The 71108-nt window shown below is 34.8% G+C and overlaps 9 protein-coding genes across 15 annotated transcripts in view; 8 read left to right on the forward strand and 1 right to left on the reverse strand.

The window, feature by feature from the left end:
* Nucleotides 1–4515: 4515 nt before the first annotated feature.
* Nucleotides 4516–6370, forward strand: LOC123197490 (LEAF RUST 10 DISEASE-RESISTANCE LOCUS RECEPTOR-LIKE PROTEIN KINASE-like 2.8). Its single transcript, XM_044611812.1, has 2 exons — nucleotides 4516–5324; nucleotides 5749–6370. Exons 1-2 carry the CDS (start codon nucleotides 4516–4518, stop codon nucleotides 6368–6370), a joined length of 1431 nt encoding a protein of 476 aa, XP_044467747.1.
* Nucleotides 6371–23895: 17525 nt separating this feature from the next.
* On the forward strand, nucleotides 23896–24999 carry LOC123197491 (PR5-like receptor kinase). The gene has a single exon (XM_044611814.1). It carries the CDS (start codon nucleotides 23896–23898, stop codon nucleotides 24997–24999), a length of 1104 nt encoding a protein of 367 aa, XP_044467749.1.
* Nucleotides 25000–28519: 3520 nt separating this feature from the next.
* On the reverse strand, nucleotides 28520–29832 carry LOC123197492. Its single transcript, XM_044611815.1, has 4 exons — nucleotides 29691–29832; nucleotides 29434–29624; nucleotides 28870–29388; nucleotides 28520–28672 (listed from the first exon to the last, which is right to left on the reverse strand). The coding sequence occupies exons 1-4, from the start codon at nucleotides 29830–29832 to the stop codon at nucleotides 28520–28522; spliced, it is 1005 nt and encodes a 334-aa protein (XP_044467750.1).
* Nucleotides 29833–31402: 1570 nt separating this feature from the next.
* LOC123197493 (LEAF RUST 10 DISEASE-RESISTANCE LOCUS RECEPTOR-LIKE PROTEIN KINASE-like 1.3) lies at nucleotides 31403–32281 on the forward strand. The gene has a single exon (XM_044611816.1). The coding sequence runs from the start codon at nucleotides 31403–31405 to the stop codon at nucleotides 32279–32281; it is 879 nt and encodes a 292-aa protein (XP_044467751.1).
* Nucleotides 32282–34411: 2130 nt separating this feature from the next.
* On the forward strand, nucleotides 34412–35325 carry LOC123197494 (LEAF RUST 10 DISEASE-RESISTANCE LOCUS RECEPTOR-LIKE PROTEIN KINASE-like 2.1). Its single transcript, XM_044611817.1, has 2 exons — nucleotides 34412–34772; nucleotides 34943–35325. The coding sequence occupies exons 1-2, from the start codon at nucleotides 34412–34414 to the stop codon at nucleotides 35323–35325; spliced, it is 744 nt and encodes a 247-aa protein (XP_044467752.1).
* A 1431-nt stretch (nucleotides 35326–36756) lies between these two features.
* LOC123197496 (LEAF RUST 10 DISEASE-RESISTANCE LOCUS RECEPTOR-LIKE PROTEIN KINASE-like 2.5) lies at nucleotides 36757–38151 on the forward strand. Its single transcript, XM_044611819.1, has 2 exons — nucleotides 36757–36873; nucleotides 37025–38151. Exon 2 carries the CDS (start codon nucleotides 37039–37041, stop codon nucleotides 38149–38151), a length of 1113 nt encoding a protein of 370 aa, XP_044467754.1. The 5' UTR covers nucleotides 36757–36873; nucleotides 37025–37038.
* A 12124-nt stretch (nucleotides 38152–50275) lies between these two features.
* On the forward strand, nucleotides 50276–56790 carry LOC123197991 (putative glutamine amidotransferase GAT1_2.1). The gene is made up of 5 exons (XM_044612549.1): nucleotides 50276–50366; nucleotides 50470–51048; nucleotides 55461–55633; nucleotides 56122–56334; nucleotides 56409–56790. The coding sequence occupies exons 1-5, from the start codon at nucleotides 50276–50278 to the stop codon at nucleotides 56646–56648; spliced, it is 1296 nt and encodes a 431-aa protein (XP_044468484.1). The 3' UTR covers nucleotides 56649–56790.
* Nucleotides 56791–63985: 7195 nt separating this feature from the next.
* LOC123197990 (LEAF RUST 10 DISEASE-RESISTANCE LOCUS RECEPTOR-LIKE PROTEIN KINASE-like 1.3) lies at nucleotides 63986–70816 on the forward strand. Of its 7 annotated transcripts, XM_044612543.1 has the most exons (5): nucleotides 67063–67956; nucleotides 69061–69099; nucleotides 69200–69538; nucleotides 69618–70519; nucleotides 70618–70816. In XM_044612543.1, the coding sequence occupies exons 1-5, from the start codon at nucleotides 67128–67130 to the stop codon at nucleotides 70636–70638; spliced, it is 2130 nt and encodes a 709-aa protein (XP_044468478.1). In that variant the 5' UTR covers nucleotides 67063–67127; the 3' UTR covers nucleotides 70639–70816. The 7 variants fall into 7 exon arrangements, with proteins under 7 accessions (XP_044468479.1, XP_044468480.1, XP_044468481.1 ...); XM_044612544.1 differs by lacking the exons at nucleotides 67063–67956; nucleotides 70618–70816 and adding an exon at nucleotides 63986–64841 and having other exon boundaries at nucleotides 69618–70586; XM_044612545.1 differs by lacking the exons at nucleotides 67063–67956; nucleotides 70618–70816 and adding an exon at nucleotides 63986–64841 and having other exon boundaries at nucleotides 69064–69099; nucleotides 69618–70586.
* Nucleotides 70817–70961: 145 nt separating this feature from the next.
* LOC123197992 overlaps nucleotides 70962–71108 on the forward strand; it is an 872-nt gene continuing 725 nt past the window's right edge. The window contains exon 1 of the mRNA XM_044612550.1: nucleotides 70962–71108. This exon is cut by the window's right edge and continues 725 nt beyond it. The gene's annotated coding sequence lies outside the window, so the exon portion shown is untranslated.

Genomic DNA, 71108 nt, shown 5'->3' on the forward strand with positions numbered 1-71108 from the left:
ATTGTAGCCTTAAATTTTTCAAGGTCTATGACAAAATTTTCTGAACAATTCTAGAATAAGAAAATTCAGTACTAAGCAACCTTACCCTATTGACATTGCTTAAAAGTTTGTCAAAGTACTCATTGATTGTCTCTAACTCCTTTATTCTTTGCATTTCAAACTCCCATATCATATTTTTCGCTTGCATTCCTTTGATTATACTCTCATTGCCATCATACTTTTCCTTAAAAAAACCCCATATTTCTTTGGTTGATTTCAAGATCATAATTCTAGTGAAGATTGATGGTAATACAACAACAAATACACAAGCCTTTGCCATCAACTTCTTTTACCTCTTTTCCTTGTGACTTTTGAGTTGTGCAAGAGTTAGGTTGTTAGGCAGTGGAAGAACCTCGTAGTCTTCCTCAAAAACCTCCCAAACATCACCTTCATCAAGAAAAGCTTCTATTATAACTACCCAAACCTGATAATTCTCTCCATCAAACATGGGAGGAACAACCATTGAGCATGATACTTTTGAATCCATGTTGGTGTGATGGTTTGTTTGTGAACGAGTTGAGATTTGTTTTGTTTGTGGTGAACACTCAAACAGTCATAGTCCCTTAAGAAAAAACAACTCTAATACCAATTTGTTGGAAACATAAATTCTAACATTGAGGCTGAAGGTAAAAGAAATAACAAAAATGTTTTATTGGAAACGGAAGCTATTGTTTTAATAAAAGTTTGCTACTAATATATTATTTCATTGAATCAAAGTGTACTTAAGTACAAACTTAATAATAGCAGAAAAGCTATAAAAGTGGAATATGGCTATACAATCTTAGCCAGAAACAATTTTTAAGCCACTAACAAAAAAAAAAAAAAGAAATACAGAGCAGAAACCTAACTAACAATATACAGTAGAAAATAAAACAAACATAACAGAAATACTAAGTCTTAATCTTGCTAACAACTTCTCCAACTATCGACACACAACTTTAACAAAATCACTTCATATGGCCTTTCGATAATATGTACGCAGATTAGTGGTTCCAGGCAATTGATTATTTCTATTAAACTAGTATTTGTCAGGTCATATTGCATTATTAATTCTTTAATTAAGACTTTGACTAATTGGTTTTTAATTGATCAAGACAGTGCACTCTTCTAACCATTGCTTGTTCACCACATCAAGAATCGGCCAATAAGAAAATTACCCAAATAGGGTTTTTGGCGCAGGCAGCACGTTATGCTGCGTATGAATCCAAGACAAATATAATATTCAAACTTGTAATTAAGAGTCCAGTTGAATATACTTTCAGAAATTTGACTAAATTCTAGCGAAAAATATTTGGCTCTTTCTGTGTTTAGTTTGACAGAGGGCAGTCTTTTCTTTCTGCATATCATCCCCTTACAGTAAAAGCTTTGAAATTCTCGTCTAGTGGGGGCAACCTTAAACAAGGTCTCCTCTTCATTTCAGGAGTTTGGTCTTGAGTGTTAACGCGTATAGACCTACACTCAAGTCTTTGGTTCATATGACTTAAATTTGTGCTTTGCTTTTTCTTTAAACATAAGTTAATTAGTCCGTCTTACACATATGTAAAATTTTTCTACAAAAGAATAAGGACCAAAGATGAAAACTTCAACCCACTTGTGAAACACGCCATAGCCAAGACTACAAGTTCTTGTAACTTTTTCCCAAGGACAAGTTTTTCTATATCTTGCTCTAAGGGGTAGATTGAGTAGTAAAAGTATAACTTAACCAAACCAAAAAAAAAGAATATATAAGATTAAACTATTAATTTAACTGATTTAGTGATCGTGAATTTGATAACTAGATCACAGTTTCACTTTTTTGATCCTCGTTGCTTCATATAAGAAGACTTTATAGTAGTTGGACTAAGTCTTTGCAACCAAAAGCAAACTAAGGTTGGAAGAAAATGGAGTACGTTAAAACGAAGTCTTCAAGTCAATTAACACCCAAAATTTCCAAGTCTTTGTGTTTCTTTCCTTTAATCTTCCGAAGATGTGATGTGACTCGTAATTTTTTCTATATTTGCTTACCATCATTTGATTCAGTTAACTCACGATTCATTCTCGCTAGACACCATTTCTATGAGAAATGAGTTTCCAGCTCTTCTCCCCGGCGCCTATTGTTTCTTTTCTTTGTTTCCTTTTGGTTGTTTCTGTCAATATTCAGTTATCTTTGGGCAATGCTGATATCGTCAAAGCTTGTAGCCGTCCATTCAGTTGTGGGCACATCACCGCCGGTTATCCTTTCTGGGGAGATGACCCTCCCCATCATTGTGGTCGGATTCCTGACTTCCAATTGAGTTGTGAGAATGCGGAGACTACGTTGACGATCAAAAAGGTAAAGTATTTTGTTTTCAGTATGAATGAGACAACGCAAGTTCTCAGTATTGCAAGAAAGGATATCTACGACTATGGAATCTGTCAATCCAATGTATCTAATTTACTCAATACCAGCATTTCAGAACTTTTCGAAATTTTGAAAGGGTATAAGATCCTGACATTACGTTATGGTTTTAAAAATGGTGAAGAAAAGTTTCCTTGTTCTTCTGAAGACATCATCCTCAAAGATCATGACACAATAACAATAGGAGGCCATGTTCTGCCCCGTTATGTTAGTGTGAACATTACAGTTCCAGAAAAATTTTTAGCCGGGGCGTTTGGAAAAAGCCTATCACATCTGGAAGAAGCCCTGAAACGTTGATTTGAGGTGAAATGGAAGGTGAAAGGTTCGGAATTCTGTGATAAATGTTTGCAGTGCGGTGGAAGTTGCGGTTATCCTTTGATTCCGGATCATTTCATCCAGCAGCAGGTCAGTACCTCAAAATGACTTCTCAATTTACACATATTAACTGGTAGTAGATATTCTATGTAGCACGGAAACGGAAACAGAGAAACATGGAAACACAGAAACGGAAACATGGAAATGCATTTTTTAAAAAATATAGGACACGGAAACGTGGAAAAACTTACAAATATGAAAAATATAATGGTGTTTTTATAAATATAAGGGTGTTTTTATAAATACTAAATTTTGTATAACAAAAACACATAAACTTGTGTAATATAAAAATAAATAATAAAAAAAGAATGAAGAGAAAAAATAATATAGAATAGAATCATAGAACCTATTATAAATTATTCTTGAGCAAACACATGTAGATATTTAAGAAAAAAACAATAATACACACTAATCTATATGATATGTCAGGGAAAAGATGAATTTAATATAAGATTTAAAGACATTTTTTGTTTGAAAATACAAAAGATATGTATTTTAATCGATTTCACGATTTTTCTTCTAAAAGAAACATGTTTCAAAATTTTTCAAAAATTTTGAAATAACCCAAAACGTTTCCTACAAGTTTCGGAAACGAAAACGTTTCAGAAACGTGGAAACGCACCCCATTGTAAGTTTCCGTGCTACTTTGTAGATATTAAAAGACTACTATTATTATTACAATTAATAAAATTATGTGCATCCGATTTTAAATAATCAATTGGATACTGAATTGAATGGAATCATGTATTGGTATATCATTTGAATATTCAGTTAGCATTTAAAACTGGGTGTACATAACATTATTTTATATGACCAAAGCGGAACAAAGCTAAACAGCTTGTGTACACAATATGCATTTCCGGAACTAAAACTAGCTTGTTCTTATGCAGAAATCAGAATAAGTTAGGCCATCTCTTTCAATATCGTCATCCTGGATTTAGCAATCATAATAAAGTATTACAAGTAATATGTTTGTCATCATACAGAGTAGTTAAAAGTTTGAAAGAGTCCATACAACTGCAAAGTCAGATAAGCTCATAAGTTTACCTTTATGATAGGATTTCTTGCTCAATAACAACTCATCAACAGATAAAAACTCACAAATATGGCCGTCTTAGCTACTGCAGTTTCAATAAACAAAGTCACACAGTTGAATTAGATTAAATTTTCTAGAAGCTCTGTTCATTGATGTCATTTAGGTATATTATTTGCCACTTTTTTCTGCCTGGTAACTTATTATTTTACAAGCATGAGTAGAGATATTTCTATTCTAGAAATTAGGTAGGCAGTCCTTGTTCAAAAATTAATTCATTTGTTCAAGTAGGAAGCACTATTTTAATATCAGAACTGGTAAGACATCTTAATTCCTTCCCAGTCAAGTCAGATTTAAGGATATTATATGTATTCTATGATTATAATAGAGAAGACTATTTTAAATGGTAGCCGTCCTGTGTCTATCTATTATAAATCAGATAAACTTTTTTTGACAATCATAAAAAATTTTCAATAGAATGTAGACTTTTCATGATTAGTTATAATCTAAGTCTATTTAATGTTAGCTAACTAACACCCAGGACTAATTACCAATCAAGCTTGATATTCTCTAAGAGCTGTTGCAAAGTCCTCTCAATTCCTTCACTTTCATAAGAGCTTTGGTAGTTTTGTATTCATACTCTTATTTGGATCATCTACCTACTCTTTTCTCCTTTAATTTCTCTCAAATGATGCAACCTGATTATCTCTCGACCATCTTCTTCCTCATTTTCATCTTCAATACTCAAAAATCTTCATGTGCAGATGATTATCGATTCACAAACTGCAGTCTTCCTGTGTACTGTGGAAACCAAAGCATAGATATCTACTACCCTTTCTGGGGCGTAAACCGTGCAGATTACTGTGGTCTATTGGGTTTCCAGATGGAGTGCCAAGATGGCATTCTAAAGATCAAGATGTTGTCGAATATGTTTCGAATTCTTGGCATTAATCAAACCACACAGACTCTGAAGGTCGCTAGGGATGATTTCTGGTATAGCATTTGTCCAACTAATCTCTTCAACACCACCATTGATTTCACCCGCTTCAGTTATGCCCCGGGACAAAGGAACCTCACCCTATACTATGGTTGTCCTATTCGCCCTGACCCCTTCATTGTCTCTTCTGACTGTGCTGTAAATGGTACCAGCATGAATGTCTTGTATGTGCCCCAGAGTTCTCCAGTTGACCCACTTATAGGAAGTTGCTATTGCAGTGTCATTGTTCCAGTTCTTGAAACAACTGCTCAGGAACTTGACCAAGGTAGAAATTTCGTCAACGATACGTTAGATGAAGGCTTCGAAGTGCAATGGATTTTAGGGAACGACCAGTGCAACACATGTGTCAACTCTGGCGGGTTTGCGGATACAACTCTACCGAGAGTCAATTCGTTTGCTTTTGCCGTGATCAGCCCAATGCAATTGAATGTTTATCTAGTCCAGGACCTCCAGGTTTGTCTCCTTTATCAGCTCAATTCGTTTGCTCCAGTTTTGATATTGAGGTCTCTTTAACAGCTGATCTCAGCGGTAGAACTACATATAGCTGATTTCATCCAGGTTACGCCTGGAAATATAGAAAATACAGCATCACTATATAAATACTAAATGGCCAATGTTTAGAATATTTAATTTTCTAGGCTACTTCAACTGGCGTGAACGGGCACACTAACTTACAACAGAAGCTTCCCATCAGGAATACTAAAGACCTTACTGAGTCAAATTCAACAATTAATTTTCTATGACGGGAAGATGTGAAACGCTAACTTATCTACCTCCAGTATAATTGATATCTCTCTGTCTCTCTCTCAAAATGGCTCTTCATCTCTCTCCAAACCTGTGCTTGTTCTCCACCATCACCATAATCTTCATCTTAGTCCAAGTCCCAACATCTGTGTCAACCATTGATGCGTAATATGAAAATTGTAGCGCCCCTTTTCGCTGTGCAAACTTGGAGAATCTCGAATACCCTTTTTGGGGAGCGGGTAGGCCAGAGTTTTGTGGGCACCCAACTTATGAGTTGAACTGCCTAGGCGAGGTTGCAGAGATCACTATCATGGCAAAAAACTACGGAGTAATCTACAGAGTGCTTGAAGTAAATAACGTCTCTTGGACTGTCACAATTGCTATAGAAGATTACTGGGATAACAATTGTTCCGGAAGCCCTGTCACCGGTACTATAGATCCCTGGTTCTTTAATTATACCTCCAATACAGAAAATGTAACGCTGTATTATGGTTGTCCTCCTCTTGGAAATGACATCTCGGTGCTGCTTCCCTTAAAGTTTAATAGCAGCCCGGAAGAGACAGACACCAATAATTACTATTTCATATGGGGCGACGATGCTGCCAATCAAGGAAGCACGGAAACGCACAGTGTAGTGCGTTCCCAAGTTTCCGAAACGGCCCGAAACCGGTACGAAACGTTTCGGGCCCGTTTCGGTTATTTTGCAAAAATACGAAACGCATTTCTTGACATATCCCCAAGCATAGGAAACGTCCCAAAGCAATATGTTTCTTCCTCATTCCCAGTTTCATTCAATTTCCAGTAACCTAACATCTCTCCATCCCAAGCATATGTCTCAGCTCCTCATAGTCTCCGACTCCGACTCCAGCGCAGCATCTTAACTCCTCACTACCTCTGGCGGCTCAAAGTCTCAGGCGAATCTATTACGTTATTCTTTAATCTTCATATTCTTCTGCAATCTTCATATTTGTCTTCAATATTCAATTTGACGATTAAACTGTAGAGATATGAATCAGTCTTTGGTAAAAAGAGTTTCTCAAGTAGTTATTAAAGGAACATGTGATGCATCTTGTTATCAGAATTTTGAAGATCAAAAGAAGGTTAGAATAACAAGAGAAAAATCCAGAGAAAAGTTTCAAATATGCAGAGGGAAAAAAGTAAGAAAAGAGTGGACAGTAAAATATTCATTCAGAAATTAGTGCTGTCTGGTTTAAATTTTATTCATGTTAGCGTTGGATTGTAAATACTTCTTGGAAGAATTGGAAAAAGTGTCCCATTGTTGTGTTATTTATTTTTTTCAAATGCAGAGTATTGTATTTTCTTATAAAAATTTGGTATTTATAAATAATCCCAATATTTTTAATATTTATACATTTTTCCACGTTTCCGTTTCCTATATTTTTGAAAAAATGCGTTTCGACATTTCCGTTTCTCCGTTTCCACGTTTCGACGTTTCCATTTCCGTGCTACTTAGCTACCAATAGTATGTTAACAGGTTACGTGATAGCAGCCATTAGCATTTACTTCGGAGATTGTGCCAGAAACGTTACTATTCCGGGGAGACCGTCAGCATTTTCGTTCTTAAATTATACAGCTGCAGCAAATGTGAGTGAAACTCTTAGAGAGGGTTTTGATTTGCAATGGAACTCAAAGAATAGCTTATGTGACAAATGTAAAAACTCAGGTGGACTGTGTGGATATGACCCTGATACTGATGAATTCACTTATTATTATCGTGATAAGCCTTATTCCTTGACTTGTTCTTCAAAAGGTACTTCCCATCTCTATTTCATTACTTCTGCATCACTGAGTTTCTGCAATATTGCTGGCTTAGGGCTTAGCATATTGCTCATATTGATGCTATATTCTTTCATTTATAAATAACTCATTACAAAAGGTTGTAGGAAACTCTCCCTTTTGTTCAAAGTATTGACCTTTTCCACCAAATCCAGAAGAGAAATAATTAGAAGACAGATTGATGTTTTGTTTTCCATCTACTTGTTCTTTCCCTCAATAACTCTTAAAGGCAATCCTCAAAGTTACCTTTTTCTCTTTGGAAATGTTATCCAGAAATCCTCCGCCTGTTGTTTTAGGCACTTTGTTTCATACCAGCTCTTTCCCTCAACGTTGACATTATTGATCACTCCAACCAAATCTACAAGCTATGCTTCCAAATAAGGCGGCTACTTTTAAATTACTCCGCAACCAAACATATTTTAGCACTCCAGATCAAACATGGAAAATGTGCTCGGTGGCCTTCATTGACCAAGAGGAAATCAAGTTAAGGAAAACTGTCAACAAATACTAACACTATAACATAAACGTATTGGTAGCCAAGTTCTGATATTTTATTAAGGAATCTGTCAATAGTCAATGGCTATTTCTTGTCCTATTTGTCTATAAAATTTTTGGTCTTCTCTTGTTCTGATCGTAATGTCAAAATTGATGGCTAACAAAAGCAAGCTTCTCATACCCATGTGATCTATAGCACCTCATGAACTAAATCACTATGAACTGAACTCTAGGCCAGTTTCTGTTGTCAGCTAAATTATCAAAAGAAGATGAGAAAATGCTTTTTCTACATACTTTATTCATGACCACTGAAGTTGTTTTTATATAGGCTGATACATAACAGAAAGCAACACAAAATCAGGCACTAAGTAGAACGTGCAAAGAGATAACAAAGAAACTCCTAAAGACCAGGACAACCATGGGCTGAAACAAGTAAATTAAATATTGCAGAGCCTAAGAACGTGGTCTAGCTAATTTATTGATAGCTGGACAGGTTATTTCAACACCCTCCCTTAAACTAATGTTTTCAACATAAGTTTAATGATGCTCGGTTTCAAAGCACCCTTCCTTGCACAGATTCTTCCATACTGCATACTCCAAGCAATTTTCTGAGCTTTTGAAACGCAGCTAATTTGAGGGGCTTTGTGAACAAGTCAGCAACTTGATCCTCACTTCTGCAGTAAATAAGATCAACTATTTTCTCCTTCGTAAGGTCACACAAGAAATGTTATCTAACATCAATGTGTTTGCTCCTTCCATGTAAAACTGAATTTTTGGACAGCTTGATAGTAGAGCTATTGTCACAGTAAATTGGAGTAGAATCTTCTTGATTGAAACGAAGCTCCATAAGTATATTCCTCAACCAGATCGCTTGACAAGCACATGTTGTTGCTGCTATAAACTCAGCTTCAGTAGTTGAAAGAGTGACAATAGGTTGCTTCCTTGATGACCATGAAATAGCTCCTGACCCCATCATAAAGACATAGTTGGATGTGCTTTTCCTATCATCTTGATCTCCCGCATAATCGCTGTCAGTGAATCCAAACAAATCTGATTTTTCTCTTTTCTTGTACAATATTCCATAATCTATTGTTCCTTGCAAATATCGTAAAATTCGTTTTGCAGCCATGAGGTGCATCTCTTTCGGACATTCCATGAATCTACTGATGTGACTTACAACAAGCATAATGTCTGGTCTTGTTGCGGTTAAGTACATCAGACTTCCCACAATTTGCTTGTAAAGAGTATTATCAACTTTTTTACCTTCAACATTTTTAATAAGTTTCACTTCTGGTTCTACTGGTGTGCTCACAGGGTTGCATTTTTCCATTTGAAATCTTTTCAAGATTTCTTGTAGGTACCTTTTCTGAGAGATAAAGATACCACCTGTAAATTGAACAACTTCTATGCCAAAGAAATAATGCATTAGACCAAGATTAGACATGTCAAATTCAGACATCATGGAATTCCTAAACTGCTGAATCATCACCTCATCATTGCCAGTATAAATTAAGTCATCCACATATAAGCAAACTATGAGCATTTTTCCATTACCTTCAAATCGCATAAAAAGTGTATGTTCATAAGGACACTTTAAAAATCCTTCCTTAAAAAAATATGCTTTAATACGACTATACCAAGCCCTTGGAGCTTGTTTTAGTCTATATAAAGCCTTTTTTAATTTATACATTTTTCCTTCTTGTCCAACTTTAACGTAACCAGGGGGTTGATCAACAAATACCTGCTCCTCCAAGATTCCATGTAAAAAGGCTGATTTGACATCTAATTGGAAGATAGACCATGAATTCTGTGTTGCCAATGCAATTACTAATCTAAATGTGTCAAGTCGTGCAACTGGAACGAAATCTTCTTTGTAATCAATGTTGAACTCTTGCTTGTAACCTTTTGCTACTAAGCGCGCTTTGAACTTGTCTACTTCACCATTTTGCTTCAGTTTCGTCTTGTAGACCCATTTCACTCCAATGGTCTTTTGTCCATTTGGAAGTTCAGTTAACTCCCAAGTATTGTTTTTTTCTATGGATGCAATTTCGTCATCCATTGCCTTCCTCTATTTCGAATATTGAACAACTTCGTCAAAGGTTAAAGGATCACAATCTGAAAGCAAAGCAAAGTTTGTGAGTGGATCTTCTGTAACATCCCTCCTTAGAAGTACTACCCACCGAAGGAGGAATGATACGAATTAATATTCGTAGCGTCTATTTTTTTTCTTTTTAAAAAATACTTTAAAATAAACGCATCATTAAAAGTGTTTAGGAAGTATTCCAAGAAAACTAAAAATCTGGAAGCGAACAAAAGATGTATATACTCATATAAAGACTTATCTGAAAGTATCTGAAAACAGGGAGTAATCATATGTAACTGTACCATAATCTCAAAAGTCAAAAGTCCATAAGAACATGCTACTGTATGCATGTAATATAAACCAGAGATAACCTGCTCCAGCCGGATCTACCTACGCTGACCTGACCCTGCCTCGCAGCTACCTCGATCACCTGTACCTGCAGTCAGGAAAGAAAAGGGAGTGAGTGATAAGAACACTCAGTAAGGGGAAAAATTAAGTAAATTATCTTTTTTTCCTGTTCTAACTCACTTTTGGGACTCAACCCCACATCCTAACCTCTATAAGAGATTGAGGGGGTAATTTAGTTCACTCTTTACTATTTGGGTCATACTTTGTCCCATCTGGTGTCTATTTAATACTTTCTGGAAGCTAACTATAGGGATTTGGCACTTTTTTTAAGCTCAAGCTCTTTTTCTTTCACTACACTATTTCTGACTCTGAATTAAGCTCTACTGCGAGCATGCTCTACTGCGAGCGGACCCTACTGGGGGTCTATGTCCTACTACGGACGTGTCCTACTGCGGACGTGCCCTACTGCGGGCGGTGTAGTGTAAAGTGCCCCCTCATAGTTTATAGCATACATACGGGTCTTATATTTTACTAAATTTGCTTCCATTTAATTTTATTCATAATTCACTAGACATTACTCTTGGGACGACCCCTAAATCTTGAGTCCCAAATTCTTTTTCTTATTTTTCTTTCTTTTTCTTTCCTTCTTTTCTTTCCTTTCCTTTCCTTTCTTTCCTTTCTTCTTCCTTTTCTTTCTTTCTTTCTTTCTTTCCTTCTTTCCTTCTTTCTTTCCTGCCCAGAATTGCAAAACACTGTTCACAGAACAGTCATTTAACAGGGCAACCTTCTTTTTCATACAATTTAACATCCCAAAAGGTTTCTAATTCATACAAGCTATATATCATTGGAAAGAGGATTCAAAGAGCTTTCCAACGACCTATAATAGCACCCATAATTCAATAGATAAGGCAGTCAAAACGTGAGCTAAACTCAGTGATAAAATTACGAAATACTGTTCACAGAACAGACATTTAGCAGGGCAGCATACTTTTTATACACTTTAACAGCCCAAATGGTTTCTAATTCATACAAACTATATATCGTTGAAAAGAAGATTCAAAGATCTTTCCAACAAGCTATAATAGCACTCATAATTCATTCAATCAGGCAGTCAAAACAGCAGATAAATTCAGTGGCAAAAACTGCCTCCCCTGTTTTTCTTTAGTAAAACAGTCCTTTCGGTTTATACAATCTTTAACAGTCCAAATGATCTCTAATTCATACAAGCTATATATCATTGGAAAGAGGATTCAAAGATCTTTCCAACAAGATATAATAGCACTCATAATTCATTCACTAAGGCAGCCAAAACATGGGACGAACTCAGTGGCAAAAACTGTAAATATTCTGTAACTTTCTGCCATGAACAAAATCACATACATAGACATCCCAAATGGCAAAACAACATTCCTCAACATCAAAATCAACATATATAATATAGATCTAAGGAACCAAAACCCTAAAACATATCACATATCAAGGAGGGTACCCCTTACCTTATTTCATGTCAAACCTTTGCAAGTTGGTTTTCTCCTCTTTGTTTTGCTTCCTTTATCATCAAGACAACTTTAAATCAATACCAAAACACTCTAACATATTCACATAACATGCATATAAACATAGATGAAAGAAGAAGGAAGGAGATCTTTGGTTACCAAAGCTTCCAAGTGCTTCCTTTTCTTTTCTTCTTATTTTATCTTCTAATATTCCTTCAACTTCTTCCTTTGGCTTCAAGAAAGCAAAGAAAAGAACATGAAAGGAGGCTGCTGGAGTTTTTTTACGGGAGAAGATGTAAATGATGGAAAAGTCTTCTCTTTCTCTTTATATCTAAAGCCTTATCCCTTTCTCTTTTTCTCTTTTCCCTTTTTGCCCTTTTTTGCATTTATATATATATATATTTATTTATGCATATATATATATATATATATATATATATATATAAAGCACACCCCTACATATATATATTTAAAATGAGAAAAATCTCAAAACAGGGTCAAAAGACATAATTACCCCTGGAATATACCTGAGGGTATTACAACTCTTCCCCCCTCACAAAAATTCCGTCCTCGGAATTCACAAAAACAACTCTGGATGTTTCTCCTTCATGGTTTGCTCCATTTCCCAGGTAGCCTCCTCTGTCTTCTGGTTTGTCCATAAGACTTTTACTAAAGGAATCTGTCGGTTTCTTAGTTGTTTAATTCTTCTGTCAAATATCTAAATCGGTTTTTCTTCGTAACTAAGGTCTTCTGATAACTTAATATCTTCTGTATTCACAACCTGGGAATGATCACCAAGACATTTTCTTAACGATGAGACATGAAATACATCATGAATCCGGTCCATACTCGCTGGTAAGGCTAATTTGTAAGCCACTTTACCAACTCTCTCAAGTATCTCATATGGACCAATAAATCTAGGAGCTAGCTTTCCTTTCTTTCCAAATCTCATCAAATGCTTGAATGGAGCAACCTTTACAAATACAAATTCACCTACATTGAATTCCAAGTCTCGGCGTCGATGATCTGCATAGCTTTTCTGTCGATCCTGAGCCTGTTTTATTCTCTGCCTGATCAGTTAGACATCATTAATCATTTTCTGGGTCAATTCGGGCCCAAGGGATCGGGATAACACATCTCTCTCTCCTATCTCATCCCAGTGAAGAGGAGAACGACACCTCCTACCATATAATGCCTCATAAGGTGCCATCTGAATAGTCGTCTGATAGCTATTATTGTAAGCAAACTCCACCAAGGGCAACATTTCTACCCATGTAGCTTTATGATCCAAGCAACAAGCTCTTAACATGTCTTCCAAAATCTGATTAACCCTCTCCGTCTGACCATCTGTTTGAGGATGATAGACTGTACTAAATGCCAAATTAGTACCCAAGGATCTTTGGAGACTTTTCCAGAAAGCTGATACAAATCTCGTATCACGATCAGATACTATGGTCCTGGGCACACCATGTAATCTAATAATCTCCCTAACATATAATCTCCCCAACTGATCTGTGGTAGCAGTATCTTTGATGGACAGGAAATGAGCTGACTTAGTCAATCTATCAACAATCACCCAGATAGCATTACATCCATTCTGAGCTCTAGGGAGTCCACTAATGAAGTCCATGGAGATATGCTCCCATTTCCATTCTGGAATAGGTAGAGGCTGAAGTAACCCTGCAGGTCTCTGGTGTTCGGCCTTAATTTGCTGACAGGTGAGACATCTAGTAACAAACTCACCTATATCCTTTTTCATGCCTGACCACCAAAAATGTCTTTTTAAATCTTGATACATCTTTACACCCCCAGGGTGGGCAGTGTAAAGAGAACTATGAGCCTCTGTAAGAATTTTCTGTCTCAAATCAGTTATCTGGGGAACATATACTCGATCTCTGAATTTGAGAATTTTATTCGATACTTGAAAATCTGTCTCAAGACCCTCTTGAACCTTTTGAAGTTTCTGTTGACACCATTCATCTTGTGTCTGAGCCTCTCGAATCTCATCTAGGAGAGTGGATTGAATCTCTAACCTGGTGAAGGCCCCAATCACAAGCTCAATCTGTTCTCGGTCCATCTCTCTCTGAATTTCTCTCTGGACCGTCAATTGTGATATCATTACATTTCTACTGAGGGCATCTGCAACTACATTATCCTTGCCTGGATGGTACTTAATATCACAGTCATAGTCTTTTACTAACTCGAGCCATCGCCTCTGTCTCATATTTAACTCCTTTTGAGTGAAGAAATATCTGAGACTTTTATGGTCAGTATAAATATTACATTTTACCCCATATAAATAGTGTCTCCAGATTTTTAAAGCAAAAACCACCGCTGCTAACTCCAAATCATGAGTGGGGTATCGAGTTTCAAATTCTTTCAATTGTCTTGAGGCATATGCTATCACCTTGCCTCGCTGCATCAACACTGCTCCTAAACCACCGTGTGAGGCATCCGTGTATAAATCATACTCAACTCCCTCCTCTGGAAGTGCTAATACAGGAGCAGTAGTCAATCTTCTTTTCAATTCTTGGAAGCTTGTCTCACAGGCATCTGACCACTGAAATGGTATTGCTTTCTTCGTGAGGGTTGTAAGAGGTCTAGCTAATCTGGCAAATCCTTCCACAAACCTTCGATAATACCCTGCCAAACCCAGGAAACTACGAACCTCTTTGACCGTCTTTGGTCTTTGCCATTCAACTATTGCCTCAATCTTACTGGGATCCACTGATATACCCTCTGCTGAAATCACATGCCCCAAAAAGGTAACTCTATCTAGCCAAAATTCACATTTCGAGAATTTGGCATACAGTTGTTTTTCTCTCAATCTCTGGAGGGTAAACCTCAAGTGTTGTTCATGCTCCTCTCGACTGCAAGAATATACTAAGATATCATCAATGAATACCACAATAAATTTATCCAGGCAGTCATGAAATACCCTATTCATCAAATCCATAAATACTGCAGGGGCATTTGTCAATCCGAATGGCATCACTACAAACTCAAAGTGGCCATACCTCGTTCGGAAAGCTGTCTTGGGTATATCCTTCTCTATCACTCTCACCTGGTGATAACCAGATCTCAAATCTATCTTGGAGAAGACCACGGATCCCTTAAACTGATCAAACAAATCATCAATCCTGGGTAACGGATACTTGTTCCTAACTGTGGCCTTATTTAGCTCTCTGTAATCAATACACATTCTCATAGACCCGTCTTTCTTTTCACAAATAGGATGGGAGCTCCCCAAGGAGAATGGCTCGGTCTGATAAAACCATGATCTAATAACTCTTGAAGCTGCTTTTTCAATTCTTGTAACTCGACAGGGGCCATTCGATAGGGTGCTCTTGAAATAGGTGTTGTGTCAGGTGCCAACTCTATGCTAAACTCAATCTCTCTCTCGGGAGCTAATCCCGGTAGCTCACTTGGAAACACATCTGGAAACTCACGTACCACTGGTGTTTCCTCAGTAGTTGGGCCTGACTCAACTTTGCTCACTATATAAGCCAAATATCCTGTACACCCTTTTTTCAACATTTTACTAGCTTTTAACATACTGATCATCAGACTCCGGATATGACCTTCACCGAACTCGAATTGATCTCCAGAGTCTAGGTTAAATCTCACTTTCTTCTTTTTACAATCAATTTCAGCTCCGTATCTCCCCAAAAAGTCCATCCCTAAAATCATGTCAAAATCTGGCATTTCGAACACAATCAGGTCCACTAGTAACTGTCGACCCTGAATCATAATACTCTGTCCTAGTAGCATCATCTCACTAATGACTGACCCCCCATCCGGCAACTCAATCATAATCCTCTGGGCTATTCTAACAGGTTGCAACTTTAACCTCTCAAGTAAACTCTTAGCTATAAAACAATGAGTAGCCCCACAATCAATTAAAACATAAATAGGAGTATCAAGATAGAGAATCTGACCCGTGACTACTGATGGGTTAGCCTCTGCTGGGCCCTGGGTGATCGTATAAACTCTGGCTGTGGCCCCTCCTATAGGCTGTTGCTGCTCTACTCTCACTGGGGCAGCTGTACAAAAACGAGCAATATGTCCAGGCTGACGACATCTGAAACAAACTGCCTGACCTGTCAAACACTCTCCTATATGGTGCTTCCCATATTTCTGGCAAGCTGGTATCTCAGGTACTTTTTGTTTCTTTCCACTCTTCCAGTTCTTTTTTATGCCTCTGAACTGGAGAGGTCGTTTACCCTTCCTGTCTCACTCTGGCGGAGGGCCTCTTTGTGCTGAAGCTGAATCACTACTCACCGGGGGAGCTGGCATGGTAGTAGGAGGTGTAACCTTTTGCCCTGTAGTCTGACCAAACCTCCTCCTAACAAAAACCTCTGCCCTCAAAGCTCTATCAAGGGCCTCTGCATAAGTTCTGGGTGGTTGCGGCCCGGTCATAACGTCTCGAGCTATCTCTGGATCCAGCCCGTACACAAACTTCTGCATACGCCCCATTTCTGTGCTAGCTATCTCAGGGGCATACTGGGACAACTGATTAAACTTTGTGGAATATTCTTTTACAGAGTCTGTCCCTTGCACTAGACTGATAAACTCCTGGGCCCTGATACAAGTAACATCGGCGCCCCTATACTCTGCCTCGAATCGGCGCCTAAACTCTGTCCATGTCATTTCTGAGACATTGACCGTCTCCCTGACTAAGTTCCACCATATTCTTGCCCCTGACTTGAAAAGATAAGTGGCATATCTCACTCTTTCTTGGTCAGTCATGTCAAACAAGGCCATGGCACTCTCTACTGATTCCAACCACTCTTCAGCTGCTAATGGGTCTCTTGCACCATCAAATTTTTGAGGTTGGTGCATACTAGGGAGGTTAAAAATAGGATGCAACTGAGTCCTCACTGGGGCTGTTGTAGATGCTGAAGTAACCTCCCTCATATCATGCCCCTGGATTGGCGGCGTATGAGCCGTCTCACTTCCCTGTGTAGGAGCACCTTTGTGCTCTCTCATCATCTCTCTGAAAATCTCTCGCACATCATGTGCACTGAGTGCCCCCTGGGGTACCTGAGGGGCTGCTCCTTCATTTTGGCCCCTCTGAGAGGGATCTACTGGTGGTTGACTCATAGGTCCTGAAAATGAACACATTAGTTTCATAAAACTTAGCAGGTATAAATGAAAACTTAACTTACAGTGATCGGCTGCGAGGGTGGTCAGCGTGGCTGAAGGGTATTTCATCTCTGTGTTACTTTGATTACTCCATTTTGTTTTAGAAAACATCTTTTGGGTTCCAAAATCATGCTCTGATACCAACTGTAACATCCCTCCTTAGAAGTACTACCCACCGAAGGAGGAATGTTACGAATTAATATTCGTAGCGTCTATTTTTTTTCTTTTTAAAAAATACTTTAAAATAAACGCATCATTAAAAGTGTTTAGGAAGTATTCCAAGAAAACTAAAAATCTGGAAGCGAACAAAAGATGTATATACTCATATAAAGACTCATCTGAAAGTATCTGAAAACAGGGAGTAATCATATGTAACTGTACCATAATCTCAAAAGTCAAAAGTCCATAAGAACATGCTACTGTATGCATGTAATATAAACCAGAGATAACCTGCTCCAGCCGGATCTACCTACGCTGACCTAACCCTGCCTCGCAGCTACCTCGATCACCTGTACCTGCAGTCAGGAAAGAAAAGGGAGTGAGTGATAAGAACACTCAGTAAGGGGAAAAATTAAGTAAATTATCCTTTTTTCCTGTTCTAACTCACTTTTGGGACTCAACCCCACATCCTAACCTCTATAAGAGATTGAAGGGGTAATTTAGTTCACTCTTTACTATTTGGGTCATACTTTGTCCCATCTGGTGTCTATTTAATACTTTCTGGAAGCTAACTATAGGGATTTGGCACTTTTTTTAAGCTCAAGCTCTTTTTCTTTCACTACACTATTTCTAACTCTGAATTAAGCTCTACTGCGAGCATGCTCTACTGCGAGCGGACCCTACTGGGGGTCTATGTCCTACTACGGACGTGTCCTACTGCGGACGTGCCCTACTGCGGGCGGTGTAGTGTAAAGTGCCCCCTCATAGTTTATAGCATACATACGGGTCTTATATTTTACTAAATTTGCTTCCATTTAATTTTATTCATAACTCACCAGACATTACTCTTGGGACGACCCCTAAATCTTGAGTCCCAAATTCTTTTTCTTATTTTTCTTTCTTTTTCTTTCCTTCTTTTCTTTCCTTTCCTTTCCTTTCCTTTCTTTCCTTTCTTCTTCCTTTTCTTTCTTTCTTTCTTTCTTTCCTTCTTTCCTTCTTTCTTTCCTGCCCAGAATTGCAAAACACTGTTCACAGAACAGTCATTTAACAGGGCAACCTTCTTTTTCATACAATTTAACATCCCAAAAGGTTTCTAATTCATACAAGCTATATATCATTGGAAAGAGGATTCAAAGAGCTTTCCAACGACCTATAATAGCACCCATAATTCAATAGATAAGGCAGTCAAAACGTGAGCTAAACTCAGTGATAAAATTACGAAATACTGTTCACAGAACAGACATTTAGCAGGGCAGCATACTTTTTATACAATTTAACAGCCCAAATGGTTTCTAATTCATACAAACTATATATCGTTGAAAAGAAGATTCAAAGATCTTTCCAACAAGCTATAATAGCACTCATAATTCATTCAATCAGGCAGTCAAAACAGCAGATAAATTCAGTGGCAAAAACTGCCTCCCCTGTTTTTCTTTAGTAAAACAGTCCTTTCGGTTTATACAATCTTTAACAGTCCAAATGATCTCTAATTCATACAAGCTATATATCATTGGAAAGAGGATTCAAAGATCTTTCCAACAAGATATAATAGTACTCATAATTCATTCAATAAGGCAGCCAAAACATGGGACGAACTCAGTGGCAAAAACTGTAAATATTCTGTAACTTTCTGCCATGAACAAAATCACATACATAGACATCCCAAATGGCAAAACAACATTCCTCAACATCAAAATCAACATATATAATATAGATCTAAGGAACCAAAACCCTAAAACATATCACATATCAAGGAGGGTACCCCTTACCTTATTTCAAGTCAAACCTTTGCAAGTTGGTTTTCTCCTCTTTGTTTTGCTTCCTTTATCATCAAGACAACTTTAAATCAATACCAAAACACTCTAACATATTCACATAACATGCATATAAACATAGATGAAAGAAGAAGGAAGGAGATCTTTGGTTACCAAAGCTTCCAAGTGCTTCCTTTTCTTTTCTTCTTATTTTATCTTCTAATATTCCTTCAACTTCTTCCTTTGGCTTCAAGAAAGCAAAGAAAAGAACATGAAAGGAGGCTGCTGGAGTTTTTTTACGGGAGAAGATGTAAATGATGGAAAAGTCTTCTCTTTCTCTTTATATCTAAAGCCTTATCCCTTTCTCTTTTTCTCTTTTCCCTTTTTGCCCTTTTTTGCATTTATATATATATATATTTATTTATGCATATATATATATATATATATATATATATATATATATATATATATAAAGCACACCCCTACATATATATATTTAAAATGAGAAAAATCTCAAAACAGGGTCAAAAGACATAATTACCCCTGGAATATACCTGAGGGTATTACATCTTCACTTTGATCAAATTTTGTTTCATCATAGTTAACCATCCATGTAGGCCTCTTTCTAATCTTTTGTGATCGTCGTTCAATTATGGGTGTAGATGACTCCGTTACTACTTCTTCTTCAAGTTGTTGATGTGGTTGTTCACCATCTTCAAGGTCAACAGGTATATTTTGCTGAGTTCCATCTTCATTCCATTTCCAGAATTTGTCTTCATCAAAGATTATGTCACGGCTTATGACAATCTTCTTAGTGTGAGGATTGTACAACTTGTAAGCTTTAGAATGATCACTTACTCTGAGAAAAATACATTTCTCACCTTTGTCATCTAACTTCTTCCTCTTCTCATCTAGGACATGTGCATAAGTTATGCATCCGAAAATTCTGAAGTGATCAATTGCTGGTTGGTGACCACTCCATGCCTCTTCTGGTGTCATATTCTGAACTACTAGAGTTGGACTTATGTTCAGAATATGGAAACTCCAATTAACAGCTTCAGGCCAAAAACTCTTTAGTACCCCGCTCATCGTTAAGATTGTATGGTTCTTTCTTTCGCACATGCCATTTTGTTATGGCGTGTAAGCTATTGTCAGTTGTCGTTTGATGTCATATGTGTCACAAAATTCTGTAAATTTGTGCGAGGTATACTCTCCACCACAGTCTATGCACAACACCTGAATTGGACATCCTGCTTCATTCTCAACAATTGCTTTAAAGCATTTAAAAGCAGTTAGAGCTTCAGATTTCTCTTGTAAAAAATAAGCCCACGTTTTCCGACTCAAATCATCAATGAAAGTGATAATATACCGTTTACCTCCATTGGAAGTAGGATTGATCAATCCACAAAGGTTAGAGTGCACAATTTCTAACAACTTTCTTGCTCTTTGCGTTTTTCTTTTTGGAAATGAATCTCTGTGTTATTTGCCAATATTACATTTTTCACATACTTCCATCAGAGTTAAGAATGTTGGAAGCCCAGCCACCATTCCTTTTTGTTGAAGTGTCTTCAGACCACCAAAACTCAGATAACCATATCGAAAGTGCTATAACCAAGCATCATCATCGAATCTTGTTGAGAAACAAGTCTGTGAAACATTGTGCAAATAAAAAGGAAACATTTTGTTCGCTGTCATTTTAACCTGAGAAATCAAGCCCAGTTTGACGTCATAAATACAGCACACACCATTTTTAATTGTGATCTCATAGCCTTTTTCTTGCAATTGACCAATACTTAATAAGTTGGTCTTCAAATCTAGAACAAAAATAACATTAGAGATTGTTTGAATATTGTTCCCTTTGGTTTGTATGGTTACTTGTCCTTTTCCCATAACTAAAACTTTGGTGTTGTTATCAAACTTCACATCATCTCTATATGACTCGTCTAAATCGGAAAAAATTGTTTTGTCACCACATATATGATTACTACAACCAGTATCCAGGTACCACAAGTGCTTGTTGGTTTCTTCCTTGGTGTGGCAAACCATCGGCAAAGATATCTCCTCCTGTGTTTCTACAAAATTGGATTTTTCTCCATTGTTCTTGGACAAGTTAGTTGTACATTCATTTTGATAATGTCCAAACCCATGACATCAATAGTATTACACGTTTGACTTGTTTACTAACTTTGGGTTTTCAGTTGTTGATGGGGAGCTTCCATGTCCTCTTCCTCTACCTCTGCTTCTTCCTCTTCCTTGAAGTGTGTAGTGATCATTCTGAGATTGTTGATTTTGCCAGTATCTTCCTTCATTATTGCCTCTGCCTTTACCTCTTTCTCGATGTCCTCTTTTTGAAGCCAAAAGATGATTATTAGATGAGGCTTGTAATGCTTGCTCCTCATTGTCTTGTTGTTGATTCATTTTCTGCTCATGAACTAGCAAAGAACCTTGTGGTTCATCAATTGAAAGAAGGTCAAGATCTTTTGATTCTTCAATTGAACAGACTATATAATTGAATTTAGGTGTCATCGAACGAAGTCTATCCTTTCACCATGAACCCGCATCTTGTTGACAATTGCCATTGTCCTTGAAAAAAAAATCAAAAACTGATTCTCCAGACTTCAATCGAAGTAATTCAAACTCTTGGCGAAGTGACTGAAGCTGCTGCTTCCTTGCCCGTGCTGATCCTTGGAATTTCTTTTTCATATAATCCCAAATCTGCTTTGAAGTGTCCTTGGAAAGAATAGTTTCCAAGATTGGATGATCAATAGCTTGGAAGAGATAATTCTTCGCCTTGAGATCCTTTAGCCGTAGCCCTTCAAGTTCTGATCTTTGTGCATCTATCAGTAATGTTCCTGTTGTTGGTTCAGTAATTACTTCGGAGACGACTTGCCAGTATTCTTTTGATCTAAGAAAATTTTCCATTAGCATGCTCCAATGATCATAGTGACCATCAAAGCGAGGAATTGTTGGTTGAACAAAGCTCTCGGTTGCCATTGTTGTTGCAGAATACTGGTTCTGCTACTGCAAAATACTCCCACTCTATTTATACTACTCACTCTCTCCCTTTTTTTTTGAAGCTACTGCTGTAGTATTCTCACTCACTTTCTCTTTATTTTGCTCTGATACCAATGTCAGCTAAATTATCAAAAGAAGATGAGAAAATGCTTTTTCCACATACTTTATCGATGACCACTGAAGTTATTTTTATATAGGTTGATACATAACAGAAAGCAACACAAAATCAGGCACTAAGTAGAACGTGCAAAGAGATAACAAAGAAACTTCTAAAGACCAGGACAACCATGGACTGAAACAAGTAAATTAAATATTGCAGAGCCTAAGAACGTGGTCTAGCTAATTTATTGACAGCTGGACAGGTTATTTCAACATCTGTTTCATGTTTGTTCATTTAAGCTGCTGGAATAAAGCTGATCTCTGAAGATGAGCCAACAAAATTTTGAAACTGCAGTATTTGTAATACACTAATACAGTAATTAGTTTCGGCAGAAAATTTGATAGCCATCTCAATTCTCAAGAAGTACATAGATTAGATTGCAGGCACCGGTGCTTCACAAAAGCCTGCAAACACACATTTACAGACTATATAGTATGGCTATATAGAAATAGGAAGTAAAGGTCTTAGGGCAAGTGATGCTGGCATAATTGTTCCCTTTCCTAAATCGTTACGTCTGCCGGCGAACGAGAATTGGTCAGTTTTGAAACAAGCCTTCTGAGGCGGATTTCAGGTGAAATGGAATGCAAATAACACTATTTTGTGAGAAATGCACCGAATTTCAGGGATTTTGTGGTTACGATCAAAATTTCAATAGACCAATTTGTTTTGGCTGAAATGGACAATTTAGCTCATCTACACCATGCTACATCTTACTGTCCAACCAACCAAGGCTTAAATGAGTCTCCAGCTCCGGGTATGCACCTCTCTTTTGTAGGTAGAAATTAAAGATCTATACGGCACCGAGTCAATCCAAGCTTGTAGGTGAGGGATCCAATACATAAAACTTGGGATTTTTTCTTTTCATTCTCTCTTTACCCAGTTGAATGTACGTACTTAAAGTAGCACAAAAACTCACAAATAGGGTGTGTTTCCATATTTTGAAAACTTTTCTGTTTCTGAAACTCTTTGAAACTTGTACGAAATATTTCGGGTTATTTTGAAATTTTTAAAAAATTTTAAAAAAAGAAAATCGTGAAATCAATTAAACACATTTCTTTTATATTTTCAAACTTGCAATATCTTTAAATCTTATATTGAATTCATCTCATTTTCACTTTTCGATGTGTTACTCATCTCCTTCCCGATATATTATATAGAATAGTGTGTATTATTGTTTTCTTAAAATTATCTACATGTGTTTGTTAAAAATAATTTACCATAAGTTCTATAATTCTATTTTATAGTATTTTTTCTCTTCATTCTTTTTTTATTATTTATTTTTATATTATACAAGTTTATATATTTTTGTTACAAAAAATTTGGTAAAACTCTTGTATTTTTCATATTTAAAAGTTTTTCCATGTTTTCATTCCCTATATTTTTTTAAAAATGCGTTTTCATATTTCCATTTCCATGTTTCTCTGTTTCTGTCTTCATGCTACATAGTACGTAGTTGATATCTCACCTAAAATAAAAACTTAAATTTCTTGGTCAGGACTCAAGAATGTATCAGTCCAATAATTATTCTAGCTGTTCTAGATTTTATTTTGTTACAGCAGTCCTCGTGAACTTCATTTCAGATTTTTTTTTTTTAAATTTTAGTCTGCTGCTACCCAACGGAGTCTTATGATACTTTGGCTATGCTGCAGGAGCATCTTCCAAAAAGAGATCATTCTTCAACAACCAATGGAAGATTGCTGTAGGTAATCTTTTCATCAGGCAACTTGGTGTATTTTTCCACTAACAACACCTACCATGAGTCAACAGTTACTTATGCAATGATAATTTCTAAAAGTAAATTCAGAAATGTTCAATTTTTAACACGACTGACTTCACAATGTATTTTGAATCACAGGAATTATAGCTAGTATGCTTGGCATGGCGACGATTATAATTATCCTGTCAATGGTTGGCATGGGACGATTGTGGAAGAAGAAAACAGAAGATGATCAAAGCATAGAGGCCTTTATTAGAAATTGCGGATCGCATGCTCCACGAAGATATTCATTTTCTGATGTTAGAAATATTACAAAATCATTCAACGAAAAACTTGGTCAAGGAGGCTATGGTAATGTTTACAAGGGAAAACTGCCCGATGGTCGTCTTGTGGCAGTGAAGATCTTGAAGGAATCTAAGGGCAATGGTGAGGAGTTCATCAATGAGGTGGCTAGCATGAGTAGAACATCCCATGTAAATATAGTAAGCCTTCTGGGTTTTTGCTGTGAGAAGAATAAAAGAGCTTTAATCTATGAATTCATGTGCAATGGATCTTTGGATAAGTTTACATGTGATACAGAATCTTCGACTACAAATTGCAATTTGGAGTGGAAAACACTTTACCAAATTGCAATCGGCATTGCTAGAGGACTAGAATACTTGCACAAAGGTTGCAACATAAGGATTGTGCATTTTGATATAAAACCTCACAACATTCTTTTAGATGAAGACTTTTGTCCAAAAATTTCTGATTTTGGACTTGCTAAACAATCCAACCAGAAAGACAGTATCATGTCAATGTTACACACAAGAGGAACTGTGGGATATATTGCACCAGAAATGTTCTATAGAAAGTTTGGAGGAGTATCTTACAAGTCCGATGTCTACAGTTATGGAATGATGATTTTAGAAATAGTTGGAGCAAGAAAGAATATTGGTATCAGGGTATCACAAACCAGTGAAATATATTTTCCAGATTCAATCTACAACCTTCTTGAACTGGGTAAAGATTTTGATCTTCCAAGCGTGGTCACTGAGGAGGAAAAAGAGACAGCAAAAAGGATGATATTGGTAAGCTTGTGGTGCATTCAAACCAATCCATCTGGTAGACCATCAATGACTAAAGTTGTGGAGATGTTGGAAGGTAGGCCAGAGAAGTTACAAATTCCACCAAAACCATATTGGTCTTCTCCACCAGGATCCCCCGAACTTTCTTTGCCAGCATCTTTGTCAACACAACTTGCTTCAGAATGTGAAATGCTCTAAATTTTGAAATATAGTTGTAACAAAATCAATATTATTTTGGTAATCTTATAATGCTTACAGCAGAGGTGGTAATCTTATTATCTATTTTATTACCTATCATATCACTATTGATAGTAGAAAATTATCAGAATTTTTATATATGATAAATCAAACAAAATAATATCAATGATAAAAGGTAAATTATCAGAATAATTTGATTATTTTGAATCTAACGCCCAAAAATATATAAATTATTTTTGATTTATCATTTTAAATCTGTTGGAAATATAAATTCTAACATTGAGGCTGAAAGTTAAAGAAATAATAAAAATGTTTTAGTGGAAACAAAAACAATTGTTTTAAAGAAAATTTGCTATTAATATATTATTTTATAGTGAATCAAATTGTGCTAAAGCACAAACTCAGTAATAACTAAAAAGCTATAAAAGTGGAATATGGCTACACAATCTTAGCCATAAAAAATTTTTTAACTACTAACAAAAAAAAATGAAAAAATGCAAAGTAGAAACCTAACTAACAACATACAAGAGAGACTAAGACTTGGTCTTACCAACAACTGAGACACAACTTCAACACTCCTCCTTACTTAAGTAGTTGTAAAACTCCAAGTCTCTTTCTCATAAACTCAAATATGCTTGCAGGGAGAGCTCTGGTGAAGATATCTACACTTTGATCACTTATCTTGCTATACAACAAACACACTTCATCATTCTTCTATACCTACCTTAAGAAACACAATTTAATATTAAAATACATAGTCTTTCCACGGAAAACAAGATTATTGGAGATTGCAATTGTTGCGTAATTATCTACAAACACATTTGGGGGCGTTTGGTTTGGGTAATGTTTGATTACTAAAATAGAAAGATTACCTTGAAGATAGATTACTTAAAAGATTACTGGGTATAAATGATTACTATGTTTGATAAAATTTGATAGGTATAAATAATTATTGTGTTTGGTTAAAGGTAATAAAATATTACTAGTAAAACATTTTACTTAAATGCCCTTGAATATAATTATTTTTAAATATTTTTTATATTATTTGTCATATTAATTAAAAATAAATTTATTTTTATCTCAAAAAATTAATAAATAATAATTTTTTTATAATAAACTCAAGATTACCCCAAGAATCTTTAAATACCTAAGATGAGAGTGGTAATTAGATTACCACCTATATTACTTGCCACGTCAGCATTGGTAATAGAAGATTACTGTAATCTTTTATTACTGACAAACCAAACAAGGGAATAAAAAATAGATTACCAAAGTAATCTTATAAACCTTTAACCAAACGCACCCTTTGTGCCTTCCTTCTGCTTTATATTCAGATAAGTCCAAACCTTTTTAAGCCACAAAGCTTAATTTATAGTTGTTGTAGCAGCAATGAATTCAACTTAAGTAGTTGATTGAGCCACAATCTCCTACTTTTTAAAACTCTACGAGAACATGCTAGAGTCAAAGGTGAAATAGTATCCTTATGTACTTTTCATATCATCAAGAGAACTAGCCTTGTCACTATTAGAATAACCATGAAACTGAAAATTTTGACTATGTTAAAACAAAACTCTATAATCAATAGTTCCTTTGACATATCTAAGTACTCGTTTAGCAACTTTTAGATGCAATTCATTGGTGCAATGCTGAAATCTAGAAAAACACTCACAACATACAGTATATCAAGCCTTCTTGTTATGAGTTACATAAGACATCCAATGAAACTTATGTACATAGGTTCCTCCACCTTTTCAGTCTCATATTCCTTGCAGAATTTCTCCTTTTGGTTCATAGAAGTACTTATTAGCATACTTCTTTCAACAAATGAAAATACCATACTTATTTTGTTTGATTTTCGTGCGAAAGAAAAATGTCATTTCTCTAAAGTCTATCATCTCAAAGACTTTTGTCATTTCTTGTTTGAATTGTTCAATAAGTACTACATTGCTTCCTGTCACCAAGAGATCATCCATATACAATGAAATAATCACAATATTCTCATCAGCATGCTTAACATAAAGTGGAGACTCACTCAGACTTTTCATAAAACCTAGCTTCAGTAAATGTTGATTTATTCTATTGTACCAAACCCCTGGAGCATGCTTTAAACCATATAAGATCTTCTTAGAGAGATAAACGTTGTTTTCTTAATCTTTTGCTACAAATCCTTTTGGTTGCTCAACATAAATCCCCTTCAATAGATATCCATTGAGAAAAGTTGATTTAACGTGAAGTTGGAATACCTTTAATTGATTATGAGCAACGTGCACCAGCAATAATCGATGGTATCCAAACGTACAATAAGAGCAAAAGTTTTTGAGTAATCAACACCAAATGGTTCTAAATACCCATTTGACACCAATAATCATTTTGAGCTAAGACCTTTCAATGAGCTCCTATGTTTGATTTTTCTCAATCATTCTCAACTCTTACTATATTGTAGTTATCTTTTTTATCCTTCTCAGCTTCCTTATACCCTGCAAGCTCAAAAATAGCAACCTTGCATATCTGATATACATAAAAAAATAATTTAGTACCTCTGATAGGTAGCTCATCAACTTTCTTTCCCTGACTCAATGGGATAACAGTATTTTGATTATCCTTATCTGATTCCTCACACCATTATTGATCCCTCATAAATTGAACATCTCTACTTATAAGAATTTTACCATTTTGAGGCTGAAAAATTTTGTAAGTCTTAAAGACAATGTTGTACCCAATAAAGATGTCTAGTTTTGCCTATTTATCCAACTTGTCCCTTTTCACTTGGGGAGCATGTGAATAACAAATGCAACAAAAAATTTTAAGGATTACTAACTATGGTTTGTATCCATACCAAGCCTTAAAAGGATTTTTCCTTTTTACAGCTTGAATGGGAAGCCTATTTAGCAAAAAAGTAGCAATATTTGCTGCTTCTACCCAAAAAATTTTAGACAAACCTTTATCATGTAACAAGCACCTTGTTATCCCTCTTATGGTTTTATTCTTCCTTTCACTCACTTCATTTTACTGAGAAGTGTAGAGGGCTATCAACTGATGCCCAATGTTAGCCTCATCACAGAATATATTGAACTGCTCTGATTTATACTCCTTGCCATTGTCTAATCTCAAAATTTAATTCTTGCAACCACTTTGATTCTCAATCCATGCTTTAAACCTCCAAAATATTCTTGCAACCTCTGACTTAAATCTTAGAAAGTAAATCCAACACAATATAGTTAGATTATCAAAAAAAGGCAATATATTATTCACGCCATTTTAAATATGGGGTTTTTAGATGTCCACAAAGATCAATGTGAATTAAATGCAACTTCTATGATGTTCTCCAAGTTGTTTGTGAAAGTGGCAGTCTTGATTGCTTGTCATAGTAACATGCATTACAATTTGATAAAAATTCTTCCAATGGAGGTAAGCCATGCACTAGTTTCATTCTCTTCATATGTAAAAGTGTTTTATGATTGAAATGCCCTAGCCTTTTATGCCAAAGCTCAATATTATTACCCAAACTAAGGAATGCAACTTACTCGTTCTCCATTAGATCCAATGAGAAGTTTTTACCCCTCATTTTGATTTTGAACATATCATGATCATTTGCATCCTTGATTGGGCATTTCTTGTTCTCAAAAATAACTTTGCAACCTTTATCCAAAAGTTGTCCCACACTTAACAAATTCTGATCAATTTCAAATACCAAAAAAACATCAATGACAAGTTTTGTGCCTATATAGCTTTCAATAGCTATTGTCCCTTTGTCTTTGATAGCAATATATTCCCTATTGCCAATTATGTCGTTTGACACTTCAGACTCATCAGGCTCTTACAAAATTTGTTAATCATTTGTCAAATGGTTGGTGCATTCATTATTAATACGCCAACTTCACTTGAAGTGTAGCCAACAAAGCATGTGGGTACAAACAATTGCTCTTCAACCTCTTGCTTATTTACCACTTTAGCTTCATTCTTCTGAGGAATGTTATTCCAGTAGATTTTCTCATGGTGCCCTATATGATTACATTTGTTGCATCTCGCATTTGGCCTTCTCCAACATTTGAAAGGATGATGACCTTTCTTGCTGCAATGTTGACAAGGAGGATAATTTTTGTTATTGTTGCCACTACCGCTATTGTTATCATTAGCACCAACCTCATTTGCATTTGTGTTTGCATTTTCCTTTTTTCCTTTCTTCTTCTTTGTTTTGGTGCTATGATTTATTTGAACCCTAACTTGCCAAGCTCCTTCTATTGAGCCTTTCAATCTTAAGAGCCTTCTTTGTTTTTGAGCTTGTAATGCATTTAACAATTCTTCCAAGGTGATGCTTGACAAATCTTTAGAGTTTTCCAATGAGAAAATTGTAGCCTTAAATTTTTCAGGGTCTACGACAAAAATTTTCTAAACAATTCTAGACTAAGAAAATTCAATACTAAGCAACCTTACCCTGTTGACATTGTTGAAAAGTATGTCAAAGTACTCATTGATTGTCTCTAACTCCTTCATTCTTTGCATTTCAAACTCCCATATCATATTCTGCACTTGCATTCCTTTGATTCTCTCATTGCCATCATACTTTTCCTTAAGAAAACTCCATATTGCTTTGGTTGATTTCAAGGTCATAATTTTGGTAAAGACTGATGGTAATACAACAGCAAATAGACAAGCTTCTGCCTTCGACTTCTTTTGTCAATTTTCCTTACGACTTTTGAGTTGTGCAAGAGTTGGGTTGTTAGACAGTGGATGAACCTCGTAGTCCTCCTCAAAAACCTCCCAAAAATCACTTGCATCAAGAAAAGCTTCCATTCTAACTGCCCAAACCTGATCATTCTCTCCATCAAACATTGGAGGAATAGTCGTTCAATATGGCGCTTCTGAATCCATGTTGGTGTGATGGTTTGTTTGTGAATAAGTTGAGATTTGTTTTGTTTGTGGTGAACACTCAAACACTCGCAATTCCTTAAGAAAAAAACAACTCTAATGCCAATTTATGGAAATAAAAATTCTAATATTGAGGCTGAAGGTAAAAGAAATAACAAAAATGTTTGCTACTAATATATAATTTCATCAAATCAAATAGTGTATAATACAAACTCAATAATAAAAGCTATAAAAGTGGCATGTGGCTATACACTCTTAGCCAGAAACAACTTTTTAACCACAAAAAAAAAAAAAAAACTGAAAGAAATACAAAGTAGAAATCTAACCAACGGTATACAGTAGAAAAATAGAACAAACATAACAGAAAAACTAAGTCTTAGCCTTGCTAACAACTTCCCAACAATCAAGGCACAACTTTAACAAAGTCACTTGATATGACCTTATGACAATATTTACGCAGATTAGTGGTTCCAGGCGAGTGATTATTTCTATTAAACTAGTATTTGTCCGGTCATATTGCATTGTTAGTTCTTTAATTAAGACTTTGACTAATTGGTTTTAATTGATCAAGACACTGCACTCTTCTAACCATTGCTTGTTCACCACATCAAGAATCGGCCAATAAGAAAATTACACAAATAAGATTTTTGGCGCAGGCAGCACGTTATGCTGTGTTTGAAACCAAGACAAATATAATATTCGGCCTTGTAATTAAGAGTCCAGTCGAATTTACTTTCAGAAATTTGACTGAATTCTAGCTAAAAATATTTGGCTCTTTCTGTGTTTAGTTTGACAGAGGGCAGTCTTTTCTTTCTGCATATCATCGCCTTAAAGGCTTTGAAATTGTTGTCTAGTGGGGGCAACCTTACACAAGGTCTCCTCTTGATTTCAGGAGTTCGGTCTTGAGTATTAACGCGTATAGACTTATACTCAAAGTCTTTGGTTCATATGACTTAAATTTGTCCCTTGCTTTTTCTTTAAACATAACTTAATTAGTCCGTCTTACACATATGTAAAATTTTTCAACAAAAGAATAAGGACCAAAGATGAAAACTTCAACCCACTTGTGAAACACGCCATAGCCAAGACTACATGTTCTCGTAACTTTCCCCATGGACAAGTTTTTCTATATCTTGCTCTAAGGAGTAGATTGAGTGGTAAAAGTATAACTTAACCAAACCAAAAAAATAGAATATATAAGATTAAACTATTAATTTATCTGATTTAGTAGTTGTGAATTTGATAACTAAATTGGAGTTTCACTTGTTTGATCCTTGTTACTTCATATAAGAAGACTAAGTTGTAGTTGGACTAAGTCTTTGCAACCAAAAGCAAACTAAGGTTGGAAAAAAATGGAGTACGTTAAAACGCAGTCTTCAAGTCAATTAACACCCAAAATTTCCAAGTCTTTGTCTTTCTTTCCTTTAATCTTCCAAAGATGTGATGTGACTCGTAATTTTTTCTATATTTTCTTACCGTCATTTGATTCAGTTAACTCATGATTCATTCTCGCTAGACACCATTTCTATGAGAAATGAGTTTCCAGCTCTTCTCCCAGTCGCCTATTGTTTCTTTTCTTTATTTCCTTTTGGTTGTTTCTGTCAATATTCAGTTCTCTTTGGGCAATGCTGAAATGCTCGAAGCTTGTAAGACTCCATTCGGGTGTGGGTACATCACAGCCGGTTATCCTTTCTGGGGAGATGGTCTTCCAGATTATTGTCGTCCGATTCCTGGCTTCAAACTGAATTGTGAGAATGAAAAGACTACCTTGATGATCGATGAAGTAAAGTATGTTGTTCTCAGTATCAACGAGACATCGCAAGTTCTCAATATTGCAAACAAAAATATCCACGACAATGGAATCTGTCATTCCAATATATCTAATTTACCCAATACCAGTTTTTCTGAACATTTCGAAATTGTGAAGGGGTATAAGATGCTGACATTACGCTGTGGTTTTAAAAATGGTGAAGGAGAGTTTACTTGTTCTTCTGAAGCCATCATCGACAAAGATCATGACACAATAACAATAGGAGGCCTTGGTCTGCCCCATTATGTTAGTGTGAATTTTACACTTCCAGCAGAATTTTCAGTTGGGGCGTTTGGAAAAAGCATATTAGATCTGGAAGAAGCGCTGAAACATGGATTTGAGGTGAAATGGAAGGTGAATGATTCGGTATTCTGTGATAAATGTTTAAAATCCAGTGGAAAATGCAGTTATTCTTTGTTTCCGCATCCAAGTTGCTACTGCTTAGACCAACCTTTCGACCCCAACACTGAACCACCATGTTCAACCGCACCCGCAGGAGCACCACCAGGAGATCATCCAGCAGAAGGTCAGTATCTCAAATTTATAGCCACTGCTAAGTACTATACTAAAATGACTTCTCAGTTTACACATATTAACCGGTAGTAGATATTAAAAGACTGACTATTACTATTACAATCAGTGAAGCTACATGAGACCGGTTTTAAGTAATCACTTGAATACCCAGATGATAAATTAAGTGGAATCACGTGATGACATATCATTTGAATATCTAATTGGTATTTAAAACTAGGTGTATATAACATTACTCTATATGACCGGAGAGGAACAAAGCTAAACAGCTTGTGTACACAATGCACATTTCAGAAACTAAAACTACCTTGTTCTTCTGCAGAAATCAGAATAAGTCAGGCCATCTCTTTCAATATCGCCATCCTTAGTTTAGCAATCATAATAAAGCATTACAAGTACTATGTGTGGCATCATAGAGAGTAGTTAAAAGTTTGACAGAGTCCATATGACTGCAAAGTCACATAAGCTCATAAATTTGCCTTTATGGTAGGATTTCTTGCTCAATAACAACTCATCAACAGATATAAACTCACAACTATGGCCGTCTTAGCTACTGCAGTTTCAATAAATAAAGTCACCCCAGTTGAATTAGATTAAATTTTGTAAAAGCTCTGCTCATTGATGTCATTTAGGTATATTATTTGCCACTTTTTTCTGCTGGGTAACTACTAATTATTTTACAAGCATGTGTAGAGATATTTATATTCTAGAAAATTAGGTTAGCAGTCATTGTTCAAATATTAATTGATTTATTCAAATAGGAAGCACTACTTTAATATCATAACTGGTAAGACATCTTAATTCCTTCCCAATCAAGTCAGATTTAAGGATATTATATGTGTCTATGATTATAATAGAGAAGACTAATTTAAATGGCAGCTGTCCTGTGTCTATCCATTATAAATCAGATAAACTTTTCTTGACAATCATAAAAAAATTTTCAATAGAATGTAGACCTTTCATGATTAGTTATAATCTAAGTCTATTTAATATTAGCTAACGAACACCCAGGACTAGTTGCCAATCAAGCTTCATATTCTCTAAGAGCTGCTGCAAACTCCTCTCAAAAAGTGAGCTTTTGTAGTTTTCTATTCATACTCTTATTTGGATCATCTACCTACTCTTTTCTCCTTCAATTTCTCTCAAATGAAGCACCCTGATTATCTCTCGACCATCTTCTTCCTCATTTTCATCTCAATACTGAAAAATCTCCATGTGCGGATGATTTTCTATACACAAACTGCAGTCCCCTGTGCACTGTCGAGAACAAAGGATATATATCAACAACCCTCTCTTATTGGCCGATTCTTGATGTGGTAAACAAGCAACGGTTAGATTAGTGCACTGTCTTCACTGGTACTGACAAGAAGGATGGCTGTATCGAATAGGAAATAAAGGTCCTGGGGCATGTGATGTTGGCGTAATTGTTCCCTTATCTAAATCGATAATTCTGCCGGCAAAGGAGTTATTATCAAAAAATTAAATGTCACTTACCCAGCCAAAAACCGGTTGAGCCAAACGGCAGGTCTAATAGTCTAGGTGTTTGATCTAATGAATAGAACACAAGAAAGTGGTATATAAGTGTATGGATTGGATCTTAACACAAGTCAATTGGTTTTGTGTAATATGGGTTTCAATCTTCACACTTGTAAGCTCAATATATATTTTCGGTATGGTATCAGAACACGAGCCAAATAGTGGGTTTAAAAACCTAAGTGTTTCTGAATACAAGTGACAATACACTCAGCTAAAAACCGGATGAGCCAAACAGCAGGTCTAACAGCCTAAGTATTTGATCTAATAAATAGAACACAAGATAATGGTATATAAGTGTGTGGATTAGATCTTAACACAAACCAATTGGTTTTGTGTAATATGAGTTTTAATTTTCACACTTATAAGCTCAATATATATTTCCGACAGTTACGCCTGGAAATATAGAGTATACACCATCACTATATAATTACTAAATGGCCAATAATGTTTATAATATTTAATTTTCTAGGCTACTTCAACTGGCGTGAACAGGCACACTAACTTACAACCGAAGCTTCCCATCAGGAATACTAAAGACCTTACTGAGTCAAATTCAACAAATAATTTTCTATGACGGGAAGATGTGAAATGCTAACTTACCAACCTGATATCAATATTAACTTCCATATCTTCATCTCTCTCAATAATCTCTGTCTCTCTCTGAAAATGGCTCTTCATCTCTCTCCAAGCCTCTGCTTGTTCTCCACCATCACCATAATCTTCATCTTAGTCCAAGTCCCAACATCTGTGTCAACCATCGATGCGAAATATGAAAATTGTAGCGCCCCTTTTCCCTGTGCAACCTTGGAGAATCTCGAATACCCTTTTTGGGGAGGGGGTAGGCCAGAGTTTTGTGGGCACCCGGTTTATGAGTTGAACTGCCAAGGCGAGGTTGCAGAGATCACTATCATGGCGAAAAACTACGGAGAAATCTACAGAGTGCTGGAAGTAAATAACGTTTCTTGGACTCTCACAGTTGCTATAGAAGATTACTGGGATAACATTTGTCCCGCAAGCCATGTCACTGGTACTATAGATCCCAGGTTCTTTAATTATACCTCCGATACAGAAAATGTAACACTGTATTATGGTTGTCCTCCTCTTGGAAATGACATCTCGGTGCTGCTTCACTTGAAGTTTAATTGCAGCCCGGAAAAGACAGACACCAATAATTACTATTTCATAGTATGTTAACAGGTTACGTGATAAGAGCCATTAGCATTTTCTTCGGAGGTTGTGACAGAAACGTTACTATTCCGGGGAGACTGTCAGCATTTCCGTTCTTAAATTATACAGCTGCAGCAAATGTGAGTGAAGCTCTTAGAGAGGGTTTTGATTCGCAATGGAACGCAAATAATAGCTTATGTGACAAATGTAAAAACTCAGGTGGACTGTGTGGATATGACCCTGATACTGATGAATTCACTTGTTATTTTCGTGATAAGCCTTATCCCTTGACTTGTTCCTCAAAAGGTACTTCCCATCTCTATTTCGTTACTTCTGCAACACTAAGTTTCTGCAATATTGCTGGATTAAGGTTTAGCATATTCCTTAAATTGATGCTATTTAGAAGGTTGTAGGAAACTCCCCCTTTTTGTTCAAAGTATTGACCTTTTCCACCAAATCCAGAAGAAAAATAATTAGAAGACAGATTGATGTTTTGTTTTCCATTTACTTGTTTTTTGCCCTCTATAACTCTTAAAGGCAGTCCTCAAAGTTACCTTTTTCTCTCTGGAAGTATTATCCAGAAATCCTCTGCCTGTTGTTTTAGGCCCCTGTTTCATACCAGCTCTCGCCCTTGACGTTGTCATTATTGATCACTCCAACCAAATCTACAAGCTATGCTTCCAAATAAGGCAGCTACTTTTAAATTACTCTGCAACCAAACATATTTTAGTACTCCAGATCAAACATGGAAAATGTGCTAGGTGGCCTTCATTGACCAAGAGGAAATCAGGTTAAGGGAAACTGTCAAAGAAATACTAACACTATAACATAAACGTATTGGGAGCCAAGTTCTGATATTTTATTAAGGAATCTGTCAATGGTCAATGGCTATTTCTCGTCCTATTTGTCTATAAAATATTTGGTCTTGTCTTGTTCAAATCGTAATGTCAAAATTGATGGCTAACAAAAGCAAGCTTCTCATACCCATGTGATCTATAGCACCTCATGAATTAAATCACTATGAACTGAACTCTAGGCCAGTTTCTGTTTCATGTTTGTTCATTTAACCTGCTGGAATAAAGCTGATCTCTGAAGATGAGCCTACAAAATTTGGAAACGGCAGTGTTTGTAATACACTAGTACAGTAATCAGTTTCAGCAGAAAATTCGATAATAGCCATCTCAATTCTCAAGAAGTACATAGAATAGATTTCAGGTATCAGGGCTTCACAAAAGCCTCAAACACACATTTACAAACTATAGTATGGCTATATAGAAATAGGAAGTAAACATCCTAGGGTAAGTGATGTTGGCTTAATTGTTCCCTTTTCTAAATCGATAATTCTGCCGGCAAAGGAGGATTGGTCAGTCATGAAACAAGCCTTATGAGGCGGATTTCAGGTGAAATTGAATGTAAATAACACTATTTGTGAGAAATGCATCGAATTTCAGAGATTTTGTGGTTACGATCAAAATTTCAATCGACCAATTTGTTTTGGCTGAAATTGACAATTTTGCTCATCTGCACGATGCTACATCTTACTGTCCAACCAAGGCTTAAATGAGTCCCCAGCTCCGGGTATGCACCACTCTTTTGTAGGTAGAAATTAAAGATCTATATGGCACTGAGTCAATCCAAGCTTGTAGGTGAGGGGTCCAATACATAAAACTTGGGATTTTTTTTTCATTCTGTCTTTACCCAGTTGAATGTACATAGTTGATATCTCACCTAAAATAAAAACTTAAATTTGTTGGTCAGGACTCAAGAATGTATCAGTCCAATAATTATTCTAGCTGTTCTAGATTTTATTTTGTTACAGCAGTCCTCGTGAACTTCATTTTAGATTTTTTTTTTTTTAAGTCTGTTGCTACTCAACGGAGTCTTATGATACTTTGACTATGCTGCAGGAGCATCTTCCAAAAAGAAATCATTCGTCAACAACCCATGGAAGATTGCTGTAGGTAATATTTTCATCAGGCAATTTGGTGTATTTTTCCGCTAACAATAACTACCATGAGTCAACAGTTACTTCTGAAATGATAATTTCTAAAAGTTACTCAGAAATGTTCAATTTTTAACACGACTGATTTCGCAATCTATTTTGAATCACAGGAATTATAGCTAGTATGCTTGGCATGGGGACGATTATAATTATCCTCTCAATGGTTGGCATGGGACAATTGTGGAAGAAGAAAACAGAAGATGATCAAAGAATGGAGGCCTTTATTAGAAATTGTGGATCGCATGCTCCACGAAGATATACTTTTTCTGATGTTAGAAATATTACAAAATCATTCAGTGAAAAACTTGGTCAAGGAGGCTATGGTAATGTTTACAAAGGAAAACTGCCCGATGGTCGTCTTGTGGCAGTGAAGATCTTGAAGGAATCTAAGGGCAATGAAGAGGAGTTCATCAATGAGGTGGCTAGCATGAGTAGAACATCCCATGTAAATATAGTAAGCCTTCTGGGTTTTTGCTGTGAGAAGAATAAAAGAGCTTTAATCTATGAATTCATGTGCAACGGATCTTTGGATAAGTTTATACATGATACAGAATCTTCGACTACAAATTGCAATTTGGAGTGGAAAACACTTTACCAAATTGCAATCGGCATTGCTAGAGGACTAGAATACTTACACAGAGGTTGTAACATAAGAATTGTGCATTTTGATATAAAACCTCACAACATTCTTTTAGATGAAAATTTTTGTCCAAAAATTTCTGATTTTGGGCTTGCTAAACAATCCGACCAGAAAGACAGTATCATATCAATGTTAAACACAAGAGGAACTATAGGATACATTGCACCAGAAATGTTTTGTAGAAGCTTTGGAGGAGTATCTCACAAGTCCGATATCTACAGTTATGGAATGATGATTTTAGAAATAGTTGGAGCAAGAAAGAATATTGGTGTCAGGGTATCACAAACAAGTGAAATATATTTTCCAAATTCAATCTATAACCTTCTTAAACTAGATAACGATTTTGATCTTCCAAGCGTTGTCACTGAAGAGGAAAAAGAGACAGCAAAAAGGATGATATTGGTGAGCTTGTGGTGCATTCAAACCAATCCATCTCATAGACCATCAATGACCAAAGTTGTGGAGATGTTGGAAGGTAGACCACAGAACTTACAAATTCCACCAAAACCTTGTTGGTCTTCTCCGCCAAGATCCCCCAGACTTTCTTCAGTGGCATCCTCATCAACACAACTTGCTTCCAAATGTGAAATGCTTTAAAATTTGGGAGATAATTGTAACAAAATAAGTATTATCTTGATAATCTTATAATATTTACAGTGGAGATGATAATTTGATTATTTATTATATTATCTATTATATCAATATTAATAATAAAAAATTTATCGAAATCTTTTATTTAGAATAAATCAAATAAAAGATAGATAAAAACTAGATTATTAGAATAATATATGATTACATTGAATCCAACACCCAAAAATGTATAAATTAATGATGATTTATCATTTTAAATTTCTTGGAAAGAGAAATTCTAATGTTGAAGCTGAAGGTAAAAGAAATAACAAAAATTCTTTTTTAGAAACGGCAGCAATTGCTTTAAATCAAATTTGTTACCAATATATCATTTCATTGAATCAAATTGTGCTTAAATACAAACTCAATAATAACTGAAAAGCTACAAAAATGGAATATGGTTACACAATTTTAGCCATAAACAATTTTTTAGCCACTAACAAAAAAATTGAAAGAAATGCATAATAGGAACTTAACTAACAACATACAACTAAAAAATAGAACAAACATAACAAAAAACTAAAATTTGGTCTTGCCAATAACTTCTCCAACTATTCGACACTCCTCTTTGCTTTAGTAGTTGCAAACTCCGAGTTTTTTTTTCTCAGAAACTCAAATCTGCTTGTAGGGAGAGCTTTGGTGAAGACATTTGTATTGCGATCACTTATCTTGCTATACAACAAGCATACTTCACCATTCTTCTGTACCACAAGAAATACAATTTAATATTAAAATACTTAGTCTTTCCATAGAAAACAAGATTGTTGGATATTGCAATTGTTGTTTGAATGCCAAACGCTTTTGTGCTCTCTTTCTACTCTATATGCACATCAATCAACACCTTTCTAAGCCACAAAGCTTGATGTATAGTTGTTGTGGCAACAATGAATTCAACTTCAATAGTTGATTGAGCCAATTTCTCTTGCTTCTTAGAACTCCATGACAACAAGCCAAAGCTAAAGGTGATATAATATCCCGATGTATTTTTCATATCATCAAAATTACTAGCCTAGTCAATGTCAGAATAGCCATGAAATTGAAATTTTGACTATGCTAAAACAAAACTCCATAATCAATAGTTCTTTTGACATATCTAAGCACTCGTTTAGGAACTTTTAGATGCAATTCACTAACACAATGTTGAAATCTAGACAAAATACTCACAACGTACAGTATATCAAGTCTTGTTGTTGTGAGGAATATCAGGCCTCTAATGAGACTTCTTTAGTTAGCTTTCCCCATCTTTTCAGTCGCATCTTCCTTGTAGAGCTTTTCCTTTTGGTTCATAGGAGCACTCATTGGCTTGCAATCCTTCATTTTAAACTTCTTCAAAATTTCTTTAGCATGCTTCTTTTAACAAATGAACAGCCTATTGATTTTGTTTGATTTCCATGGAAAAGAAGAATGCCATTTCTCCTAAGTCTATCATCTCAAATACTTTTGTCATTTCTTCTTTGAATTTCTCAATAAGTGCTACATTGCTTCCTATCACTAAGAGATCATCCACATACTATGAAACTATCACAATATTCTCATCAGCATGCTTAACATAAAAGTGTAAACTCACTCAAACTTTTCACAAAACCTAGCTTCAGCAAATGTTGATCTATTTTGTTATGTCAAGCCCTTGAAGCTTGCTTTAAACCATACATTTTTCTGAAGATGATTAGAATAATTCTTGGCTTGATGTGGACAATTTTTGGCTTATCAAAACTTTTTGTATTTTTTTAGAGACTAAAATTTTACATTTTCCTATTAAAAGTATTAAACTTGAATTTTGTCTAGCAAAAAAGAGGTTTAACCTTTTTAATATGGGGAAATTAAAATAATTACCCCAAAGATAAGGGGGCAAAACGAAATTACCCCTGCATTTTACTGTTAAACAAAAATGCCCCAAAATTGTGAAGAGACGAAAATGCCCCTCAGAGATGAAAGGGACGATAACCACGTGCATTCGGCCAAACACACGAAAATAGAATTTTTGAATACGCGTTTTCGCACACTCGGCAACATCGATTTTCTCTAGCGATTTTTGTGACTTTTCTGGCCACGAAGATGGACAAAAAGGTTAGTAAAACAACCCTTGTCATCTCTTTATGCATTTTGGTTGATGATTTGAGCGATTTGATGTGAAATTACCCAGTTTAGCGTTAGGGTTCCGATTTGAAATGATTGACGAAAATGCTTGATTTCTTTGTGATTTGGATAAATATTTTTGGGGCTTTGGTGTTAGATTAGGTGTAGAGTTGATTGTTGTTGAAATGGAGTTTGAAAAACAAAGTTTGGAGGGTGAAATGTGGCCACACGAATTCAACAGTCACCACACGAATGGCGCAGTGACCACACGAATTCGTGTGGTGAGAGTTGTTGAAGATGGGGTTGTTTTTTGCACTTTTCAAACTTCATGGACTACACGATATCGTGTGGTTGGGGGTGAAAATGTGTGTTTTCATCGTGTGGTAGGGCATAATATAAATTGGAAAACTTTATGGACTCGCAAAATTTTGGTCAACCCCCCAAATTCCATGTGGTTGACGCATGAATTCGCGTGGTGGGGGGAAATTGTGATTTTCCAGAGTTATCCAGCATGCGATTCATGTGGTTGGAACCAAGGGGGCAGATTGCGATCACATAAAATTTTAGGGCTTTTTTGATATTTTTCATACGGGGTCAAATTGAAATTTATCCATCTTAAGGTTTTTTGACGTGTAGAATTCGAATTTGATATCTGTTTTTTCAAATAAGGCCTCTATGTATAGAATTGAATAATTTATAGTATAAATTTAATATAATTGTGATTTAATTTTCATACAGGGAGTTGGACAAAAGAGAACAAGGGACGAAGGCAGGGATGAAATGCGATTTCCTTCCAAAAAATACTTCAAGGCTCAAGTTACTACACGTGGATATAGAGATGTGGGAGTCGTGATAAAAAAATTATTAACAGAGAGGCAATTACAAATGTTTCGACGTACCTGTTTCGAACACTTCCTAGACTTGAAGGATAGTCAATTTAGTGGGGTTCTAATGCATTCCTTCATCCTTCGAGTGGTAAATAAGGTGATCTCATGAGAAGAGTTATGGTTTTGAGTTAATGATGTGGATGTCAGATTCAGTGCGTATGAGTTTGCTATTATGATAGGCCTTCGATTCAGTCATCTGATAGATATCGACCTCTATATTCCATCGAAAGCCACATATCAGATCCTCCAAACATATTTTTACGGGTGTAAATCAGTTACATATGCTAATATGAGTCGTGTTTTCCAGCAGAGACCGTGGGGGGAGGATGACACTGATGTAGTGAAGTTAGCACTATTGTTTTATCTTCACATGGGATTGTTAGGGAGTGATTTGAGAAAAATAATTCCCCAGAAGATAGTACAATTAGTTGATCATCTTGATGGGTTTAATGCATAATCGTGGGGAGTACGAGTGTGACAGATGACATATCACTCTATATGAGAGAATATCTCTAGAATTTCTATAGATTTCAGCCCGAAAAAGAAAAAGGAAAACCAGCTTAAGCAGTATGGCATCATGGGATTTCCACTAGCGTTTCAGGTAGTTATGATATTTATTAATTCAAAAAAAAATTTGTGTTTAAAATAAAATTAGTTTAATATGATTGTAAATATATACAATAACTGATTTATGTTGATATTGCAGTTTTGGATATATGAGACACTGGACTGGTTATATCGATGGACGGATATGTCGTCGATTGTAGGAGTCGTCCGGATATTGAGATGGCACACGAAGGACATTCCGGGATAAGATTTTATCTCAACTATCTTTATTGGAGATATAGTAAATACTAATTTATTAAGCATTAACATATACTCTAGATATAATAATAATGAATACTGAAAATAAATATTTTGCAAGATGATGTTAATTTTTCGATAGATTTATCTCCGATTGAGAGAGATACAGGGTGGTATAAGGATATCGTCCGATATACAGGGGTGTCAGATAGTCGATCTTTTTCGGCGTCAAGAGATGTATCATCGAGTCATCGTGACATTAGTTCTCCGATCGTTGCTCCTCCTCCTATTGATGCTCATGTTCAGCCCCCTTCCATTTACCCGATTAGCGACCCTGTCGAGGAGCATATATCACCAGATCTCGTGCCTAGGCCCCCTACCATTGAGCATATATCACCAGATCCCGTGCCTATGCCCCCTACCACTGAGCACTTATTAAATGATCCTTCTGTCACTAGACCAGATTTCTTCATTCATCACTTTGATGTTACATTGGCTCGATGGAGAAATCTTATCTTAGCTCAACTTACTGGGTTAGAGGCTAAGATGGAGGATAGGTTTAGTCACATTGAGAGTAGGATGACTCTTATGGAGGATAGACAGAGTCGTATAGTGGATACAACGACTCGTACGGAGGCCAAACGATCTCATCACCATACAGATATTACCGAATAGGTAAAAAAGTTAATACTTTACAAGATATTTAATCTATTTATATACGCAATCATATAAACCTTATAATAATTGTACATGCTATTACAGTCTTCTTGGGACGATGGTGACAGACTATCGACAGGGGCTCTGACATTCCCGTCTCCACTTATTGTCAATATGAGTGCTAACTACTTCGAATATTTTAAGAATGTTACTTTTGAAATAAATTTTAATCTATTAAAATTATTACAACGTCAGTTGTTTTATGAGAGACCATCTCGAGAAGATCTGATATTGACTCTTGATATTGGCGATTATATATCATTGCATGAGGTCTTCTCGATGGCACCTTCTACGATGGTTCAGGTAATTGTAACAAATGAATTTCATATTTTGGTTAGATAATCCTTTTATGGCCTGATAACATTATATTTTCTATTTTTCCAGCATGTTGATTCGTTTTTGGGGTTGTTACGTCGACGCTAGCATGATGATACTATGAATGTGCGACAGAACTGGACGACAATTTTGAGTTGCTTTGTAGGATACATCCCTCATGAGTATGCCACCTGGACGAGAGATCAGGATAACTACCAGTTCCCTCCACTTTTTACACGTATGGTGGATGCAGATTACCCACCTGAGTTGCATTTGCAACCATGGGGTATGATCGATGAGGTTAGTATTCGAATCTCAAGTACTTTTCGAAGAATAATGGATTAAGATCTAATATATATTATATCAACGTGTGTAGGTTTATATCCTAATAAACTTCAATAACATGCATTGGGTAGCAGGAGTGTTAGATTTGAAGGAGTGGAAGATTACGGTTCACTACTCTTTACAGAGTTTCACTGCTGACCCGGAGCTATTTAGGCGAAAGATGTTGGGATATACGTCGATGATACCATATTTGCTAGCTACGACATCATTTTGGTCTGACACGCACCAGAGTCCACGGGACGATCCATTTGCATTGCATAGGGTGGTGGATATACTGCAACAAGTGCCCCTATCAGGTGACTGTGGGGTGTTTATGTTACAATACATCGAGTGTTTAGCACTTCGCCGATCGTTATCCTTTGAGGGGGAGGACTCGTTACGCCTGCGCACTCGTTTAGGCACGCAGCTATATTTTCAAGATATTGATTGACTTGTTATTTTATATGTTATTTGTATTTGTATATATGTTTATTTATTCTCTTGTATATATGTTTATTTATTTATTTGTATATATGTTTATTTATTCATTTGTATATATGTTTATCCATATATTGTTTCATTTATATACATTTGCCTTTTATATAGTTACCGCAAGCAACAAATATAATGGAAAAAAACGATATAAAAAGATAACAACGTATGGTCAAAATTTATCCTTTGCAACAATCACAAGCATTAAATTTACAAATACAAGTACAAAGACAACATTTATATTAAAATTAACAGCCATAAATATTAGAGTTACAGAAACAAATACAAAAATAGCATCTATATTAAAATTAACAAGTACAATTAACAGGTGCAATTATTTTCTATCTTTTTTTCTTTTTTCTTGAACTTGATGGTACAGAACTAGGTACTAGAATAGGGCTTTTACAATTCTATCTTGTATGTCCAGGTTGGTGACATCGGCTACAGATAAGTTGTTCAACAACCTTACCTTAAGAAGGACGTCTGTTTTTGTTTGCTGAATGGCCTGTACGATGATGATGCACATACGGTGGGTGGATAACACTTGCCTCCTCCAGATGAATCCACTCTAACTAATCTCCCAATGGATTAACTACGTCCGCATATACTATACGATAAAAAGTTATGTTGTAGTATGGGTGCACCCATTGAATGCAGGTTGTGAGTTTCATATATCTGGCTACAGCAATAATATGCATGCAGGGAATCTGTGATAATTGAAATTTTCTACAGGTACATGTACACTCTATCAGATTGACCAGGGTATCATATTAGCCACTACCACGGACTTGGTATCGATTAGATGTTATAGGATGCACCTCCAAGTTTGAAGACTTTCGTACACATTTGGCGATCTTATCTTCAACCCAAGGTGTGACTAGGCTGGTACAACCATCTATAAATCATATAAATATAAACAGATCTGGTTAGTAATCAAGTATAAGTTTAGTAACACACATTTATAACATATTATAACATTGAATATGAACTTACTGGCATGATTTCTTCTGTCATAAAACCATCACTGCAATGTACCTCTAATGAACTCGATTAGCATCATAATAGGTAAGCCTCGAGCGTGTCTGAGCAAGGCATTAAATGACTCAGCAATATTGGTAGTCATTACATTGTACCTATGCCTTGGAAAATATGCTCGTGCCCATCGATCGAAACCCACCTCGTACAGGTATGTAGCTGCATCATTGTGGATACGGGCCAGTGGCTTCATTACCTACTGAAATTCATACTCTGTGTATGTCTTAGCTGTTTTCCAATACATCCATGTGACTTTGGCATTCTTCTTGTACTTGGACCGCATGTTACAATAGAGGTGGTGACAATAATAACTGTGGTGCAAACTAGGGAATACTTCAACCATTGCAGAAAATATGCTAACATGTCGATCTGAAATGATGGCTAAATGAGGTACCTCACCAATACAATCCCTTAGCTTTGTTAAAAACCAGTACCATGTGTCATGATCTTCCCTGGGACCAATCCCAAAAGCAAGTGGATATATCTGATTATTCCTATCTAATGCAACAGTAATAAATAGTTGACTCAGATATCTATACTTTAAGAAAGCAGCATCAATACAAATAATCGATCGAATATGTTGTTGAAATGCACGGATACTACAACCGAATGTCATGTAAAAGTATTTAAATGGATCATGTTCATCTGTTAATGTATGTGTCACCATCCCCGGATTACAACGTTTTAAATTGAGGTAATACTCTGGTAGCAACATAAACGACTCTTCTAGTGTCCCCTTCAATGATTGAAGCATCCAATTTCTCGCCCGTCATGCTTGTGCATATGATATATCAATTTTATATCAGTCAGCGATATCAGTAATGATCTCCTTCGGTCGATAAACATGGTCAACTAAAATGAATTTGGTCCTCAAAATTTGTCCTAAAGCTCGGGCACCTGCTTGCCTATGATGAGGTAATATATGATCTCTGCAATATGTGTGATGGCTATCCATACGACGTAATTCAAAGCTATCACTTTCTCCCACCCTAACTGCCCGTGCACGCTCGTTACGACATTTAACCACCCATCTAATCGTGTCTGATTTGTCCACGAAAAATTGATATCTCGTACGAAACGTGTCTTGATATATCGCATCAATGACATGTTGTTTACTTGGAAATAATGTACCAACTTTTAAAGAATCAGTATCGATCGATACTTTTGAATTTCTAGATGTAGATGGTTAATCAGGAAAAATAGGTAACCAATGAAATGCATAAGTACGAACATTCCCACTAGCAGGATTTGTTTCTAGAAAACAACTTGTACCTCTAATATTGTTATTAATATAGGTCTTCTTTTCCACCTCTGGTTCTTCGATTGGAATATCATGTACAACCTTTCCCTCAAATTCACTCCACTCTGGAAAAGTTGTTTTGTACCCATTAAGAAATTCTTCTGCGCGATACAATGCATCAACATTAACTTTATTTATATATGCAAAATCTTCCTCTAAGAATTCTTGTTACGGATTGATCTCGATATTTTGAATCTCTTCTATACCAATAGTTTGATTTTCTGGATAACCGCTCAGCTCACCACCTTATAAATCTTCATCTGCTTGTTGAGCCTCATAACTATCATCATTAACTATAGTTATAACAAAAATTGGAACACATTCTTTGAAGAGATTAGATAGACCGTTAAGAACCTCAACATCTTCATCATTCAAAATTTCTACCAGAATGTCGTTGTCGAGATACCTCAGTTTCATGCTTAATTGAATGTTAAATATCCGTCGATCTATATTATACTTGTCGCTCACTATTTCGATTAATTCTTCGAATGATGTGTGTTCTGGAATTTTAATCAATTTCCTATTACCTCTGACATATTTTATAACATTGTCACCTATTTCTATCCATTCCCCCCCCCCCCCCCCCCCCCATATCTAATTAAAGCATATCCAGTCATTTAGATTAATCCTACAATAAAATATATAATCAACATAAATAATACGATCCAAAATACTATTTACAGATGTCTATTGCACAATTATCTCTATTTAATAATTCAATTATACATTGTGACTACTTAAATGTATCATGTTTTGGTATTACGCTAAAAAAAATAATAATTTAATTTAGAAGGGTATTTTTGGTATTTAAAGGGATATTTGGGGCATTTTCGTTTAAATACTTTAATATAAGGGTATTTTTGCTTAAACCCTAGAATTTGGGGTAAATTTGTATATTATCCAAATAAAATATATAATCAACATAAATAATACGACTGAAAATACTATTTACAGATGTCTATTGCACAATTATACCTATTTCATAATTCAATTTGATAGAATAATATTATTAAACATAATCTATCTATTTTTTTATTATTTTACTTATTACACACAACTATAATTTATTATATAAAATATCACATATAATTGCATTATTAATAAAATAATAACGATTAAAGTAATCTCGTGTTATCCTATAATACTATAATATTTACAACATAACCTATCTAATTTTTATTATTGTACTTATTACACACAACTATAATTTATTATATAAAATATCACATATAATTGTATTATTAATAAATTAATAACGATTAAAGTAATGACAGGGATAAATACCTCGAAATGACGAACTTTTCTCTTCTTGTCCGAAATCTTGAACACGAACTTAATTTCTCTCTTCAGAAATCTCTCACAGATATATTAAAAATGAAGGAAGATATGTGGTTTATATAGAAATAGAGAAAGGGTAGTTTTGGTATTATTTTGGGGCATTTTTGTTTAAATTTCTTAAATTAGGGGTATTTTGGTTTAAAACCCAATATTATGGGTAAATTTGTTTATTACCCTTAAATAAAATAATAATTTAATTTAGAAGGGTAGTTTTGGTATTTAAGGGGATATTTGGGGTATTTTTGTTTAAACACTTTAATATAAGGGTATTTTTGCTTAAACCCCAAAATTTGGGGTAAAGTTTTTAGTGCCCAAATAAAAGGGGCAATTATTTTAATTTCCCTTTAATATGCATTATGTCTTTTTTACAACTTCTTTATTATGTTAATATCAATTTGAAATTTTTTTAATTAGAATTATGTTTATTAATGTTAAACTTTGTTTCTTTATTTTTTAAGTATATTTTATATAATAAAACTATGTACTCAAACAATAACATGTTATTGTGTGATTAGATATTATTTTATTTCTAATTTAAAACTATTCAATCATATGGTAACATATAATTGTTTGTATATAAAATTGTGTATATGGGTTGTGTATATAATTTTACTCTATCTTATATATTTATTTTAAATTCTTTTAACTACTCATAATGATATTTTATTGAAATCCGAAGTATATATTTTTTTACCTTTGTCTATGAGTGCTCAAATAATAAATAAACTTCAAATTTTCAACTTAAAATATCTCTATCATAAAAATAAATAACAAATTAATTCTAGTTAGATTTTACAATGTTTTGTGATTTTTGCAAGAAAAATAAATAGTAAAGTGTATAATGTAAGATCTTTATGGGTTGCAAATGACTCAATCAATATTTTTGACAAAAAAACTATCATGCCATTTTTATTTTATTTAAAATAAATAATAATTTAATATCTTTAATAGAAAATAATAAAAATTTAATCTTATAAATTATCAAAATCAGAAAACTTGATTCAGAAAATTGAAAAGTTTGCTATTTAACTGAAAGAAATTCCCATGCTTAGATGTTGTTGTTATCTCATTTCTACAAAATTCTAATTTGTTTTCAGCTCAGCTTTGACCCAGTCTCAGAAATGCCACCCTCAATACCATGATAAACATAAATGACAACGTGTCAATACAATTCATTCTTTGCATTACCAAACCCAACTTTATTTTGCATATAATCAAATATTTTTTTCACTTTAATCCCAATAAAAAACTTGATGTAAAACCAGCATTCAGAGAGGATATTCGAATAATTCAAAACTAATTAATACATAATTATAGGGCCAGAATAAATGAATATTCTCTCATAGATAATCTATTTTTGTTTTATTTATTTTTAAAAAAAAAAATTTTGGTAATGAAGAACTCTATTCAAATTAGATCATTAGTTTTGAAATTAAATACTGTCCCCCAAGTTACGTAAAAAATAATAATGAAATCAGACGCGGCGCCTGGAGATTGTGCACGTGTCTCACTCTCCAACTTTCCATTATAAACAAATATTTACACCAAACCAAACGCTAATCGATTTTGTACTCTAAATTCATCTAAGGAAAATTGAAATTTTTACTTTTATTGTAATTCGTATATACATAAATATCATTCATTCTAAAGTTTAAACAAATATATCATAATAATAATCTATTTTTTCAAAATACCCCTCCTACTTTTATACAAAGATTATCTCTTTTTTCTCTCTTCTTCCTCATCTTTCAAGTGATAAAAAAATCATGCAGAAAATACATTAAGTGTTTCAAAAACAAAAGAAGGATTTAACTGAAAAAAAATAAAAGATCATTTAGTAGGATTTAATTGAAAAAAATAAAAAATGGACATTTAACTGAAAAAAAAAATTAAAAAATTTGGCCGAATAAAAAGGGTTGGCGCGCCAACCCTTTTTATTATATTATATTTTAATGATAATATAATATAATATATTTATTATATTATATTATATTATTATATTATAATATAATTATATAATATTATATAATATAATATAAATATATTATAATATAATTATATTATATTATATTATGATATAATTATAATTATATAATATAATATATTTAAAATATAATTATATTATATAAAATATAATTGATATATTATATTATATAATATAGTTATATTATAATTAAAATATAATTATATCATAATATAATATAATTATATTATATAAAAGGGTTGGCTTTAACGCGCCAACCCTCAAAAGTTTTTTATTTTCGGCCAACCTTTTTAACGTCAATCCTTTTTAACTTTTTTTTTATTTCAGTTTTTTTCAGTTAAATGTCAATCTTTTATTTTTTTTAGTTAAATCCTACTAAATGATCTTCTTTGATCGTCATTTCTTCCAAGGTATAAAGTGGATGTAGTTGAATTTTTGTGGGTTACCTTTTTTTATATCCTTACTTTGAAGAATTCTTGATCTGGAATCTATTTCCTTTTTCAGTTTTTTTCTTCTTTCTTTTGTTTTTGAAGCACTTATTCTATTTTCTGTATGATTCTTTTATCACTTAAAAGATGAGGAATAAGAGAGAAAAAGTTACAGAAAAAAAAAGAGAATCTCTGCATAAAAGTAGGAGGGGTATTTTGGAGAAGTAGATTACTGTTGTGGTATATTTGTTTAAGCTTTAGAATGAGTGGCATTTATGTATACACGAATTACAATAAGGGTAAAAATTTCAATTTCCCTTCATTTAAATAGAACCAAAACGTACACTAAAAAGCCGACGATCTAGCTTGGATATCTAATCGATACATCCTTATGGCTTCTCCTAATCTCTCTGTGATTCTCCCTCGAGTTCTCATCGTCTCCAGACGAACTATTCGCAGGAACAAATTTGTAGATTTCGTTGGTACACTATCTCCATTTCTCTTTTAGTACATCATAGTTAATCATTTTCATTCAATTTGTGAAATATTGATGAAAACTTTTGAAATTTTGTGATTGATTTTTAGGTGAATATCATCTTGATCTTATACTTGGCTACGATGCAGTGCCAGTTATAGTACCTCGAGTTAATGGGGTGCATACGTTGTTAGACAGCTTTAAGCCGATTCATGGTGTTCTTCTCTGTGAAGGAGAAGATATTGACCCGTCGTTATACGAAGATGAAACTTCAGGTCTTTCTCCGGAAGAATTGGAAAAAATTCGGCGACTACATGCAAGTGATACTGCTATCGATAAGGAAAAGGATTTAATCGAATTAAGGCTCGCAAAACTTTGCCTGGAAAGACAAATACCATATCTGGGTATATGCAGAGGGTCCCAAGTGTTAAATGTTGCCAGTGGAGGCACCCTTTACCAGGATGTAGAGAAGGAAGTCTCACAAAAATATGCTGAAAGTCAGAGAGTTGGGCACATTGATTATCATAATTATGATGGGCACAGGCATGCAGTAAAGGTGGTGGAGAAAACTCCTTTGCATGATTGGTTTAAGGATTCTTTGGAGGAAGGAAAAGTGAAGATTTGGGTTAATAGTTATCACCATCAAGGTGTTAAGCGATTAGCTCAACGTTTTGTGCCTATGGCTTTTTGTTGAGATGCTGAACCAGAAGATAGAATTCAAATTCAAAAGTAATTTGGCTGAATCGAAAGGAAGAAGAAAAAATTACATATCAGATTTTTCAGAAGAACACAGAGCATGAAAGAAACTGATGATTACCTTCATTTTATGACGAAGGATTTTTATACATATATATATTTTTTATATGATTCAAGCTTTTACACCATGCTTTAATAAATGTCAGTCATACTTGATACAGTAAAAAGCTTCCAAAAAATCCTTAAAAGCAGGATCATCATACATTTTAAACAAAACACAACTGATTTTTAACTACTACAGCTGACTTGGATTATTTAACCAAAAAATACAAACAAGCTCAACTTGCTAACACTCCTCTTTTAAGCTGTTTGGCACAAGTCCAAGTCTCATTCTAAGTAGCTCAAATTTAGCTTTAGGAAGTGCTTTAGTCATGATATCGGCTAATTGTTCTTTAGAGTTGCAATACATCAAAGTTATTTCTCCAAGTCTCACAGCCTCTCGAATTGCATGATATTTGACATTGATGTGTTTTGTTCTTCCGTGAAGAACTGAATTTTTTGTGATAGCAATGGTTGCCTTATTGTCTACATATATGGTGACACTTCCTTGCTGATCTTGATTTAAATCAGTAAGTAATTTTATCAACCATTTGGCTTGGTTTGTTGCACTGCAAGTTATATTCTGCCTCAACAGAAGATTGAGCAATGACATCTTGTTTCTTTGAATTCTAGCAAAACACAACACTTCCAAAAGAAAAACAATAGCCTGAAGTACTCTTAAAGTCCTTCAAGCTTCCAGCCCAGTCATTGTCCGAGTATCCCAACATATTACTTCTTTCTTGTGTTGAATACCAGAGGCCAAAATTTTCAGTTCCCTTTATGTATCTGAGAATTCTTTTTGCAGCACACATGTGATTCTTTCCAAGTGATTGCATGAACCTTAACAGAAAAGATGTGGGAAATATGATATTTAGCCTAGTAGAGCATAGATACAACAAGGAACCAATTAGGCTTCTATATACAGCAGCTTCAATTTTCACATCTGAGTCAGTTTCTCTGAATTTTTCATTCACCACCAGAAGAGTAGAGACAAGTTTACAATGCTTCATGTGAAACTTTTTAAGAAGATCATGCACATATTTTCTTTGTGAAATGAAAATACCATTTATTTTCTTATCTATCTCCATACCTAAAAAATATTTCATTTTACCTAGGTCAGTCATGTCAAACTCCCTTTTCATGCATTCAGTAAATTTGGCTACTGAACTTGAGTCTCCTCCTGTCACTAAGAGGTCATCAACATACAATGAAACAACCAATACCAAGTGATTCCTTTTTTTCATCACATATAGGGTGGATTCATTCAAGCTGCACTCAAATCCTTGATCTGGTAAATAAGAATGAATTTTGCAATACCAAGCTTTGGGGGCTTGCTTAAGGCCATAAAGGGCCTTATGCAATTTGTATATTTTTCCTTCCTAGCCTGGTATTTTAAAGCCATCAGATTGTTCAACAAAGATGTCTTCATTTAGAACCCCATTTAGGAATGTTGATTTAATGTCCAAGTGATAGATTTTCCATTCCAATTTTGTAGCCAAAGCAATTAACATTCTGATTGTATCATACCTGGCCACAGGTGCAAATGTATCAAAGAAATCTATCCCAGGTTGTTGAAGATATCCTTTTACAACTAATCTAGCTTTGAGTTTGTTTATGGAACCATTTGGATTGTACTTGGTTCTATAAATCCATTTTACTCTTATGACATTGTGATCTTCAAGTCTATCAACCAAGCTCCAAGTTGCATTCTTGGTAATCATTTCCAGTTCTGATTCCATGGCTATTTTCCACCTTTCTTGACTTACTACATCATCAAAATAGGTAGGTTCAGCAACTACCACATTGCACCTGTTATAAACTTCATTTAAAGATCTCCATTTAGCTGCAGGAATTTCTTCTTCATCACTTGAGCAAAATTCATCTCTTGTTTTCAAAGGTTCAAATTCTGACTTAGCTGAGTTTCTTTCTCACTTTTCCAGTTCCAGGTAGCCTCCTCCTCAAATTTAACATTCCTTCTAATTATCATCTTTTCAATCAAGGGATTATATATTCTATACCTTTTACATAAGTTGTTATAGCCAACAAATATTCTCGATTCAAACTTGGCTTCCAACTTAGTTCTTTTTTCACTAGGTATATGCACATAGCAAACACACCCGAAGACTTTTAAATGTTCAACTGATGGCTTAAAGCCATGCCATGCTTCAAAGGCTGTTTTATAATCCAAAGCTTTTGTAGGCAGCATGTTTAACAAATAAACTGAAGTATTGGCAGCTTCAGCCCAAAACATTTGAGGAAGTTTCTTTTCAATCATTAAACATCGAGTCATCTCCATAATTGTCCTGTTTTTCCTCTCACTTACTCCATTTTGTTGTGGCATATAGGGAGTTGTCAATTGGTGCAAAATTCCCTCATCCTTGCAGAAGGAGTTAAATTCTTTAGAAGTGTACTCTGACCCATTGTCAAACCTGAGTACCTTTAACTTGTAATCTGATTGTTTTTCAGCCTCTGCTTTGAACACTTTGAATTTACTTAAAACTTCAAATTTTTGCTTCAGAAAGTAAATCTAGGTGAGCCTTGAATAGTTATCTATGAAAATCAGAAAATACCTGCTTCCATTCAAAGAAAGAGCCTTGCTTCCATAAGGCCACACAAGTCTGAGTGAACTAGTTAAAGTTTTTCAGAGGCTTTAGAGGTACTGCTTGAGAAAAGAAGTTTGGTTTGTTTTCCTAGCTGACAAACTTCACAAATTTTGTCACATTCACTCATAGCAGGTAAATTTTGAACTATATGTTGAGAATGCATCTTACTCAATGTAGTGTAATTAAAATGGCCAAGTCTTTTGTGCCAAAGAGTGGAATTCACTTCATTGAGTTGATAAGCATTATAGCCAGTATGTCTCCAATTAATGCTGAAGTTTTTATCATGCATTTCTATAGTTATTAATCTGTTTCCTTCAAGATCAACTATAACACATGTTTTATTTTCAAAATGCAATGCATAACCCTTCTCTAGTCAAGCTTCACCAATAGATCGTTGTCATATGTCATATGGTTTGAACATCCACTATCTATTAGCCAAATGGTATGTTCTTCTGTTGTATCACAATTAGACACCATAAACAAATGCTCACTTGTTTCATTTTGCTTCTCTACTTCTTGGACTTGCTGACTTTGCTGAAGTGAGTTGTTCTCTTTGCTTTTGCAGACTCTATCAATATGCCCAAATTGGTTATAGATCCTACATTTAGCATTAGGTTTGTGCCAACAAAAATTTGGAGAGTGGTTTCTCTTTTTGCAATGAGGACATGACTAATACTTTCCTCTCTTATCTCCAGATTTTTGGCTCTCACTTCCTGCTTGTTTCCATTTTTCCTTTTTTTCACCAAAGGATTTTTTGTGAGGACTGATGCTGGACTTCTTCTTATTTGTTTTAGCACTAAAAGCACCTTCTATGGTTTCTTTTTGCCTTCTCAAAGCTTTCCTTTGGTCTTAAGCTTTCAAGGCATTAACCACTTCAGATAAAGTTAACTCTGAAAAATTCTTAGAGTCTTCAAGAGAAGATATCTTGGCCTCATACCTTTCCGGAATGCTTACCAAGATTTTTTCAACAATCCTTTCATCAGATAATTTTTCTCCCATCAATCTAATCTGATTAACAATCTTCATGGTTCTGTCAGAATATTCTTGTATGGATTCAGTCTCCTTCATCTTAAGTACTTCAAACTCTCTTCTAAGATTTAAGACCATCATTTGCCTTGACCTTTCATTACCCTGGGAGTCTTCTTGGAGCTTGTCCCAGGCCTCTTTGGCAGTTTTACAAGCAACAATCTTTGTGAATACTGCATCTGTTACACCTTGATAAAGAACAGGTAGTGCTCTAAGAGCTTTAGTTGCCTCATCTTCATGCAGTCTTATTTGATTTAGAGTGGGATTCGACCCCAAAGGAGGAGGCTATTTTTCCTCCTCAACAAACTGCCACAATCCAACTCCTCTAAGGAAGGCTTTCATCTTTACTGCCCAAATATGATAGTTTTCTCCATTGTATACAGGTGGAACCAAGGAAGAAGAAAAAATTATAGATAAGATTTTTCAGAAGAACACAGAGCATGAAAGAAACTGATGATTACCTTTATTTTATGATGAAGGATTTTTATACATATATATATTTTTTATATGATACAAGCTTTTACACCATGCTTTAATAAATGTCAATCATACTTGATGCAGTAAAAAGCATCCAAAAAATCCTTAAAAGCAGGATCATCATACATTTTAAACAAAACACAACTGATTTTTAACTACTACAGCTGACTTGGATTATTTAACCAAAAAATACAAACAAGCTCAACTTGCTAACACTTTTGCTCCAGATGGTTTGATAGAGGGATTCTATGATCCTTATGCATATAATCCTGAACAGGGTAAGTTCATAATGGGACTCCAATTTCATCCCGAACGAATGAGGCAGCCCTATTTAGATGAATTTGATTATCCAGGATGCCCATCTGCTTATGAGGTTTGTAATTATCCAATTAAATTAGATTTCTATGTAAGATTAATTTTAAATAACTAAATGAAATTGATTTATTAAGTTATAGGAATATTTGGAACACCATGATACAATCTAAATCTATAAAACTCCCGAAATTACTTGAATTCGAATGTTTTCCCTCCTGAAACCTCTAACAATTTTCAATAAGAAAAATTACACTATATTCATTTCAGAGAAAAGATCTAATCAATTTATAATAGGTCAGTGAAATCTCATCAAAAGTTCACCGAATTATAAAACTCACACTAGTGTCATCTAACCAAATTGTGTATTGGGTTTATTTTTATTTGATCACTTAAGTTTGTCCATTTGACATTAAATTATTCAATTATCTGATTTTATTAAATTAAAATGATAATTAATGTTTGCTCACGATTAAAAAATATTCTAACATTCCAATATACAGATAATGTAAAAATTATTGATTTTGGATTCCGGTGTAAATTGTGCAGGAATTTGTGAAAGCGGTCATAGCTTATCAGAAGAAGCTTAATACTAATTCAACTTGTATCCCAGAGCCTATATTTCTAAACCGAAAATTGGAGAACAAAAGAAAAACTATAATCAAGAGTTTCTCATTAGCAAGAGACATTTACATGTCTGGCCGTGCGATGAATCCGTCAAAAGAATCTAAAGTAATTCAAACCGGGGCAGATTTGCTTGAGGTATCTATATATAAAACACGGTAGAGATTTTTCAGAATATTAACCTTATAATTTTGTGTAATTTAATTTGACAGTCAAACACGGCGTTGAGTTTGCAACAAGAGAAAAGGCTGAAGCAAATGGGTGCAACAGTGAGGAATGCAAATTCCTACCTGGAGAGACTGAAATTGAATGAAGAGAGAGACAGAATAGCTCGAAATGTGATGGGGAAGATGACAGTGGAGAGGTTATCCGATCTCATGTCTTTCTATCTGATGATGAGCCAGATATGTACAGAAGTCCTGGAAAGAAAGCTTCATGGGTTTGTCAACTAATGAAAATGACTCTTCGCACTCATGAGAAGGCAGATGTGTTGTTTAGAGCCATTTGGTTGAGGATTCATAGGATTCTTGGCTGAAAGTACTGGAAAGACTGAATCTAAATGTACCTTTGTGTGTTTGTCTTAATTTTTACTTCTTTTTCCAGCACTGATAATGTGAATATGTGATCAGAAGTACAAGTACGGAGTGGCTGTCCTATAAATTATGACAGATAGCTTTTTTTCCCTGTTTCTATCATTTACGTTTAGGCCAAAAGACTTATTCCCAAAATAACTTATTTTCACCCCATCTAGTGCATTAAAACTTTGAAGCGAACACTTATGTTTGAATCTCTGTTATATTTTTTAAAATTTTGATTTATTTAATTTAGTGATTGAATTGATCATTATATTTTAGATTTATCTATCTAATAAATACGGTCTAATAAATACAGACAAAGTCTTTGATTATAAAAAAAGGACATATTCCCACACAAGGTTTAATATATTCTTAAACTTGTATCCGTAAAATTTTTAAAATCTAAATATCTACCATTCTGTTAAATTTTCTTTATCATTTTATTGAAATTTTTTGTATTAATATTAAAAATAAAATTATCATTTATCTTTAATCATAATAGAAAATTTTAATAAAAGAATGAGTATTTAATTTTTTAAAATTTTACAGATAAAAGTCTAAGAATACATCAAACCTCGAATGAGAATAAGTGTTTTGGTTTTACATTTAATTTATATTTTATGAACATGAATTATTAAAAATATATAGGTCCAATAACTATTTTTTATTTTTAAGTTTGAAAAACCCGTGTTCTCACCTGTAAGTAAATTTTATCTATGTAAAAGATTAATTAGATATAGAGATCATTTTTTCCTAAAATTTTCACATCATAACATTTATTAATTATATTAAAGTTACAATTGTAATTCAGTGTATTTTTTAATTCTTCTTCTCTCTTTTCTTTATTTTCTGTTTCCTCTCTTCCTTTTTCTTTGTTTCCCTTCCTGCTCACAGTGTACGCATGTTTCAAGTTTCCGAGGAGTCCATTTTTTGGTTGAGGATCTCATAAATGACCCATCCAAGTGGTGAAGTATAAAGTCTAGTTGAGAACAATAGCAAGTGGTGGAAGGCAAGAGCCATCGGGGAGATTGAATTCCCTACATTGGCCTTGGGCCTTGTTATGGGCCATTAAAAAAAACGCCCATATTAAAGCTTAATTATAAATATACATATAATTCAATTTAAATTATAAAATTAAATTAAACTGTTTAAAAATTATTGTTTGATTTGATCTAATTTATAAAATAATTTCATTTGAAATAATATATATTTTAAAAATAGTTTTCAGATTGGGTTACAGTTTAAGTGATTTTCAAACCAAATTAAACTATAAACTTTATTTTTTTAAATGCATATAAATAACTATATTTAACAAAAATTTTGATATATAATTAAGTGTATATTTGTTTATATATATTACATCATTTTCTTTACATATATGTATATAAAACCATAATATATATATATATATATATATATATTTTTTATTTATTTTACTTATTTATATTATATTCTATAAACCTATAATTAATTAATTCTATTAAATAATATATATTTAATAATAAATAATTTTAATATGTTCAAACTGTATTAAAAAACTCTCTTAATTCGTGTTTTTGTAATTTAATTTGAAATCTAAAATAATTTAATTCAGATAGAAAATTTTTTAAATTACTTTTTGCCATTGTGTGTAAAAATAGTCTTAAATCGTATTTAACTAGAATACCCACCCTTTATTAACAAAATTCTCGATATTGATTAGTGTCAAAATATAAAAGCTTAATTGAGAATGATCATATTAGTGTTGGACATTGGGCTATTTTTGGCTTTTTGTTGTGTTGAAGAAGGAGACTGTGGAAAAACAAGCGGCATTTGAGTACAAGTTACGCGCAATTTATTATTGAAGAGAGGTCAAACCTTAAGTCAAATATTAAGTTTCTATGAATTTGGTATTATTAATCTGTTTTATAACTATAAATTATCAAGAAAATAATGTGTATATTCTTGTAAACACATAAATTTCATTATTCGATTTGATATCTCAAATCGAATTTTTAATATACTTTTCGTTAAATGGGGAGAAGATTTTCTAATACGAATAGAGACAAAAATAAAAATATAAATGATTAAATTCCTTATAATTAGGAACATAGTAAAAACAAAGATAGAATATCTTTAACTATTCTCCTCTTTAGCCCATCTATTTCTTAGATTTATCTCTTTTTTTTATATATCTCTTAAATTATTAAATATTAATATACCTTTAAAAATTTTAAATTATTATAAATTATTTTAAATACATAAAAAATATTATTTTATTTTTATTATTATTATTTATTTTTAATCTGTATTGGTTTGATAATTAAATTCGAGATATAGTGGTTAAACTCATAATTATTGAAACAATAATACTATATATATAATTTCTGTATATAACTTTATATACAGATAATCATATATTATTTGTGTAATTTTTATATATGCCGCGTTGAGGGCAAAATTCAACCAACTCCTGCCAGCATGATAAAAACATGAATCAATTTTCCATTCAGTTTTGGAATAAAGCGGCAAATTTCTACTGTGTTGCGTCAGAAGGCTGGAATATTTCTACTGTGTTGAGAAAATTTATCCTCACACAAGGTTTGGTGAAATCTTAAATTTTCACTTATTAACTTTTAAAAAATAAAATATCTACCTTCTTATTTAAATTTATTATTAAGATTAAAAGTAAAAATATCATTAATTTAAAATATTAAAAAATCAAAATTTATCACATTTTTCTCTTTTAATTTAAAAATTTAATAATTTTTTTTATACAAAATTTGAAAAGTTATTATTTCCCTACTAAGGTTTTGAAACCGTCAATGGAAACAACAAACTTTGTTGTCTTCGGTAAGAGTTTCAAAATTTTAGGGGGAAAATTATCAGCCCCTAGAGCTTGCTTTAAATCATACAAGGTCTTCTTAAAGAGATAAACCTTATTTTCTTAATCTTTTTGTTGCAAATGCTTCTAGTTGCTCAACTTAAATCTCCTTTTGTAGATATCCATTGAGAAAAGTTGATTTAACGTTAAGTTGGAATACCTTCAATTGATTCTGAGCAACGTGTGCCAACAACAATCGATGATATCCAAACATACAATAGGAGCAAAAGTTTTTGAGTAATCAACACCAAATACTTGAGCATAGCCTTTCATCACAAATCTTGTCTTGTGTTTGTTGATGGAACCATTAGCATTCAGCTTGGGTCTGAACACCCATTTAACACCAATGATCTTTTTGAGCAAAGGCCTTTCAACCTGCTTCCATGTCTAACTTTTCTCAATCATTCTCAACTCTTCCTACATTGTAGTTATCCATTTTCGATCCCTCTCAAGTTCCTCATACCTTGCAAACTCAAAAATAGCAACATTGCATCTTTCATAAACATAAAAAAAATAGTCTAATACCTCTGATAGCTAGCTGATCAACTTCTTTTCCATGATTCAATAGGATAACAATATTTTGATTTCCTTTTTTCTGATTCCTAGCACTATTATTTATCCTCCATAAATTGAACATCTCTACTTAAAAGAATTTTCTTATTTTGAGATTGAAAAATTCTATAAGTCTTAAAGACAGTGTTGTACCCAATAAAGATGTCTGGTTTTACCTACTTATCCAGCTTGTCCCTTTTCACTTAGGGAACATGTGTATAACAAATGCAACCAAAAATTTTAAGGTTTACTAAATATGGTTTGTATCCATACCAAGCCTCAAATGGATTTTTCCCTTTTATTGCCTTAAAGGGAAGCCTATTTAGCAAAAAAATAACGGTATTTGCTAGTTCTGCCCAAAATATTTTAGGCAAACATTTGTCATGTAATAAGCACCTTGCTATCTCTCTTATGGTTCTATTCTTCCTTTCACTCACTTTATTTTACTAAGGAGTGTAGAAGGCTGTCAATTGATGCCTAATGCTAGCCTCATCACAGAATATATTAAACTGTTCTAATTTATACACCTTACCATTGTCTAATTTTAAAACTTAAATCTTGCAACCACTCTGATTTTCAATCCATGCTTTAAACCTCCAAAATACTCTTGCAACCTCTAACTTAAATCTTAGATAGTAAATCAAACACAATCTAGTTAGATTATCAATAAAGGCAATATAATATTTACACCATTTTAAATATGGAGTTTTTAGATGTCCACAAAGATCAATGTGAGTTAACTGCAACTTCTATGATGTTCTCCAAGCTGTTTGTGAAAATGGCAATCTTGATTGCATGTCATAGTAACATCCATTATAATTTGATAAAAATTCTTCCAATGGAGGTAAGCCATGCACCAACTTCATTTTTTTCATATGTAAAAGTGTTTCATGATTGAAGTGCCCTAACTTTCTATGCCAAAGCTGAATATTATTAACTAAACTAGGGAATGTAGTATGCTCGTTCTCCATTAGATCCAATAAGAAGCTTTTACCCTTCATTTTGATTTTAAACATATCATGATCATTTGCATACTTGATCAGACATTTCTTTTTCTCAAAAATAACTTTGCAACCTTTCTCCAAAAGTTGTCCCACACTTAATAAATTTTGATCAATTTTAGATACCAAAAAAACATCAGTGATAAGTTTTGTGCTTGTATAGGTTTCAATAGCTATCGTCCCTTTGTCTTTGATAGAAATATATTCCACATTACTAATTCTGCCCTTTGACACTTTAGACTCATCAAGCTCTTTCAAAATTTGTTGATCATTAGTCATGTGGTTAGTGCATCCATTGTCAATGAGCCAGCTTACACTAGAAGTGTAATCAACAAAGCATGTGGCTACAAACAATTGCTTTTTGACCTTTTGCTTATTTACCACTTTAGCTTCATTCTTCTGAGGAATGCTATTCCGGTAGATTTTCTCATGGTGTCTTGTACAATTACATTTGTTGCATCTCACATCTGAATGATGACCTTTCTTGCCACAATGCTGATAGAGAGGATAATTGTTGTTATTGTTGCCACTATCGTTGTTGTTATCATTAGCACCAGTCGCATTTGCATTTGCATTTGCATTTGCATTTTTTTTTTCCTTTCTTCTTCTGTGCTTTGGTGTTATGATTGATTTGAAGCTTAACTTGCAAGGCTCTTTCTGTTGAGCCTTCCAACCTTATAAGCCCTCTTTGTTCTTGAGCTTGTAATGCATTCAACAATTCTTCCAAGCTGATGCTTGACAAATGTTTAGAGTTTTCCAATGAGGAAATTGTAGCCTAAAATTTTTCAAGGTCTATGACAAATTTTCTGAACAATTCTAAAATAAGAAAATTCAGTACTAAGCAACCTTACCTTATTGACATTGCTTAAAAGTCTGTCAAAGTACTCATTGATTGTCTCTAACTCCTTTATTCTTTGCATTTCAAACTCCCGTATCATATTTTTCGCTTGCATTCCTTTGATTCTCTCATTGCCATCATACTTTTCCTTAAAAAAACCCCATATTTCTTTGGTTGATTTCAAGATCATAATTCTAGTAAGATTGATGGTAATACAACAACAAATACACAAGCCTTTTCCTTCAACTTCTTTTGCCTCTTTTCCTTGTGACTTTTGAGTTGTGCAAAAGTTGAGTTGTTAGGCAGTGGAAGAACCTCATAGTCTTCCTCAAAAACCTCTCAAACATCACCTTCATCAAGAAAAGCTTCTATTATAACTGCCCAAACCTGATAATTCTCTCCATCAAACATGGGAGGAACAACCACTGAGTATGATAGTTCTGAATCCATGTTAATGTGATGGTTTGTTTGTGAACGAGTTGAGATTTGTTTTGTTTGTGGTGAATACTCCAACACTCACAGTCCCTTAAGAAAAAACAACTCTAATACCAATTTGTTGGAAACATAAATTCTAACATTGAGGCTGAAGGTAAAAGAAATAACAAAAATATTTTATTGAAAACGAAAGTAATTGTTTAATTAAAAGTTTGTTGCTAATATATTATTTCATTGAATCAAACTATGTTTAAATACAAACTCATTAATAACAAAAAAGATATTAAAGTGGAATATGGCTATACAATCTTAGCCAGAAACAATTTTTTAGCCACAAACAAAAAAAAAAACTGAAAGAAATACAAAGTAGAAATCTAAGTAACAGTATACAGTAGAAAAATAGAACAAACATACAGAAAAACTAAGTCTTAGTCTTGCTAACAACTTCAACTATCAAGGCACAACTTTAACAAAATCACTTGATATGACATCAGGACAATATGTACGCAGATTAGTGGTTCCAGGCAATAGATTATTTCTATTAAACTAGTATTTGTTCGGTCATATTGCATTATTAATTCTTTAATTAAGACTTTGACTAATTGGTTTTAATTGATCAAGACAGTACACTCTTCTAACCATTGCTTGTTCACCACATCAAGAATCGGCCAATAAGAAAATTACACAAATAGGATTATTGGCGCAGGCAGCACGTTATGCTGTGTATGAAACCAAGACAAATATAATATTCAGCCTTGTAATTAAGAGTCCAGTTGAGTATACTTTCAGAAATTTGACTGAATTCTAGCGAAAAATATTTGGCTCTTTCTGTGTTTTGTTTGACAGAGGGCAGTCTTTTCTTTCCGCATATCATCGCCTTACAGTAAAAGCTTTGAAATTGTTGTCGAGTGGGGCCAACCTTACACAAGGCCTCCTCTTGATTTCAGGAGTTCGGTCTTGAGTATTAACGCGCATAGACTTATACTCAAGTCTTTGGTTCATATGACCTAAATTTGTGCTTTGCTTTTTCTTTAAACATAACTTAATTAGTCCGTCTTACACATACGTAAAATTTTTCAACAAAAGAATAAGGACCAAAGATGAAAACTTCAACCCACTTGTGAAACACGCCATAGCTAAGACTACAAGTTCTCGTAACTTTTCCCATGGACAAGTTTTTATATCTCTTGCTCTAAGGAGCAGATTGAGTGATAAAAGTATAACTTAACCAGAAAAATAAATAAAATATATAAGGTTAATCTATTAATTTATCTGATTTAGTGAATTTGATAACTAGATCGGAGTTTCGCTTGTTTGATCCTCGTTTCTTCATATAAGAAGACTGTATAGTAGTTGGACTAAGTCTTTGCAACCAAAAGCAAATTAAGGTTGGAAAAAAATGGAGTACGTTAAAACGAAGTCTTCAAGTCAATTAGCACCCAAAATTTCCAAGTCTTTGTGTTTCTTTCCTTTAATCTTCCAAAGATGTGATGTGACTCGTAATTTTTTTCTATATTTTCTTACCATCATTTGATTCAGTTAACTCATGATTCATTCTCGCCAGACACCATTTCTATGAGAAATGAGTTTCCAGCTCTTCTCCCCGTCGCCTATTGTTTCTTTTCTTTGTTTCCTTTTGGTTGTTTCTGTCAATATTCAGCCATGTTTGGGCAATGCTGAAATGTTCGAAGCTTGTAAGACTCCATTCAGGTGTGGCCACACCACAGCCGGTTATCCTTTCTGGGGAGATGGTCTTCCAGTTGATTGTCATCCGATTCCTGGCTTCAATCTGAGTTGTGAGAATGAAAAGACTACCTTGATGATCGGTGAAGTAAATTATGTTGTTCTCAGTATCGACGAGAAATCGCAAGCTCTCAATATTGCAAGAAAGGATATCTACGACAATGGAATCTGTCATTCCAATATATCTAATTTACCCAATACGAGTTTTTTTGAACATTTCGAAATTTCGGAAGGGTATAAGATGCTGACATTACGCTGTGGTTTTGAAAATGGTAAAGGAGAGTTTACTTGTTCTCCTGAAGCCATCATCGACAAAGATCATGACACAATAACAATAGGACGCCTTGGTCTGCCCCGTTATGTTAGTGTGAATGTTACGCTTCCCGAAGCATTTTCGGCTGGGGCGTTAAGAAAAAGCCTATCATATCTGGAAGAACACCTGAAACATGGATTTCAGGTGAAATGGAAGGTGACTGGTTCGGAATTCTGCGATAAATGTTTGCAATCCAGTGGAAGATGCGGTTATCCTTTGTTTTGGAGACCAAGTTGCTACTGCATAGATCGATCTTTCGACCCCTTCACAGAACCACCATGTCCAACCTCGCCTGCAGGAGCACCGCCAGGAGATCATCCAGCAGGTCAGTATCTCAAATTTATAGCCACTGCTAAGTACTATACTAAAATGACTTCTCAGTTTACACACATTAACTGGTAGTAGATATTAAAAGACTGACTGTTATTATTACAATCAATGAAACTACATGAGACCGGTTTTAAGTAATCAATTAAATACCCAAATGATAAGTAGAATCACGTGATGACATATTATCTGAATATCTAATTAGTATTTAAAACTGGATGTATATAACATTACTTTATATGACTAGAGAGGAACAAAGCTAAACAACTGATGTACACAATGCATATTTCAGAAACTAAAACTACTTTGTTCTCCTGCAGAAATTAGAATAAGCTAGGCCATCTCTTTCGACATCGCTATCCATAATTTAGCAATCATAATAAAGCATTACAAGTAATATGTGTGTCATCATATAGAGTAGTTAAAAGTTTGACGGAGTCCATGCGACTGCAAAGTCAGATAAGCTCGTAAGTTTACCTTTATGTAGGATTTTTTGCTCAATAACAACTCATCAACAGATATAAACTCACAACTATGGCCGTCTTAGCTACTGCAGTTTCAATAAACAAAGTCAGCCCAGTTGAACTAGATAAATTTTGTGAAAGTTCTGCTCATTGATGTCATTTAGGTATATTATTTGCCACTTTTTTCTGCCGGCTAACTACTCATTATTTTACAAGCATGTGTAGAGATATTTATATTCTAGAAAATTAGGTTGGCAGTCCTTGTTCAAATATTAATTCGTTTGTTCAAGTAGGAAGCACTACTTTAATATCATAACTGGTAAGACATCTTAATTCCTTCCCAGTCAAGTCAGATTTAAGGATAATATATGTATTCTATTGTTATAATAGAGAAGACTATTTTAAATGGTAGCTGTCCTGTGTCTATCTATTACGAATCAGATAAACTTTTCTTGACAATCATAAAAAAAATTTCAATAGAATGTAGACTTTTCATGATTAGTTATAATCTAAAGTCTATTTAATGTTAGCTAACTAACACCCAGGATTAATTACCAAACAAGCTTCATATTCTCTAAGAGCTGTTGCAAACTCCTCTCAATTCCTTCACTTTCATAAGAGCTTTGGTAGTTTTGTATTCATACCCTTATTTGGATCATCTACCTACTCTTTTCTCCTTCAATTTCTCTCAAACGATGCACCCTGATTATTTCTGGACCATCTTCTTCCTCATTTTCATCTTCAATACTCAAAAATCTTCATGTGCGGATGATTATCGATTCACAAACTGCAGTCTTCCTGTGTACTGTGGAAACCAAAGCATAGATATCAACTACCCTTTCTGGGGCATAAACCGTGCAGATTACTGTGGTCTATTGGGGTTCCAGATGGAGTGCCAAGATGGCATTCTAAAGATCAAGATGTTGTCGAACATGTTTCGAATTCTTGGCATTAATCAAACCACACAGACTCTGAAGGTTGCTAGAGATGATTTCTGGTATAGCATTTGTCCAACTAATCTCTCCAACACCACCATTGATTTCACCCGCTTCAGTTATGCCCCGGGACAAAGGAACCTCACCCTATACTATGGTTGTCCTATTCGCCCTGACCCCTACATTTTCTCTTCTGACTGTGCTGTAAATGGTACCAGCATGAATGTCTTGTATGTGCCCCAGAGTCCTCCAGTTGACCCACATATAGGAAGTTGCTATTGCAGTGTCAATGTTCCAGTTCTTGAAACAACTGCTCAGGAACTTGACCAAGGTAGAAATTTCATCAATGATACGTTAGATGAAGGCTTCGAAGTGCAATGGATTTTAGGGAACGACCAGTGCAACACATGTGTCAACTCTGGCGGGGTTTGCGGATACAACTCTACCGAGAGTCAATTCGTTTGCTTTTGCCGTGATCAGCCCAATGCAATTGAATGTTTATCTAGTCCAGGACCTCCAGGTTTGTTTCCTTTATCAGCTCAATTCTATTGCACCAGGTTTGATATAGAGGTCTATTTAACAGCTGATCTCAGCGGTAGAACTAGATAGGGTTGATTTCTTCCAGGTTACGCCTGGAAATATAGAATATGCACCATCACCATATAAATACTGAATGGCCAATGTTTAGAATATTTAATTTTCTAGGCTACTTCAACTGGCGTGAACAGGCACACTAACTTACAACTGAAGCTTCCCATTAGGAATACTAAACACCTTACTGAGTCAAATTAAACAATTAATTTTCTATGACGGGAAGATGTGAAATGCTAGCTTATCTACCTGATATCAATATTAACTTCCATATCTCTCTGTCTCTCTCTCAAAATGGCTCTTCATCTCTCTCCAAACCTCTGCTTGTTCTCCACCATCACCATAATCTTCATCTTAGTCCAAGTCCCAACATGTGTGTCAACCATCGATGCGAAATATGAAAATTGTAGCGCCCCTTTTCGCTGTGCAAACTTGGAGAATCTCGAATACCCTTTTTGGGGAGTGGGTAGGCGAGAGTTTTGTGGGCACCCGGTTTATGAGTTGAACTGCCAAGGCGAGGTTGCAGAGATCACTATCAGGGCGAAAAACTACGGAGTAATCTACAGAGTGCTGGAAGTAAATAACGTTTCTTGGACTCTCACAGTTGCTATAGAAGATTACTGGGATAACATTTGTCCCACAAGCCCTGTCACTGGTACTATTGATCCCAGGTTCTTTAATTATACCTCCGATACAGAAAATGTAACGCTGTATTATGGTTGTCCTCCTCTTGGAGATGACATCTCCGTGCTGCTTCCCTTAAAGTTTAATTGCAGCCCTGAAGAGACAGACACCAATAATTACTATTTCATATGGGGCGACGATGCTGCGAATAGTATGTTAACAGGTGACGTGATAGCAGCCATTAGCATTTACTTCGGAGGTTGTGCCAGAAACGTTACTATTCCGGGGAGATTGTCAGTATTTCCATTCTTAAATTATACAGCTGCGGCAAATGTGAGTGAAGCTCTTAGAGAGGGCTTTGATTTGCAATGGGACGCAAATAATAGCTTATGTGACAAATGTAAAAACTCAGGTGGACTGTGTGGATATGACCCTGATACTGATGAATTCATTTGTTATTGTCGTGATAAGCCTTATCCCTTGACTTGTTCCTCAAAAGGTACTTCCCATCTCTATTTCATTACTTCTGCATCAATGAGTTTCCGCAATATTGCTGGATTAAGGTTTAGCATATTCCTTATATTGATGCTATATTCTTTCATTTAAAAATAATTCATTGTAGAAGGTACTAGGAAACTCTCCCTTTTTGTTCAAAGTATTGACCTTTTCCACCAAACCCAGAAGAAAAATAATTAGCAGACAGATTGATGTTCTGTTTTCCATTTACCTGTTCTTTGCCCTCTATAACTCTTAAAGGCAGTCCTCAAAGTTACTTTTTCTCTCTGGAAGTATTATCCAGAAATCCTCTGCCTGTTGTTTTAGGCCCCTTGTTTCATACCAGCTCTTGCCCCTGACATTGTCATTATTGATCACTCCAACCAAATCTGCAGGCTATGCTTCCAAATAAGCAGCTACTTTCAAATTACTCTGCAACCAAACATATTTTAGTACTCCAGATCATACACGGAAAATGTGCTCGCTGGCCTTCATTGACCAAGAGGAAATCAAGTTAAGGGAAACTGTCAAACAAATACTAACACTAATATAAACGTGTTGGCAGCCAAGTTCTGATATTTTATTAAGGAATCTGTCAATAGTCAATGGCTATTTCTTGTCCTATTTGTCTATAAAATATTTGTTCTTGTCTTGTTCAAATCGTAATGTCAAAATTGATGGCTAACAAAAGCAAGCTTCTTATACCCATGTGATCTATAGCACCTCATGAACTAAATCACTATGAACTGAACTCTAGGCCAGTTTCTGTTTCATGTTTGTTCATCTAACCTGCTGGAATAAAGCTGATCTCTGAAGATAAGCCTGCAAAATTTTGAAACTGCGGTGTTTGTAATACACTAATACAGTAATCAGTTTCAGCAGAAAACTTGATAATAGCCATCTCAATTCTCAAGAAGTACATAGAATAGATTTCAGGTACCAGGGCTTCACAAAAGCCTGCAAACACACACTTACAAACTATATAGTATGAAATTGAACTCTTGATGATTTGTGGCCTGCAATGGAGATCAATAAATTTGCATACATGCTTCTGCACATACTTTGCTCGTGTTCTGTTCAAGATCACTGACATTTCTCGTTCTCGCAGCAGATGGAAAGGCAGAGAAAACAAATTCCAGAAAAGCAGGTGATATTTCCTTCTCTTAGAACATCCATTTTCACCTTATTTTTCCTGGTAAAGTTCATAATATAGATAAAATTTGAACAATTTCTTGCTCATAATATAGGTGAAGTTCATGATATAGTCATTGGTGCATTAGTAGCAAGTGGAGCTGTTGCTATATTTCTGGTATGCTGTTGTATATACATCGTTCTGCGGAGGAGGAAAAATGTAGCCCAGTACAAAAGAAGAGACGTGCAAACTCTTGCTTCAGGCACAAGCTCAACTAGCACAACGAGTTTTTCCAAAAGCATCTCTTCTCACCCCTACACAAAATCTGACCTTGAAAAAGGCAGCACCTACTTTGGAGCTCAGGTCTTTACCTATGCTGAACTTGAACAGGCTACTGACAATTTCGACTCATCGAAGGAGCTTGGAGATGGGGGCTTCGGAACTGTTTATTATGGTACAACATTTGTTTACTACTTACCCTTGAGGACTTTACCATCTCTTGCTCTTACCAATTTTATCAAATGCTTGATCAGGTGAACTCAAAGATGGGCGCTCAGTTGCTGTAAAGCGCTTGTATGAGAACACTGTCAGAAGGGTCGAGCAGTTCAAGAATGAAATTGAGATTCTGACTCGCTTGCGACACCCGAATCTTGTGGCACTCTACGGATGCACATCCCGACACAGCCGGGAACTTCTCCTGGTTTATGAGTATATTCCCAATGGAACAGTTGCTGATCATCTCCATGGAAGTCGAGCAAACTCCGGTTTGCTAACTTGGCCTATTCGATTAAACATTGCCATAGAAACAGCCAAGGCACTGGCATTCCTTCATGTCTCGGATGTCATACACCGTGATGTCAAAACCAACAACATTCTTCTGGATGACAACTTCCACGTAAAAGTAGCAGACTTTGGACTGTCAAGATTTTTCCCAGATAATGTTACTCATGTGTCAACTGCTCCCCAGGGAACACCAGGCTATGTCGATCCTGAGTATTATCAATGCTACCAACTCACAGAAAAGAGCGACGTTTACAGCTTCGGAGTGGTTTTAATGGAGCTTATATCATCCTTAGAAGCTGTGGACACCAACAGGCACAGACATGATATAAATTTATCCAACATGGCAGTCAGCAGAATCCAGAATCATGCATTGCAGGAACTTGTCGATCCATCCCTTGGATTCGAAAACAATTATACTGTAAGAAACATGATAACATCAGCGGCGGAATTGGCTTTCAGGTGTTTGCAGCAAGACAGAGAAGTGAGGCCTTCAATGCAAGAAATTCTGCAGGTTTTGAAAGAGATTCAGAATCAACAATTCGGTACCCAGAAAGCAGAAGAAGTAGATTTTTACAGTACCGATGATTCGGTGCTGCTGAGGATTTCTCCTCCGCCCCTTTCATCACCGGACTCCGGTGGCAATGATAAGTGGGTAAGAAGCTCTAGTACTCCCTCTGCTTCCTACTAATTCAAAATCCCTTTTTGCATATGCAAAAACTGATCTGAAAATATTAAATTTATCAATTTCAGATGAAGATAAGAACACTATAAGCAAAGTTTTGCGGAGGAGATCGGTGTTTCAAGAATCAAGTAAATTTCTCAAAGGGTTTTTCCAATATTTTTTTTTTTAATAAATATTTCATATTTAATAATTGTACTGTAGAAAAGAACAAATCTTGACTTGTGTTTGGCTGCAGTAATTACAATGAAGTCAACAACTTTGAATCAAGATTTTGATTTAATAATTGAAATTTGTTTCTAATGCAGAATTTATTAATTGAAATTAAGAAAAAACTAAATACACTGATCCAAATTAAGAATCTACTTTTTTTTTTTTTTTAACCTTTTTGGACTTCAACATATCAAAAACAGAATGCCCTCCCTTAGCTTTAAAACAAAACTGACCCGAGACTCGCTCTCTCCGTCTCTCACTCATAATCACCACTGAAACAGAAGCATCGACGTATGACACCCTCATTTTTTTTACACCCAGATCTCGCTTTCGAGATTTCCTAGCTACC

The sequence above is a fragment of the Mangifera indica genome, chromosome 15 (assembly GCF_011075055.1).
Source record: "Mangifera indica cultivar Alphonso chromosome 15, CATAS_Mindica_2.1, whole genome shotgun sequence".
NCBI classification, from domain to species: Eukaryota; Viridiplantae; Streptophyta; class Magnoliopsida; order Sapindales; family Anacardiaceae; genus Mangifera; species Mangifera indica.

Excerpts from the sequence above, each read along its gene's own strand:
- LOC123197496 (XM_044611819.1), top strand. The coding sequence starts at position 37,039 with ATGCTTGGCATGGGGACGATTATAATTATCCTCTCAATGGTTGGCATG.
- LOC123197492 (XM_044611815.1), bottom strand. The coding sequence starts at position 29,832 with ATGTTTGATGGAGAGAATGATCAGGTTTGGGCAGTTAGAATGGAAGCT. Across the intron at positions 29,625-29,690 it reads TCTTGCACAACTCAAAAGTC|TCTTTACCAAAATTATGACC; the intron begins GTAAGGAAAATT and ends TATTACCATCAG. Across the intron at positions 28,673-28,869 it reads ACACTTCAAGTGAAGTTGGC|AATTTGTTAAGTGTGGGACA; the intron begins GTATTAATAATG and ends GAAATTGATCAG.
- LOC123197490 (XM_044611812.1), top strand. The coding sequence starts at position 4,516 with ATGCAACCTGATTATCTCTCGACCATCTTCTTCCTCATTTTCATCTTC. Across the intron at positions 5,325-5,748 it reads GCTCCAGTTTTGATATTGAG|CGCCCCTTTTCGCTGTGCAA; the intron begins GTCTCTTTAACA and ends TGAAAATTGTAG.
- LOC123197991 (XM_044612549.1), top strand. The coding sequence starts at position 50,276 with ATGGCTTCTCCTAATCTCTCTGTGATTCTCCCTCGAGTTCTCATCGTC. Across the intron at positions 50,367-50,469 it reads CAAATTTGTAGATTTCGTTG|GTGAATATCATCTTGATCTT; the intron begins GTACACTATCTC and ends ATTGATTTTTAG. Across the intron at positions 56,335-56,408 it reads CCGGGGCAGATTTGCTTGAG|TCAAACACGGCGTTGAGTTT; the intron begins GTATCTATATAT and ends TTAATTTGACAG.
- LOC123197494 (XM_044611817.1), top strand. The coding sequence starts at position 34,412 with ATGGCTCTTCATCTCTCTCCAAGCCTCTGCTTGTTCTCCACCATCACC. Across the intron at positions 34,773-34,942 it reads TCCCGCAAGCCATGTCACTG|GTTACGTGATAAGAGCCATT; the intron begins GTACTATAGATC and ends GTATGTTAACAG.
- LOC123197990 (XM_044612541.1), top strand. The coding sequence starts at position 67,128 with ATGGCTCTTCATCTCTCTCCAAACCTCTGCTTGTTCTCCACCATCACC. Across the intron at positions 69,100-69,199 it reads AACAAATTCCAGAAAAGCAG|GTGAAGTTCATGATATAGTC; the intron begins GTGATATTTCCT and ends CTCATAATATAG. Across the intron at positions 69,539-69,617 it reads CTTCGGAACTGTTTATTATG|GTGAACTCAAAGATGGGCGC; the intron begins GTACAACATTTG and ends ATGCTTGATCAG.
- LOC123197491 (XM_044611814.1), top strand. The coding sequence starts at position 23,896 with ATGGCGACGATTATAATTATCCTGTCAATGGTTGGCATGGGACGATTG.
- LOC123197493 (XM_044611816.1), top strand. The coding sequence starts at position 31,403 with ATGAGTTTCCAGCTCTTCTCCCAGTCGCCTATTGTTTCTTTTCTTTAT.